Source organism: Manis pentadactyla, chromosome 11, assembly GCF_030020395.1.
Source record: "Manis pentadactyla isolate mManPen7 chromosome 11, mManPen7.hap1, whole genome shotgun sequence".
Lineage (NCBI taxonomy): Eukaryota > Metazoa > Chordata > Mammalia > Pholidota > Manidae > Manis > Manis pentadactyla.
Genome location: NC_080029.1, coordinates 73,778,898 through 73,850,986, shown reverse-complemented (window position 1 = coordinate 73,850,986; position 72,089 = coordinate 73,778,898).

Genomic DNA, 72,089 nt, shown 5'->3' with positions numbered 1-72,089 from the left:
AGCACCTCTATGATCACTTGGGAACACTATATGAAAATAACTGTTATCTGCTAGACAACCTAACTCATTTTACTTTCATTTTTAGCATACAGGATAAGAACATGGGAAATTTCTTTTTTTATATTTATCTCTCTCTTTTTTTGTGGGGAGAACACTTAAGTTCTATTCTCCTAGCAATTTTCATTTGTACACTGCAGTGTTGTCAACTGTAGTCACTATGTTATACCTTAGAGCCTCAGACCCTGTTCATCTTACAACTGAATATTCATAATCTTTTACATGCCTCTAGACTTCCCTTGTTTCTGGTGACTTGGACAGTTTTGAGGAGTTCTGGTCAAGTATTTTACAGCTGTCCCTCAACTGGGATTTGTCTGATGTTTTCTTCGTGATTAGACTGTGTTTGTGGGTTTTGGGGAGGAGACCACAGAGGTACACATGCCATTCTTATCATGTCATATCAAGACAGCATGCTTTGTCCCTGGTGATGCAAACCTTGAACACTTGGCTGAGGGGCACCACTCCGATTCTTCCATACTGGCCTCTTTGGGAGGGAGTCACTGGGCACAGCCCACACTTTAGAAGTAGGGAGTTACAGACTACTCCCTTGAGGTCAGAGTGTCTACATAAATGATTTGGGCTTTAACTGGTTTTCATATCTATTTTTAAAAATAATTGTATGTTTGGCTCTGTAAATATGGGTTCAAAATGAGGAAAATACAATTTCCCACAACCACTTTTTTAAGTTAAATTGAAATGTTTTGTCATGGCATCAAATCTTAGGTCACTTTCAAAGATACATCTTAATATCAGGAAGACATTGATCTGTAGAGAGTTTTTAACAATAGATTTATATATACTGTGGAAGCTGATTAAGTATTTTCCATGTTAGCCTGGTAGATATTTAATAATTCGATGGATTATTTAGTATCACATACAAATTTCCAATTAGATTGAGAGAAGAGAAAGTCTTCATGCAGAAAAGACACTTTTCCTTTTCTCTGGCAGAGTTGTGTGTTGTCTATCTTCATTACTTCTGCTGTGAAGAGATTAACTTTTCACTGTTGATATATTCTGAGTTTTATATGGAACAGAACTCTTAGGTAGAAAAGCGATTTTACTCTTCGATTTGCAGAGCTTCCGATATCCATCATAATTCCTGTCATATCCTGTGGGTATTACTTTGACCACAGCAGCCAGAAATCCTGATGTAATCAGTTCAGTCTTCAGGGAGTTCTTTGAATCAAAACCATTTGGAGACTTCTAAATGAGCCCGTCTAGCAGCTCTTGCTGGGCTGTGCTCACAGGTGGGTTTCCATCAGTAATTAGATCTTTCATTCTTGGCATTTGAGCAAGCAATATTTTTTCTACAGGATACTGCAAGGCTTGGAGCATATTTGTGAAATAAAAGGAAGAGGAAAGTGCAGACCCTGTGGCAATAAAGACTATTGAATACTTAGCTTTTTTATTTGCTGGAGATGTCACTTAACTTTGTGTCTGTAGATTTAAGCAGAAGACTATCAATTCATTGTTGGCTAAAGTAAAACTATAAATTCTTTTTTGTCTGCCTTATATATATGTATACTTACATACTTACCTGCCCTATAACTAATAGAGAGGTTTAGTATAATGGGTTTATCTTGTTTTTGGATATGCTGCCTCTGTCTATCATCTATCTATAAAATATATATATAATGGTGATATATACAATTGAAAGAAGTGGGTGGATTACTACAAATAGAGGATGGAATGAGAGTAAAGTAGGGGCATAGTTGCAACTCTTCTTAAGAGTTAGGGGTTCTAATGCTGGTGTTGATCAGGTGTTATATGCTTTGTATACAGGCCCAACCTTAACACAGGCCAGTTATAAATATCTTTGTTTTATATATGTTGGTCTCAGGGGAGATGCATGCTCTTGGTTTCTAGGAGATATGGAAAAAATATCAAATGGGTCAGTGCAAACTTGCTTTATCAACTATAAAAATAATTTTATGAGAATAGTTCTGATTGAGTAGTTTGGGAAAGGGTGCAGAGTGTCTTTATTTTAAGCAGACATTTCTGTTGTAAGTGCTCCAAGAATCACATTTTTATTAAGACTATTTTATAAGATATTTATGATATTTATGAAATCCAGAGCAAGGAATTTATATGCTTTTGAGTCACCCCAAAATTGCCTTTTGAGGAGGATCTCTAATTCACAACAACTGAAAATATTGTCTTTTGTAGACTCCCAATTTTCACAAGAGTTTCTCAGCCTCCACCCCCTCCTCCTAGATATGTCAGTTGTTAAAGCACATGATATCAAGAACTGTGAAGAGGTTGAGATTTTATCCTATTTGCAAGCTAACAAATTAGCCTGCCATAGTTTCACAGATGCTGGCAAGAGATATGAGGCTCTAGGATTGGAAACAAAGAACTTCATTACTCATAGCACAGCAAGCATCGTGAGCTTCGTGTTTGTATTGGTTCCCTTTGCTCACTAAGTCCCACAGAGGCAATGAAGAGCAGCCCAGGTAAATGCTGTGCACACAGTTGATTTTTTGTCAAAGAAGCCCTTATCTATAAATCCTCAATTGTGTAAGAGGGCGATGGCAAACTTGCCAAAGCTTTGCTCCCAAAGGAGACATGTTTATTACCCTTGTCAAAAAACAAATATGCCCTTTGCCTTAGAGGGAGATACTACCTCTCTCTGCCAAGGTGGTTTGCTACATACCTATCATTGCAAAGATAGTCCAGAGCAAAACTGTCAATGCCTTTTTCTTGGAAGACAGGCAGGAACGCAAGAAACCAGGGGAGTATGTCTGGGCCACATAGGGGTCCACACATCACGTAAAATTATCTGTCAGTCATCTTTCTAGACAAATAGAATAGCTAGACTCTAATATTCACTTTTCATTTATCCATTTAATCATTTCATTGTTTATTCATTCATTCAAGTATTTGAATTCTTATTATGACTCAGGCACTGTGCCTGTAACTATGCTAGGTGAGAAGTAACAGTGAGCTATAAAGATGCAGTTCTGGCTCCTTGACATGTGAAGCTTACAGCCCATGGAGTAGACAGATTTTAACAATATAATTGCCCAAATAAACAACCAACTACAATATGACAAATGCAAATAAGGTGCTATGAAAATGAATAATTGGAGACTGCAAAGTTCTGATGGAGGAAAGAGCCGCACTACTGCAACTGCCCAAGACCTCTGTGTCTGGAGGGATGAGGGCAAGGAGGAGAGTGGCCATGAAAAAGGCTGAGGACGGTCAGGAATCAGACAGCTCAGGACCTGGTCTGCTGTGTCAAGGACGTGACATGTTTTTCTGAGGGCATCATGGAAATGCTGAAAGGTTTTAAGCAGGGGAGTGATATCATCAGAGTTGTGTTTGCAAAGGTCATGGGGTCTCTGGGGGGACCTGATGGGAAGGGCACAAGATTTTAGATGCAGAGAAATCTGTGGTAGGTGATATGACAAGTTGAAATTCTGGAGAGAGAGAAATGGTTGGTTCAGAGATAGGAAGGAAAATTAATAAAACTTGCTGACTGATTGGGTCAGTAGAGTAGGAGCCATCAAGGAATGTTCCTGAACCTTGCATGGACACTGAATGGGTTGGCGGAAAGCCCCTGTTGAGGGACAGCACAGTGGACGTGGGGCAGGTGATACAGTGGCACATCACTGCCACTCAGCGTCTCTCAGTTATATTTGAGAAAAATGCTATTCGTAAAGCCTTGCCTGAAGGTGATGCAGTCCATCTCTTCCTTTCTGTTCTCTAGATTCTATTCTTGCATGGAGCTAAGTGCCTGAAACAACTTAGTCCTTCACTTTTATTGGACTGCTCTTTGGTGTGATGCCGTTACTTAATATGGGGGATGTTATCAGAAAGAAACATGTAGCGCTGTAGCCTTTTCTTTGGAGCCCAGGGCCTTCTCTGTGAGAATGTGTGGGAGAAGTATTCTGTGATCTTGGCACAGTTAACTTTCTGAGCAACCGATTGTTAATTCATAGACACAAACTATGAAACAGATTGAGGTATTTTATGTCATTGGTGGTTAGCTTGGAACCAATTTTGTTGCCCACTTCTAAGCAATATATGAGGCTGTATGGTGTACTGGCCTCCCTCTTATCTGCCTATTTTTTAAAAAAAATAAGTTGAAATATAAATAAATAAATACAAATTTCAGACTAAGGCTCTAGTGACTTTGGACAAATTATTCTATGAAGCTTTGGTACTTCATCTGTAAAATGAGAAGTTTGAACCAGATAAACCCTTCAGCTGTTTTTTTTACCCTCACAGTTTTCTGAAGAAAATTAAGAGCATTTTCAAGTTTGAGCTACAGACAATGTCTGAAGTACTCAACACTGACTGCCAGCCACCATCTCCTGGCTCATGGACTTGGTGATTATCCAGAACATCCCTATTCTGGAGAATGACCTGGGTGCTGCATTCAGATGTATTCTTCTTCAACATTCAGTACCGTATATAGGGTTGCGTTAGAGTGAATTTGGAAAGCATTTCTCTTGCTCTCCCCTGTTCTCTTACTGAAGTTCAGTTCATCTGCAGCGATTTTAAAAGACTTGCTTTTTGCTTAATTACTGCACATGTGTCTTGTGGTCTGGACCCATTCTAAGAGCTACTTATTGATGAGTGGGTCTCAACTGTGTCACTGCCCAAGGGCCTCCAAGAAGATATTCCTCTGAGGGATGATCCAAGGTCCATGGCTCCATGGAATGAAGCCAGAGGCTCACACCTTCACGAGAGCTGGGGTTTATTTGAATCAGATTGCCTGAAAGAAAGCAAGGTACTCCAATGCCAGTTCTCAAGGGGAGTAGGATCCTTTATTGGGAACTGAGTTTGCTGACTGGCATCACCACTTTCCATTAGTCAAAGGCCAATGTATCCTTTCTCCGTCTGTCATCAGTGCTGGTAGCAGTCCCTTGAGTGCCTGAATTATGCAATTATATCAATTTATAAATTCATGTTCATGTTTTCTTTATATAGGGTTTCCCTATATGACATCATATATAAAAATAGACATATATCTTAGGTGGAATTCTTTAAACAAACATTTACTGCTTACCTTTAATGAGTTATGTCCGAGGCAGTAGCAGTTTATAGGAACAAAGGAGCCTGCCATGCTTAGCATCTAGTTGGTGTCTATGTAGGTTAATACCTATGTAGGTAGGTTGATAGTTGAACAGGTCCAATGCAGAAGGATAAAATGCTTATCAAGCCATATAAAATGTAAGTAAAGACGTATGGGATGTTATTAGTGCCTTGGGGCAGGAGTGCTGAAGGATCATCTGGGAATTAGTTCTTGGAAGAAGATATGAAATAACTATGGACTTACTTTCAGATTATAGTGTCTTATCTATTGCAGCAAAAATCCTGTGCAAGAGAAAGATGTGACAGGTCATGGAACTTTTTCCTGGGACAAAAGGTTGCCTGTATTTGTGAGTGTTCACTAAAGCAACTCAGCATTTCAGTGAAGGGTGAGGGATGAAGTTCTTGTTGAGGTGACCATATAGCATAGCACACACGATGGCTCTGAGATGCTGACTTTGACTGCTCTGGATCAAAAGCTATAAAGAGATACAAAGCATAGTTAAATACCATTTCTTAAATATGTTACAGAAGTCAAAATAGAAAAAACTAAATTCCCAAGTAGAGAAGTAGGCAGTGTTTCAGAGATCATTTCATGCAAGGTCAGCAAGGACATAGAAGGTCTAAGGAACTCCTGTTCTCTCATTTAAAGCCCTAGGTACAAGGTTTCTCTTCCTGTGTTGTTATTGATTTATTTGAGGGTCCACCAAGGTCTAGCAGAGACTCCAAGTTCTCTGCTCACAAGTTATTAAATATTCTCTGTCAAGTATAAAATGACTAATATGCTGAGAACCATCAGTTGATGGGGTGATCAGGTGTGCAGGAACTTTAGCAGGAACTCTTTCTGATTTCTATCGCTAAGGAGAGGCTTGCTGCTTAGGCATTGGGGAAAGTGGTTGGAAAAGCCTCAATGATCTGTCCTCTCTCCTAATTTCTGGAGAGAGTCCTGAGTTTGGCTAGACAGGCCCTCCTTAGCAGGAAAATGGGTGACTTTGAGTCTAACAAGAAAGAAAGAAATTAGTCTCTTACTCGTGGAAGCTAGTTACCATAAACTAGAATTTTACTCTTTTTGGTTGTTTAAGAGCTTCTCAGCCTTAAGCCCTTGACATTTGGGCTGGAGAGCTCTTCGTTGCTGGGGGATGACCTGTGTATGTGTGTGTCCAGCAGCGTCCTTGGTCTCTACCCATTAGATGCCAGGAGGAACTTCTCAGGTATCGTAATGAAAAATGTCTCCCTGGTTTTAAACTACTGATTTAAAGGTATTAAGTTTTTCTAATGACCACTTTTATGAAATCTATTTTATTGAAAAATTGTTATGCTGATTGTTCTGTATGCAGTGGGAACTAAGCTGCAGGAATCTACTTGTGCCTCTATAATTGGCATGGGGCTACTTTCCTGTTTGGTAGAAACATTTAAAAGGAACTTTCTCTTTGAAAGAGAAAGGCCAAGACGCTGAAAATACAGACAGGTAGAAAAATAGTCCTTTAATGAAAATCCAGCTGTCAAGAAAGAATCTTTAAAAGATTCCTTTTAGGGTTATTCTTCAGTTCTTCTGGGTGGTATGCATAAAGTTGATAGAGAATAGTATTGGCTGAATTTTCACTTTGCAGTTTTGTTAGAGTCCAAATATAAATTATTATTATTTTTTATTTAGTTCCAAAAACCCTTATTTAGTGCCTGCTTTAGTATTCATAAATTTATTCTGAGGCCCCAGAAGAGCTACAGCTACACTCGTTACTCACCACAGTCTGGACCTGCCATCCACATGAGAGCTGCCTTTAGTTCACTGGCAGCTTTTGTATTTTTTCAGTTTCCTTAGTCGGGTCGTGTGGGGATGGTTCATAATTGTCCTTGGTCTTCTCTCCTAGTCAGTAACCCTGGGAGAAGCACACAGAGACGAGTCCCTTGTAATAGCTCAACAAGTAATCAAGTCCAGCAGCTCTCCTTAGAATTGTGAGAGCAGTTTTAAATATTGGGAATTCTCTTTTGTATTAATGCCTCTGTCAGACAGCTTTGGTTTCAAAAAGTTGAATATTTTACCTCTATTACAGAAGAATTATATGCTCATTGTGGGAAATGTGGAAAATATGTTATGAAAAAAATAATAGTTGTCTATAGGCACATCATTAAGAGGCATTCACCACTAAAATTTTAGACCATTTTACTATAGATTTTATTATGCATTTTACATTGATGGTATCACAGTATAAAATATAATAGTATTCTGCTAGTTAAAACTTTACAACTTAGATTTATATCATAGGCTTGTTTCCATGACTTTTGTAGTCCTTAAAACTTAGTTTTTAGAAAGTACTGTTCAATTAATCATCACAGAAATCCTTCTGCTGTAGGTAAAGAAATTCAGCACGATTCCCTTTGTACAGAAGGAAAGTTAAAGCACAGAGGTGAAGTCATTTTCTCGTATCTGCTATCCATGTTAATTATTGATACTAAGGGAAGACTGAATCTGAGATATTTGTGTGATTAGACTTGTGTTTCAGGAGGTCACTTGGCTGCGATAGAAAGCAATGCCAGGCTGGAGAGGGAGACCAGTTAGGAAACTGGTGCAATGACACAGGTGGGAAGTGATGGAGAAAGGCGTGAAAAACTAATTGAATAGGGGCAAAAAGGGGGACGGTGAGTGCACAGATGTCAGGGGGTTGCATGTACCATTTGCTTTTGCTTGGTGGTTAACATGGAAAGTAAGAAAAGAAGAATCCAGGCTGCTCTCAGGTGTAATGTAATTCACCGAGAGAAAGTAAAAGATGGAACAGTTCAGAAGGAAGACGACTGGCTGCATTTTGGATGCAGCGAAATGGACACTATGGAGCAGGCAGTGGAAATGCCTGGGAGACTGCTGCACGCTGGCTGCCCTGAAGCTGGCAGAGGGGGAAGCAGGGAGCCCGGGCAGCTCAGGAGGCGGCGGCTGTCACGGAGGTGAATGCACTCGCCTAGGGGGCGTGCGGGGAGGGAGGAGCCTCGAAGGAGCCCCTCCCCGCTGGCTCTCCCGAGCTGCTCTTCTTAAGTCGGTCCCTTGCGCCCTCCGTGATGCCACTCGAGCTCCCCTTTCTCCGCGGAGATGGCTTCCTGCCACCAAACAGAAATGTCTCTTCTGACCTCAATGGACATTTGACATTGACAGTCACTTTCTCTCCTTTCTGAAAGTTTCTGCTTTCCCCACATGTGGCTGTCGCTCCTCTTGCTGCTTCTGTGAAACCCATGTGTGGTCCCCTCCTGCTGAAGGAGGTCAGCAATCTCGGGCCAATGCCAGCAGATAAACGGATTCTCAGCTTCTGCTCTCTCCTCTCTGGACACTCCTTTAACTTCTGAACTTCTCTCTGTGTTTTCTTCATCTGACTCCCCAACCACCAGTTGAATTGAGGAAGCAGGTTGGCACCCGGGGAGTGTGCTACACCTTCAAATTTATATTTAGGCATTTGTTCAGCATCTATTTGACGGTGGGTGGAGTGAAATAATTTTTCTATTGACACAAATGTAGTATGCCTCTATATAGTTAATCATTTGATCTCTTTTTCCTCTTTAAATTTCCTTTCAACATATATACACTTGTCTAATCGGTGAGCAATGTAGAATTTAATAAAAATTCCATGGGAGAAAATACAGGGGATGTTTACATCTTGAGGCACCCAGCATTTCAGCATTTCTAGCAATCCTTTCTGACTGTCTGATTTCTTGCCAACTTTGTTCCTCTCTCAACCTTATGTGCCCTCTCTCTCCCCCTTCCCCTCCAACAAATGACATTTCTGACTTTCTTTTCCTAAATCCTCCCCTGTCCTTTCTCGGTCACTGTTTATTCAGAGTGTTTTCTCTCTTTCTGGCTTTATCTCTGAGCTTTTGTAAAAATAAAAAAGGCTTCATACTGCCTTCAAATAATTGATATCCATTAGAAGGAGGATGAAGATTTTTTAACCATTATCAGGAACAAAAAAGATCCTTCTCCCCAAATCCATTCTGTTAAGGCTCCAAGAGATTACACACAAAAAATACGATTTAACTGTTAATATTAAAATTCAAAATATATGCATATTTTAAATGCATATGTGAATGAGATCCATTTACATTTTGCCTGTGAATATGGACTATATCCCATTTTTTCCTAGAGGTATGTTAGCTTTTACAGTTTATAACCTGGTGCAGTTGAGCAGGTGGTTTGCTCTTTAATCTGGACCTACTACCACCTTTCCTTCTTCTAATGGGGAGAGAGTGTGATTATTGAAGGGGTAGGGGTGTGTGGGGGTGTGTGGGATTGAGGCTCCTTATAAGGGACACATTTGGAGTACATTTGCCTTCCCCACAGCTACCAATGATTACTTCATTTAACATCATTTCATTAACAGCTACACTGTGAGCTGTGTATTATTATTCCCATTTTATAGCTGAGGTAAGTGAGGACCAGAGAGGCTAACTGCCTTGGCTCATAGCAGGGGAGCAGAAGTTGCTGGGCTGGCCAGACATGCTCCTGCCCCTGAACTACCGGTGCCACAGGACACCGGCTCCACAGGGCCATTTACTATTTGTCAGCCTTAAGAAAACTGCTTTGGTCCTGTCTTCTTGTGTTAATTATTTTAGACTCTCTTCACAGGGTAGGAGAGCTCAACTTCCCATGTCTAGAGACTAAAGATCAGCTGGAGACCAGGCAGCTGGACAGGGACAGGGTTCCAAATATGTTTCTACAGGTTAGGAATCTCCTTCAGGTGAGCAGAGGGGCTTTCCAAACCTGGCAGTTTGGGAATTTGCAAAATTCTGATTGTGTCATTGGGGAAAAGTGGACCTTAACTCTAACCTGATTTAGCATATGGCGTTTTTTTTTTTTTTTTTTGAGAGGGCATCTCTCATATTTATTGATCAAATGGTTGTTAATAACAATAAAATTCTGAATAGGGCACTCAATGCACAATCATTAATCAACCCAAGCCTAATTCTCAACAGTCTCCAATCTTCTGAAGCATAATGAACAAGTTCTTACATGGTGAACAGTGGAAGGGCAGTCATATCACAGAAACTTTCGGTTTTGATCACTCATCGTGAACTATAAACAATCAAGTCAGATATTATTCATTTGATTTTTTTACTTGATTTATATGTGAATCCCACATTTCTCCCTTATTGTTATTATTTTTTTAATAAAATGCTGAAGTAGTAGGTAGATGCAAGATAAAGATAGAAAGCATAATTTAGTGCTGTAAGAGGGCAAGTGTAGATGACCAGGTCTGTGCCTATAGACTAAGTATTAATCCAAGCTAGACAAGGGCAACAAAACATCCATGGATGCAGAAGATTTCTCTCAAAACAGGGGGGGTGAGGTTCTAAGCCTCACCTCTGTTGATCCCCAATTTCTCACCTGATGTTCCCCCTGTGACTGTGCCTGTCTTAGGTTGTTCCTCCCTTGAGGAATCTTACCCGTCTCTGGCTAACCAGTCATCTTTCAGGGCCATACAGGGAAATGTAAAGTTGGTAAGTGAGAGAGAAGCAATATTGTTTGAAAAGGTTAGCTTTTTACTTCTTTGCAGATTTATGCCCTGTGGCTTCTATGCCCAGCATTTGTCTTGAGGTATCTTTACTACTTGGAAGAACTGTGATACTTGGTAATTTTCAATATGAGGCATGAATTCTACTAAAGGGCTGTAATTAGGAAGGAAGAAGAAAAGCTATAGAAGTAGCAGACGGAAGAAAACATGGGAAGATTGATTATTTCTTTGACATAACTTCTTGTAGAGTAACATAAGCATGTATAGGTTTTAACAAACTACTAATTAAATTGTTTATACACATTAACAGAATAGGAATACAGCTACATTACAAAAGCAGACCTACAATTACCTGCCATATCCAGTGAAGCCAAGAAAACCAGTTAGGTACCCTAGGCTTTTGTGAAAACTTATCAATAATATGATAGATATTGTCTAACTGAATTTGAATAGTTTGAGAAAAATCAGACAGATTAAAACAACACATTCCTGGGAACTGTTCACATCCCATATGTTCTTTTAACAATAGATAGTCTATAGTAGCACGATTTTGAAGTACTGCAACTTGGACTTCTCCTAATTCTTGGTTGAGTTCCGACTATATAGATCCAGTCAAATTTGTTGTTTTACTGTACGCACAGGCCAGCTTAGATATCTCCTTCTGCATTCCAATGGCAAGTACAAGAACCAGTGGGATGAATGCAGCTACAACTGCAACAGCGCCAGGATCTTTGTTGTAGTTTTTTGATGATCATCTTCTGGAATGACTCTTCCAGAGGATGTTGATGTTGGAAGTTCTTCTTCATATCGTATCTTAATTCGTTTTCTGGGTAGCCAAATTAGGCTTTGATCCTCTGTATAAACACAAACAAACCCTTTGCCCACATTTTAATATGACCTTTATACCATTGTGAAGAACCTATTGGAGACCACCACACAGGAACTGCTTTTTTTTTTAAGAGAAAGAAATATTATCAGAAAAATGTACTTCCATACTTATTCATTTGACACCCTTTAAAAGATCAAAATTAAGGATATGTAATGCATGCATTAATTATTGATTTGCAGTGAATTTTATCCTATCAGGGAGTAATCCCATCCTTTTTTTGTTATCATTAATCTACGATTACATGAAGAACATTATGTTTACTAGGCTCTCCCCTACACCAAGTCGCACCCACAAACCCCATTACAGTCACTGTCCATCAGCATAGCAAGATGTTGTAGAATCACTACTTGTCTTCTCTGTGTTGCACAGCCCTCCCCTTTCCCCCACTCCCCACATTATGCATGCTAATCATAATACCCCCTTTCTTCTTTCCCACCCTTATCCCTCCCTACCCTCCCATTCTCCCCAGTCTCTTTCCCTTTGGTAACTGTTAGTCCATTCTTGGGTTCTGTGATTCTGCTGCTGTTTTGTTCCTTCAGTTTTTCCTTTTCTCTTATACTCCACAGATGAGTGAAATCATTTGGTATTTGTCTTTCTCTGCTTGGCTTATTTCACTGAGCATAATACCCTCTAGCTCCATCCATTTTGTTGCAAATGGTAGGATTTGTTTTCTTCTTATGGCTGAATAATATTCCATTGTGTATATGTACCACATCTTCTTTATCCATTCATCTACTGATGGACGCTTAGGTTGCTTCCATTTCTTGGCTATTGTAAATAATGCTGCAATAAACATAGGGGTGCATCTGTCTTTTTCAAACTGGGCTGCTGCATTCTTAGGGTAAATTCCTAGAAGTAGAATTCCTGGGTCAAATGGTAAGTCTATTTTGAGCATTTTGAGGAACCTCCATACTGCTTTCCACCATGGTTGAACTAATTTACATTCCCACCAGCAGTGTAGGAGGGTTCCCCTTTCTCCACAACCTCGACAACATTTGTTGTTGTTTGTCGTTTGGATGGTAGCCATCCTTACTGGTGTGAGGTGATATCTCATTGCGGTTTTAATTTGCATTTCTCTGATGACAAGTGATGTGGAGCATCTTTTCATGTGTCTGTTGGCCATCTGAATTTCTTTTTTGGAGAACTGTCTGTTCAGTTCCTCTGCCCATTTTTTAATTGGATTGTTAGCTTTTGTTTGTTGAGGTGCGTGAGCTCTTTATATATTTTGGATGTCAACCCTTTATCGGATCTGTCATTTATGAAAATATTCTCCTACACTGTAGGATACCTTTTTGTTCTATTGATGGTGTCCTTTGCTGTACAGAAGCTTTTCAGCTTGATATAGTCCCACTTGTTCATTTTTGCTTTTGTTTCCCTTGCCCGGGGAGATATGTTCATGAAGAAGTCACTAATGTTTATGTCTAAGAGATTTTTGCCTATGTTTTTTCTAAGAGTTTATGGTTTCATGACTTACATTCAGGTCTTTGATCCATTTTGAATTTACTTTTGTGTATGGGGTTAGACAGTGATCCAGTTTCATTCTCTTACATGTAGCTGTCCAGTTTTGCCAGTACCATCTGTTGAAGAGACTGTGATTTCCCCATTGTATGTCCATGGCTCCTTATTTGAATATTAATTGACCATATATGTTTGGGTTAATGTCTGGAGTCTCTAATCTGTTCCACTGGTCTGTGGCTCTGTTCTTGTGCCAGTACCAAATTGTCTTGATTACTATGGCTTTGTAGTAGTGCTTGAAGTTGGGGAGTGAGATCCCCCCACTTTATTCTTTTTTCTCAGGATTGCTTTGGCTATTTGGGGTCTTTGGTGTTTCCATATGAATTTTTGAACTATTTGTCCCAGTTTGTTAAAGAATGTTGTTGGTAATTTGATAGGGATTGCATCAAATCTGTATATTGCTTTGGTCAGGATGGCCATTTTGATGATATTAATTCTTCCTAGCCAAGAGCATGGGATGCATTTCCATTTGTTAGTGTCCTCTTTAATTTCTCTTAAGAGTGTCTTATAGTTTTCAGGGTATAGGTCTTTCACTTCCTTGGTTAGATTTATTCTTATGTATTTTATTCTTTTTGATGCTATTGTGAATGGAATTGTTTTCCTGATTTCTCTTTCTATTGGTTCATTGTTAGTGTATAGGAAAGCCACAGATTTCTGTGAATTAATTTTGTATCCTGCAACTTTGCTGTATTCCGATATCAATTCTAGTATTTTTGGAGTGGAGTCTTTAGGGTTTTTTATGTACAATATCATGTCATCTGCAAATAGTGACAGTTTAATTTCTTCTTTACCAATCTGGATTCCTTGTATTTCTTTGTTTTGTCTAATTGCTGTGGCTAGGACCTCCAGTACTATGTTAAGTAACAGTGGGGACAGATGGCTTTTTTAATTAACCCACAGGCTCTTTGGGAGAGGGCGGGTTTAGGGTTTTAAGGTAAGTCTCAAAGCAGCCACTGTGCAAAAACCTGAACACCGGCAGGTGAATTTTGCCATGTTCTGTCGAAGATGTCAGTCCCTATTATGCTTGGGTGAACTTTGAGGACTGCCACAGTATTCCAGTAATTCCAAGAGCACATCAAGCTGCTTCACTATATAAAAAGGCCAGTTTCCATTTCCATTTTATATTGTTTTGTCTCTGAGGTGGACCCTCTGTACTTATTCCATAGATGCCTTTTGATTCCTAATGTTTGTATCTATGAAGCACCTTTTGGGGCAAGCCTTGGTCAATATAAAAACTGTAGGAATAGAATCCAAACTGGCAAGATGCTGCTGAATGAAAATATTTTCTGTTAAATAAGAATAACATCTCCAAATTAAGGTGGCTAAGGCAGAGATGGCAAATAAATATTTATTGTTTTTTCCATACCTTACTGATACTTGGAAGCAGGATGGTGCTTCTTGTGGTTAAGTGGTATTTCTGAAGTCAGGACTGCCACGCAAGGAGGCAGACTTCTGGGATAAAGCAGTCAGAGGCACTTTGTGCCGCTCCTGGGATGGACGTCTCCTCACTCATGAAGCTTCGTCTTTTCTGTTGTCCAGAGGTCTTATCATTCCAGTAGCTCAATGTCAATGACACTCATTTTATTTCAACATCAATTCCCTTACTATTTTTGAAGGCACTCTGCTGGAAGAGTAAGGGATGCAGATTGAATATAACATTTTTTTCTTAATTTTTAGGTTTTGTAATCCAGGGAGGTGATTATGCAGGTAACTATAAGACAAGGTAGACTGGAATGGGGAAAGGTCCATTAGTATTATAGACATAGCCTGTTTGGGACATGAGGGAAAAAAGTATTGATTCCCAGTGCAGAAAATCTGGAGTGGAGAAGATGGAATCTGAGCAAGTTTTTAAGTATGCATAAGACTTCTTCGAGCAGTACAGAGGAGGGAGAGGGGAACATTTAGGGCAGATGCAACTGCATGATCAAAGGCAAGGGGTCTGCAATTTGGTATGGAAACCTAAGATTATTAGAAGTATTGCATAAACACAAGATGATACTAGAATACAATAAGGGGTAGTTTTCAGAGTTGCATTTTCTGATTTCAAGACTCTAGGTATCATTTAATAACTTTTTACTTAATGTTCTCAATATTTCTTTAGTAACAGATTTTACATCTTATATATACCTTTTGTTTTAATTTTTTCTACATTTCTTTCTAAAATAATTTATGCCCAGACTAAGGCACTATCAGTTCTTAGCTTTCCTCTTGGAATACCTTGGGACTGGCTTCCCTGCTCCCATTCCTGCTCTCTCACCTATTTCCATACAATGGTGTCAGCGATCATTTAAAAATGTAAGCCAGTCTTCTACTCTTCTGTTTGGAACCCTACAATGGAATCCCAGTACTCGCTTTAAAAATAGTTTAATGAATACTTTGAAACCTTTAAATAGAAAATATTTATGATATATAAGGGAAAAAGAGTCATGACACTTCTGAAAGAACTTCTTTGATGAACACCAAACAAAGACTTTCTGTCAAGGGTTCAGATCTATAATATGTAATAATAATAATAGCTCAACATTGCCAGGCACTGCTCCACGGGAACACACACACACACACACACACACACACACACACACACACACACACACACATTATTTACATTTGCAAATATTAAGTGCAGAAGGTAATATTATCATATCCATACATATTATAAATGAGAAAACAAAGGCAAAGAGAATTTGTATTTAAAAATCCAGACCAACAAACCTCAAGTCGAATTTGGTGGTCCCTGACTACTGGATGGCAGATCAGTTGTGTCTGTAACACATTTTCCAGTGGTCATCATTTCTTGCTTCTGATTCTTTTTCATTAAGTTCACTTTCCTTTTTATTTAAGTCTATCCACAGTGAGGATCTGTAATTGGTAACTTTCTTAGTCTTTGTCTAAAAAAAGTCTTTATTTTGTCTATATTTTTGGGAATGGTGTTTTAATAGAATATAGAGTTGTAGACTGAGGTATTTCCTTCTAGCACATTGAAATACTCCTTTGGATGCTAGTCTCTTGTTGCAGTTCAGAAATGCATTGTTATTCTAATTGCTGTCCCTGTTTTTCCTCTCTGGTTGCTTTTATTTATTTAAAAAATTTTAATGATACATAAAATACACATAGTAAATGCACAAATCAGAAATGCACATCTTAGTAAATTTTTATATAAATACTCATTTAACTATTACCCACATCAAAATTTAAAACGTTTCCAACAGCCAAAATGTTCCCTTATGCCCATCCTCAGTCAATGTCTACCCTTTTCCCTGCTGGTACTTGGAGCTTCCCCTTTGTATACTGTAAGTTCAGTCTGCACTTAGGTTTTGAAAAAAAAATTGCCATTTTATCCAACAAGCTAGGTGTTTTTAGCTGGAAGTTTTTCACTTATTCTACCTAACATATGGCCTCAACTGGAAGTCATAGGAGAAGGTTATTTCTCATTGCACCTAAAATAAAATCCCAGCTCCTTAAATCTGACCCACATTGCTCTCGGCTAACCAGGTCCAGTGCACCCTTGAATGAACCTCATATAAACTCTGTCCCTCATTCAAGCACCACGGGCTGCCTTACTGTTGCAGAGCAGACAGGAGCTCTCCTGACTCCAGGCTGTTCCTCTGCTTGGAGTCATTTCTCTGTGGTTCTTTGCATGGCTGGGTTATCCTTCTAGATACAGCTTGAATGTCAGCTCCTCAGAGCTCTCCTCAGCGTGGCTCTGTTATTCTCTTTCCCATCATCCAGTGTATTTCTTTCACAGCACTCATCACAGGCTATAGATAGCTGAAGTTGTTCATTATTACTTTTGGTTCCTGATTGCCTTTCCATCTCAAATGTCAGCTATCTGAAGTCAGGAATCTTCATTGTCTGGTTTATCACCACTATATCCCTGGGGGTTAGTGGCATAGGTGCTCAATTAATATTTGCTAAATACATGAATGAAATAACTCCTGTAGTCCTGGGAAATCTTTAACTCCAAATAACAGACATGTTACATATGTTTGAGCATAAGAGCACTTTAAAAGTGCTCCACGATCACACTGTGAACCTGATTCCCCCAGTGTGTAAGCCACTGCTCGGTAGGTGTTTTGGGCACTCTCTGAAATCTGGTTCTTGCAAGTTAATGACAGAGCAGTTATATACTAACAAAGAAATTTACTAAGTAGCATCTCAGGAGGCATCAGATAATAATATTTTTGTAGCGTTTCCTGGAGAGTTAAGCCCCATCGATGCTGGGCCCCAATGACCATTGTCTCCCTGTTAGTTTTTCTACAACCTGTCCTTTCTGGGTCCAATTTTCCAGTGGGAAAAGTCCACTCCCTCCTTATTTGTCTTTTCCTTCTATAAGCAACAAGCCTATTCCATACTATCAAACTTTTAAACTATTTCTGCATTTCAAGTCCTGAGAATTCCTTTTGCATATCAGAAGGGTTGCCTGCCATTTGCTAAGCAACTGATTAATGAGAATAGGACATATAAACTGTGGCAGACCGTTAGACAGCTCATTATGTTTAAGCTTATATTTTATCGCTTCAGGAAAACTATGTAGGCAAAAATCACAAATTCCAATAGCATACTGAATTGACTACATAGAGTGTAGATATTTTCACTGTTCAGTCTTTGATGGTGGCAAAGCCATTTGTGAAAGTGAAGATAGCATGGAAGGCTCTTAATAAATATCCAGCGAACAGATGAATAACAGATATTATGGTTGATTTCTTTGTTTTTTTCCCTTTGTTCTTTCATGTCTTTCTAGTGAAATCAATGCTTAATTGATCGATAATCTTAATGTTTATTGCACTTCTACTCTGTGTTTAGCACTGAGATAGCTCTTTTATGAGTAGGGGAGGCAGTGGACTTAGCAGACTATTTGTATTTCTAAACTCATTTCAAGGTAAGCATTTATCATTTTAATAAATAAGCAGTTGTGAAAGTACAATCAGGACCCTAAAATCATTCTGCTTAATAGTGCATGGGTCTGTTCCGCTAGGCCTTTCACAGCCTGTTCGCATATCCAGCTGAGGTGAATGTCTGGCTGAGCAGATGGGGTGTTAATAAACTTGAGGCCTATGGTGCCACTGGAGCCTTCATCATCCAGGCAGTGGTAGGTGCGTCACAAGGTGAGTCACGGGGCTGGGTGAGGCAGATGGCACCTGTCTCTCCCTATGGTCGGGTTAGACAGTGTCTTATGTGCACATATGGAAGAGTAGGCAGTCAGTGCAGGTGGGTGGGAGGAAACCAACTGCCTGCAGAATTTCCACTGGGAATCTTCTCTGATGGTGGAAAATTGGAAAGTAGATCACCTGTATTTCTTTCTCTATTCTAATAAGGATCTCCAGAGTTCTAAAGCCTAAGAAATTTTCTACTCTCATCTTTGGGTTCAGTGTGACTTTACTATGACTTTTAAAATTTCTATCAATTCTGCTCTTTTCTGTTCAGGAAAGGGCACATCTTCCTGATTTTGGGACTGGGATATAACTTTCCTAAATGTTACCTAAAGGTACTCTCTGTCCTTCAGAATATGGAATATAATATCATTTTAAATTTGGTCATCTCTGAAGGTAAGAATAGGGAAGGGAGTTGGTATTCTAAGGGGGTAATTTTAATAGTATTTATTTCTGGCAAATGCCTATGATTAATAAATGATTATATCTTTTAAGTAAGCCATGGGATCCAGTTATTCTCATTGAATTCAGATGGTGTAGCTAGAAGTCAAATTTTTCTTTCCCATAAGACATTAGGAAAGATTCATATATTTTATTTCATGATATCTAAATAGGAATACTTTTGGTAGAAGAAAATATGACTATTATACAGTCACTTTTGTGCAAAATTGTAATAAGCTGTCAGAAATAATGGGAGAGAAATCAACATTTGTTGAGTTCTTTCTGTGTCTTAGTGCTTCCCATTTAGGATCATTATTTAAACCTCACACAAGCACCAGGAGGAAGCACTGTCCCCAGGTGACATTTAGGAGAGTTTAAGAAACTTGCCCAAATTTGTATACCAAGAATGTGATGGAGCCTTAATTGACTCCAGGTTTGTCTGACTCCAAACCTTGCTTCACCAGTTATTCCCCATCCTGTCCATGGTGCTTTTCCATTAATACCATTAGTTATTTGTTTTATATATTTTGTTATATCTTTAGCAGACAATAAGTATCAAGCATGATTACTTAAAACAATATAGTATAATAAATAATACTTAGCTTGCTGTATTAGTTATCTGTTACTATGTAAAATTATTCCAAAGCTTAATTACCCGAAAACTTAGCAGAGAAAGACAATAAATATTTATCTCACAATTTCTCAGAATCAGGAATCTGAGAGTAACTTAACTGGGTGATTCTTGCTCACGATCTCTCATGAGGTGGCATTCAAGCTGTTGACTGGGGCTACAGTCATCTGAGGGTTTGTCCAGGGCAGAAGGACTTGTTTCCAAGATGGCTGCCAGCAAGAGGTCCCAGTTCCTTGCCACATGAGCCTCTCTTTTGGGTTCCTGATGACATGGAAGCTGGTTTCCCCTGAAAGAGAGAAAGAGAGTTGTCTAAGCCAAAAGCTGTGGCATCTTCTACAATCTAATTTTGGAAGTGATGTACCATCACTTCTGTGGCATTCTGTTGGTCCTTGTAGGAGGGGGCCGCACAGCAGTGTGCATACCAGGAGGCTGTCTAGGAGGCTGAATATCACACTTTCTACATTTAATTGTGTCCCGTGGACTGACTTTGATGGTACTCTTTTATCCACTTCTTTCATGAAACAGTTTAAAGATTGATTTGGCATTGTTTCATTAGCTTTGTATCAGACACACGTATTGGGAAGAAACTTGATTATTACTTTGTAGGGCTACCCAAATCTTACACCCTTATACATTTTATAGAGAGAGAACTATAATGCTGCATCCTCTATCTTAATTTAACCCTAACAACTCCAAACTTTGGTATTGTTTGCCTGCAATTTGTCTCCATAATGGTTGGAAGAATAATCCAATAATAGCTGATACAATCCAGGGCCATCTTTCTATTTTAAAGTGACTTTTCTATTATTCTTTGTCTCTGTTCTTTTTTTTTTAATCTACAACTGTCTCAGAGTTGTAGCTGGGAAAGGAAGAGTCCATATTTCCATATTCTTCCCCAGTGTAAAATACTCTCTTTTTCAGACTGATGCATTTGGTTTTATGCATAAGTTCTCAGTGGATGAGTGCTAGATTTGACTGTCTCTGAATTAGAGCTTCATCTTCCCAGGACACCCAGGCCACCTGTGTCATTGTGGTGGGTGCTGCAGCTTCTCCCTTCCTACCTGCTCAAGTGTGGCTTTGTATACATCTGCTTTTCCCTTACTCAGTATGGGATCCTTCCCTACCCCAAGGATGCCTCTTATCCCTCCAAGATAGAACTGAAAAACAGGTTCTATCATCAGTTTCTTAAAAAGCTTCTTGGTCTTTCATTCAAATTAGCCTTGAGAAGTCCACATCACCATCCTTTGAGCTTAATATTTCTCAGAGTTCAGCAGAATCTTCTGTGATATTGAAAGACTTGTTAAAAATGCAGATTTTTAGACTCTCTGCAGATTTTCTGAATCAGAATCTCTGGAATTAGAGCCTATAATATACCTATGGCTTTAAATTTAAATAACAGATTTATTAAAATATAATTCTCATACCATAAAACTCACCCCTTTAAAGTATATAATTCAATGATTTTCAGTATATTCACAAAGCTATGCAACCATTGCCAGTTATTTCAGAACATTTTTTTTCACCCAAAAAGAAACCTTGAGCCTATAACAATGGTCACTCCCCATGCCCACCTCCCCCAAGCTCCTGGAAGCCACAGATCTACTCGGTTTCTATGGATTTGCTGTTCTGGATATTTCATCTAAATGGAATCATGTGGCCTTTTGTGACTGCCTTCTTTCACTTAGCACAATACTCTCAAGGTTCATCTTTGCTGTAGCATAAATCAATATTTCATTCCTCTTTATTGTCAAATAATTTGTTGTATGGGTAGAGCATACTTTGTTTCATTCCTCAGCTGGTAGACATTTAGTTTACTTCCACTTCTGGCTATTGTGAATAATACTGCAGTGAACATTCAGGTACAGGCTTTACGCAGCATATGTTTGCAGTTCTCTTGGTTATTATTATGTGTCTTGGTTATGTGTTGTGTTCAAGCCCCTCCCTCAAGTTCAGATGTTGAAGTCTAACCCCTAGTACCTCAAATGTGACTATATTTGTAGATCAGGCCTCTAAAGTGGTGATTTAGTTAAAATGAGGCCATTAGGGTGGGCCTAATCCAATCTGATCAGTATCTTTATAAGAATAAGGACACCAGGGGTGTGTGTGTACAGAGGGACAACCATGTGAAGGGGCAGCAAGAGGGTGGCCAAGGAGAGAGGCCTCCGGAGAAACCAGCCCTTCTGGCACCTTGATATTAAACTTCCAGACTCCAGAAAAAAGAGAAAACAAATTTGTAAAGTTCTTTAAGCCGCCCAAACTGTAGTATTCTATTACGGTAGCTCTAGATGACTAATGCAGGTATATAGCTAGGAAAAGATTTCCTTGCTCATATGGAAACTCTGTATTTAATATTTTGAGAAACTGCCAGAATTTTACAAAGTGGTACACCATCTTGCAATCTAATTTCCCTACATCCCTGTCAACACTTGTTGTTGTCTTTTTAATTTTATTTTAGCCATCCTAGGGAGTATGAAGTGGTACATCATTGTGGTTTTGATTTGCATTTCCTTAATGACTCACGGCATTGAGCATCTTTTTCAACTTGTGTTGCACAAATAAGGCTCATAAGTAATTTTCATCCATACTAAAGTTTGAGGGTTGTAGATGTGTTATAATTCAAAGTTGTTACCCAGCTTAAACCCTTGCTCTGGTACATTAGTTATTGAAATTAAACTGGTCTGTGTCAAAGTATAATGAAAGAGCTTACAATGAGACCAGCCAGTCTTCCCACATATATGTGGCCTCCGAAACTCCCGCCAGCTAGTTTCCCTGCTTGTGAGTCTGTGACGACAAACTGCTGACAGCAGTAGGTGGCAAGATTGGCTCAGTCTTGGGACTAGTGGGTGGGAAAGAGAAACTGTCTTTGATCTCCTAGGTGCCCCTGATGCCACCAGGGACCAGCTATCACTCTGCTCCCCCTCATGGATTAGCTGGGGAAGGCCTCAGCCTCTGAGAGAAGTTCATAATGCCTAGTTTGGACTTACAGGTCTTACACAGGCTCAGGGCCTGCTTTTGGCCTCATTCACCCTCTGGCTTTTGATCCATTCCTGAGAAATGCAGGTGTTTTCAGACTTATATTTACCATGTGTGACTGAGTGTTGACCTAACCTGGTTGTGAAACCAACTGCTTGACAGTTTGATAAATAAAATATTTGACACTCCTTTTGAAGAAATGCTGGGAGTGAGTTTTTTGCTTGTGTTTCTGTAATAAAATTATGTTTTTTCTAAATAGGCGAGAACATTCTTTTAGAATTAAGCACTATATAAGGAAATTGGATGGAATATATCACATCTCTTCCTACCATTGATGTGGGATATGTCACTGACTTATATACTGGGGCATTGTAGTGCTGGAAGAGGAAACCAAGTTCCGCTTTCTCTCCGTGAGCTTTCCAGTCAGCAGCCTGCCAGTGTGAACAGCGGCCATCCTAACCCCCTGAAGGTGCAATATGATTAGTTGCTTGAAATTTCAAGATACAGCTTTTAAAAAGACTTAACAGATTGTGGCTACTTCTACACACTTTTATTACCTGGATTGTTGTTATTTCTCATTCCTGCTACTTGAGATCAGGGTAGATAGTAAAAGGAGGATGTTAAATCTTTGCATTTCAGAACTCAGCTCAACAAGGCTGGTGAAGTTCCAGAAAAGCATGGAAGGGGACTAATCTGGCAACTTTTAGCCAAACTGATCTGTTTTTATGATACACTTTAGTGATTATTTATTGTTTATAAGGCAGTTATTCCTGTTGCCTGAAAATAATTTAGTTTTACTTCTATAGCAATGAAAATAAAATAGAGCATAAACATCTGATACATGTTGGAGTGGTTAAATTTCCATTTTACAACCTCCTTTTCTATTTGTGAGGAATTCTCCATTCTCCTATCAATCTTCCTCCAGAGAAGCTTCAAGAGCCTGGTCTGCCTTTTTCCCACCTTTGGGTATCCAGGATAAACTAGGTTCCAACACTCCACTGATAACCCTACCTCCCCAGGAGCTGGCCCTAGAGTTTTGGGCATGTTAGGTTTGAGGGGCTTAATGGACATCCAAGGAGGAGATAACCTAACAAGTAATTGGGCACATGGACAACACATACATTTTATAAAGCTGAACAATGATAACAGTCTAATAACTCAGTGTTTCTGTTTTAGTAGCAAAATATCTGTAAGCATTATGTCATAAAATATGAAATAATATAGCAGTAACCTTATAGATAATTTGAGTATAATATCCCAGTGATGTCTAAGGAAAGTGGTAACATTAGTCCAAATTACAGAATTATTGTAATAGTTTGGTTATACGGAAAGACTCAGTAACGTTTCATCAGTCCCCATCGGTGATCTCTTTTTATTAGATTTATATTTAACAGTGACTAAGTGCCATGATGTGCTGGCTGCACAAAAGAATAGGGCTTCAGAAATTGTTTCTCCCCAGTGATCTTATAATCTTGCCTTATGCATGTGAATTATCTTCTTTATTTCCTTAGTATGGACTGCAGAACAGTTTGCATTATTATTGTTCATAAATTCTGCCCAGATGAGATTAGTTTTATAGATGTAGGATCAATAATACTTGAAGACATTTGCAGCAGTGTACTGCCCTATGTTGCTCATTAATGGTTTTAATAGAATCAGTGCATTTTGCTGGAAGCAAAGATAATGAGCCATTGATTATCCTCACACAGCACAATTTACAGCCTATTTTATTTTTAATGCAACGTTAAATTAATTTGTAAAAGATCAGAAGCATTGCTTTATTTCCAAGCTGTGATTAAACAGTTATTGAAGTTTTCATAGAGAACATTAATCAATTCTCATCTCTTCTGATCTCCCAAAGTGCTTTGGAAATGAAGATGAATAGCTTGTGATCACCTGTACTTCTTGTGAGGCAGCAAACCCAGATGAGAAAACACTTGGATGGGGCTCAGAGCTATGAGATGTGATGTATCAAGAAGAATCCTAGTCCATACTTTTTCTCAAGGTCAGATTGTGGATATATTCTAGGTTGAGTGGGGATAAAAATTTTACTAGAGTTTTATGTGAAAGCACCTTGCAGAGTATAAAGATACTGAGAATGAAAGGTATGCATGATTTATATGTTTTTTGCTTTGGATGGGTATATAACTTAACCAGGTTTGCCTTGCTCTATCCTTTTGAGTGACTTTTTGAATAAACCTTGAAGATGACTTTTAAAAATTAACAAATTCCTGGGAGTTTTCTTTATAACTTCTTAGCAATATTCTATTATTGATCAAGGCTGACTAAATTAGATAGAATTGTACATAAGGATGAGCACCATTGTGTCCAAGTCCAGGCCATTAAAATAATTTCCAGATTCTTTGATTTCAAGAGAAAGGGACTGATGTATGCTCCCAATAAAGTCTCCACAGTAGAGCTTTGGGAGAAATCATAGGAAATGAGATGAACAGAGTAGAAGAAGTTGCTATATAGAATCTAATGTCATGACCTTTGATTGGATGGTAATGGAATCCTAATAGGGAAGACAAAACTGTTCTCTCTGGGAACTAGCAGGATTAAGAGCTTCCTTAATTACTGTGAAAGGGACAGACTGAGAGCGACTAAGAACAACATTCAGACTTACCTATTAAGTGAAGAGCAGGTTCTGGAATGGCTGGGGTAAGAAAATTATCTTGCAGGGGTTAGAAGGTCCAAAAAGAACTTAGTATCCAAAAAGTAGATTGAATCAGGTTAACAGTCACCTTAGGGGCTCAAAAAAGGGTCCAAACAGTTAGTCAAATCTCAGGATTAAGAATCCAGGGATATGTCACTTTCAGAAATCCAGCAGGACAGTCAGGGGGAAATGATGAGCTTAGGATCCCAATGCATACCTATCAAACTCCCTAGCAGGCCTGTTTAAAGTTAGAATGAATCTGGTGGTGATGTTCACATTAGGTGTTTACTGCACATGCTCTGAAGGTCTGACTTGTTTAGTTAGATAGCAGGGATGTGACAGGGTCTTCAGGGACTCAGAGGCGAGCTGTGGGCAGTGAGATGCCTCCAGATGGTACCGACAGGGAGCGCTGGTGAAGTCTTCCGGTGGTGGGGTGACGGTCCCCATGTGGTTGGATGGCTGCTGGAAGGCTCCTCTGTTCTGAAATGTTTATTAATTGTCCTGCTATCTCACTTGGTGTTTTCAAACTCGTTTCTTAATCCTGAAGGGGTTATTTATTACCTATTTGATAACCTGAAAAATACAGATATTTTGCATGGATAAAAAGTCTTAATAGCTTAACATTGACATAATTTGGTTTATCAGAGACCCAGGCACAGAGAGAACAGAACACAGAATAGGTCTGCTTTGTGTAGAGTAGGAAAAAGAGAAAGACAAGGATCAGGGACTTAGATTGACATCTGGAGATTGCAAGTCTGAGTTAAGGGCAGTGAAGGTGTCGGACAGCTAGGGGATTGTGAAGTCTGTTTGGTGCTTGGAGGGAATGGGAGAAAAATCAAATAAGGGAAAGCAGAGACTTGGTAGAAGCAAAAAGCACTACCTCTAAATGTTGCCTACAGCTAGTTCTGTACAATAGTAATTCATCGGGTGAAGTAAGGTTCACTAATAAAGGAAAGACAAGTCATGGCTGTGTGTGTGTGGTGTTATGGTACATGGCAAATTCATAAATGATGAAATTAGACTGAACTCTACAAATGGGAGGGCATAATGAAGAGCATGATGCATTAAAGGAAAGAATGAGGACTGTTTGGGTGGGGATGTTGTGAGTCATTCTTAAGGAGTCCTAGCAAAAGAAAAGACATAATTAGACATGAAAAGGGAGATGAGTGGGACAAGTAAAGTGATTCATATATTAAAAGGATATAATGAGGCACTCATTAAAGGGTTGTAATGAGTGACCTGAGGAGAAATTGATAGAAGATTGAGGAGGCATTCAGTATTTATGGATTTAGGATATGGGGTTATAAACAAATATGTGTAGCAGCAAATGGCTTGTATGAAACCACTGAGCTTGTTCAGCATTGAATGCACATCATTGCTATCATCATTTCTGCATCAAATAGAAGTGCATACTGTGTTAAGAAACATGATTATTGAAGAATATATGTATGTACATATATGTAAACAGGTCAGGGAGTGATTGATTCATTTAGAAAGTGATTCATTTCAGCACTAATCATGCATTCTTGGGAGACTCGTGTCTTGAAACCGGCGGGAGCACAGGAGAAACCTGAGCTGAGCTCTTAAAGGCAGGATGCCCAGCTCAAGCAAATTAATTACATATAGTCTTAGTGTCATTTCTTAACAACCCTTCATATACAATAGGGAATTAAATTATGTTTTTAATTTATAGATGGGAACCTAAAGTAAGAAGATGCCTGGTCATTTAGCAAACTAGACCCTGACTTCTAGCCCAGTTCTTTTCCTACCTGCTCTGTAGTCACTCACCATTCATCAGTATTGTCAGATGCATCCTGTCTCTGAGATGTTCCCTAGTGGGTGATTACTGAGAAAACTAGGAGATGATGTAGCTTTGGCCTCACAGAGACTTGGGTTCAAATGCTGGCTGCAGATAATCAAATTTGAGTCTGTTTAATTGTTTGTAAAATGGAGTTGATGTCTGCTCAGTGCTTTTTCTTGGAAGGAGGTAGTGAAGTCAAATTGCCTAGGATTGTACCTGTCACACAGTAGGTGCTCAGTAACTGTTAGATGCCTGCTTCACATATGCCTCTATTGTCCACTCAGTTGCCTTTGAATATGCAGCAGAGCTGTGTCAAGGACAGGCTAATTTCTGCAGCTATATGTACTTTCTAAAAAGTATAATTCATTTCTTTTTAACATGTGCCATCTTCTAAGCATTTTGTAGGCTGTAAAGGATATATAAAATTCTTAATTTTGACATATTTCTAGCTATCACTTTGAATCAAAGAGTACTGTTTGAACTACTACAGAGCTTTGCATAGGAATTGATTTATTTGTCTTATACCTTAACTGAAATAAACTTGGTATTAGACTTCTGTTTAAGTTAGCTGAATTAATTCTGTTTTAATTCAAGTTCATCTCTGCAGTGGAAAATGACAGACGTTATTGAGTTCTGTTACACATTTAATAAGGAACGTACACTTCTCATCCTTGTGGGAGCAATTTAATACACTGCAGAGCCTGTCAAAATTCAATTCAAGGTTGAATGACTAACGCATAAAAGTCAATTCCATATCCTATCAGAGATAAAGCCAGTTATTTCTTTTTATTAAGTAGATGGGGATGTGTTTGAATCTCTAATTGCAAAGGTTTGAAACTTTAGGCTTTGCAAAGTTAGAAGAGGTGTGTGTATGCAGAAAACTCAGGCATTTCAGGAGTGGAGTCAGCCTTAAGAAATGAATCAACAGAAAGTCTGACTTGGTCATTTTGCCCATTGTGTGGATACGACTTCTGTAGCCTTTGAATTAAGGAGCAAACTCAGTGCAAAGCTAAGTGGGGGAAGAAAGAGGGAGGTTTCTAAAGGCTCTTACCCTCCATCAGTGCAGCTGTAATCCCAGTTTACGTGTGTGTGCACGTGTGTGGGTGTGTGTGCATAAGCATGTGTGCACACACACAAGCATGGGCAGAATTCCTGGCACTTGTGGCAGCCTCCACTCAACAACTATTTCTTTTGTGCACCTGCCGTTCATTGTTCTGGATGCTGAGGGCATAGGAGTGAAGAAAACATACAAAAATCCTTGCCCTGTTGAGCTTCAATTTTAGTGGAGGGAGAAAGACAGTGAATAATGAATGTAATAAGTACTTCATGTTGCACATCAGATGCTGGTAAGTGCTATAAAGGAAAACAAAATAGGGGTGGAGGAAAAGGAATATCGTGGAAGGTACAACTTCATTAAATATAATGAGCAGGGAAGGCTGGAATATCACATTGAGGTAAGTTATTTGAAGGAAGAGTGTTTTAAGCAGAGGGAATAGCAATTACAGAAGATTGAGTCTGGGTGTGCTGAGCATGCTGGGGGACACGAAGGAAGTCAGGGTGGTTGGAGCTCAGTGAAGGGAGTAGGAGATGAGAGCGGAGAAATAGCAGGGGTCTAAGTCCTCTAGAGGGTCACCTACAAGATCTTGGAGGTGACTGTAAGGTCTTTGTCCTGTGTTCTGAGGGAGATGGGAGCCACTGGGGGTTCTGAGTGGGAGTGACATGCTCTAACTGCTGTTTCATCCCTCTGGCTGCTGCACTGAGAACACACTGCAGAGGGCAAGGTGGAAGCAGACAGACCAGTCTGAAGGCTGAGATAGGACAGCTGAGTGGCATTTGTTGGTACTCACCATGTTGAGGTATGGCCTTGGGAGTGACTGGCAGAAGGACAAGATAACTGGAGAAGAGGAGGCCATACTATCTGCAGGATCATCTTATGTCTAGGGCTAGCTGTTACTAAAGAGGAGACTGGCTGTATATGACCTAAGGATATACTCCTGCTGAAATCTAATGCCATTGTGCCTACAGAAATTGTAGAAAAAAATCACTCATTGAAAAAAACTAGAGCAGTTGACTGGCATTTTACCTTTGTTGACTTGTACCTGTGGCCCTCCTCATTAGCCGTTTAGCCAGATAATACCTAACCAAGAATTAATACAATGTGTGCATTTATTGTGAACTGCCCTCCTCCTCCAATGTTCCCCATCTCCTGTCTTCAACATTCCACTCATTAAATACATTTCTAATTTACTTGGGGTTCTATTCTTTTTTTTTTTTCTGGTGGAAAATTATTTCTTGGGGTTATATGTTAATTTTTTCTTCTGGTGGAAAATTCTTTGTTTTAACAGAAAGTGAGCTTTAAGTAGGCACATTTTTATGTCCTTTATCTTTTTCACAATCATGGTTCTTTTAAAAATTTTTGTGTTACACTAAATGTTCTTTTTTTTAAAAATATTTTTATTAAGGTATGATTGATATACACTCTTATGAAGGTTTCATATGAAAAAACAATGTGGTTACTACATTTACCCATATTATCAAGTCCCCACCCATATCCCAATGCAGTCACTGTCCATCAGTGCAGCAAGTTGCCAGAGATCCACTATGTCCCTTCTCTGTGATACACTGTTTTACCCATGATCCCCCACACCATGTGTACTAAACATAATTCCCCTTAATCCCCATCTTCCTCCTTCCTGACCCGCCCTCCCACACCCCTCCCCTTTGGTAACCACTAGTCTCTTCTTGGAGTCTTTGAGTCTGCTACTATTTTGTTCCTTCAGTTTTGCTTTGTTGTTATACTCCACAAATGAGGGAAATCATTTGGCACTTGTCTTTCTCCGCCTGCTTATTTCACTGAACATAATGTCCTCCAGCTCCATCCATGCTGTTGCAAATGGTAGGATTTGTTTCTTTCTTATGGCTGAATAGTATTCCATTGTGTATATGTACCACATCTTCTTTATCCATTTATCTACTGATGGACACTTAGGTTGCTTCCATTTCTTGGCTATTGTAAATAGTGCTGCAATAAACATAGGGGTGCATATGTCTTTTTGAATTTGAGAAGCGGTGTTCTTTGCATAAATTCCAAGGAGTGAGATTCCCGGGTCAAATGGTATTTCTATTTTTAGTTTTTTGAGGAACCTCCATATTGCTTTCCACAATGGTTGAACTAGCTTACATTCCCACCAGCAGTGTAGGAGGGTTCCCCTTTCTCCGCATTCTCACCAGCATTTGTTGTTCTTAGTCTTTTCGATGCTGACCATCCTTATTGGTGTGAGGTGCTCATTGTGGTCTTAATTTGCATTTCCCTGATGATTAATGATGTGGAGCATCTTTTCATGTGTCTGTTGGCCATCTGAATTTCTTCTTTGGATAACTGTCTCTTCACATACTCTGCCCATTTGTTAATCAGGTTATTTGCTTTTTGGGTGTTGAGGTGTGTGAGTTCTTTATATATTTTGGATGTTAACCTCTTGTCAGATATGTCATTTACAAAACGATTCTCCCATACTGTAGGATGCCTATTTGCTCTGTTGATGGTGTCCTTTGCCATACAGGAATTTTTTAGTTTGATGAAGTCCCATGTGTTCATTTTTGCTTTTGTTTCCCTTGCTTGAGAAGATGCTTTCAGGAAGAAGTTGCTCATGCTTATATTCAGGAGATTTTTGCCTATGTTGTCTTCTAAGCGTTTTATAGTTTCATAACTTACATTAAGGTCTTTGATCCATTTCGAGTGTACTTTTGTGTATGGGGTTAAAAAATAATCCAGTTTCATTCTCTTGCATGTAGCTGTCCAGTTTTGCCAACACCAGTTGTTGAAGAGGCTGTCATTTCCCCATTGTATGTCCATGGCTCCTTTATCGTATATTAACTGACCATATATGGTTGGGTTTATATCAGGACTCTCTAGTCTGTTCCATTGGTCTATGGTTCTGTTCTTGTGCCAGTACCAAATTGTCTTGATTACTGTGGCTTTGTAGTAGAGCTTGAAGTTGGGGAACATAATCCCCCCAAATTTATTCTTCCTTCTCAGGATTGCTTTGGCTATTCATGATCTTTTGTGGTTCCATATGAATTTTAGAATGATTTTCTCTAGTTCATTGAAGAATGCTATTGGTATTTTGACAGGAATTGCATTGAATCTGTAGATTGCTTTAGGCAGGATGGCCATTATGACAATATTAATTCTTCCTATCAATGAGCAAGGGATGTGTTTCTATTTATTGGTATCTTCTTTAATTTCTCTCAAGAGTATCTTGTAGTTTTCAGAGTATAGGTCTTTCACTTCCTTGGTAAGGTTTATTCCTAGGTATTTTATTCTCTTTGATGCAATTGTGAATGGAATTGTTTTCCTGATTTCTCTTTCTGCTAGTCCATTGTTAGTGTATAGGAATGCAACAGATTTCTGTGTATTAATTTTGTATCCTGTAACTTTGCTGAATTCAGATATTAGATCTAGTAGTTTTGGAGTAGATTCTTGAGGGTTTTTTATGTACAATATCATGTCTTCTGCAAACAGGGACAGTTTAACTTCTTCCTTGCCAATTTGGATGCCTTTTATTTCTTTGTGTTGTCTGACTGCTGTGGCGTGGACCTCCAGTACTATGTTGAATAGAAGTGGGGTAAGTGAGCATCCCTGTCTTGTTCCTGATCTTAAAGGAAAAGCTTTCAGCTTCTTGCTGTTCAGTATGATGTTGGCTGTGGGTTTGTCATATATGGCCTTTATTATGTTGAAGTACTTGCCCTCTATACCCATTTTGTTGAGAGTTTTTATCAGGAATGGATGTTGAATTTTGTCAAATGCTTTTTCAGCATCTATGGAGATGATCATGTGGTTTTTGCCCTTCTTTTTATTGATGTGCTGGATGATATTGATGGATTTTCGAATGTTGTAGCATCCTTGTATACCTGGGATGAATCCTACTTAATCATGATGGATGATTTTTTTGATGTATTTTTGAATTTGGTTTGCTCATATTTTCTTGAGAATTTTTGCATCTATGTTCATCAGGGATATTGATCTGTAATTTTCTTTTTTAGTGGCATCTTTGCCTGGTTTTGGTATTAGAGTGATGCTGGCCTCGTAGAATGAGTTTGGAAGTATTCCCTCTTCTTCTCCTCTTTGGAATACTTTAAGGAGAATGGGTATTAGGTCTTCACTAAATGTTTGATAAAATTTAGTGGTGAAGCCATCTGGTCCAGGGGTTTTGTTCTTAGGTAGGATTTTGATTACCAGTTCAATTTTGTTGCTGGTAATTGGTCTGTTGAGATTTTCTGATTCTTTCTGGGTCAGCCTTGGAAGGTTGTGTTCTTCTAGAAAGTTGTCCATTTCTTCTAGGTTATCCAGCTTTTTTAAAGAGGGCGTCTCTCATATTTATTGATTGAATGGTTGTTTACAACAATAAAATTCTGTATAGGGGACTCAATGCACAATCATTAATCAACCCCAAGACTAATTCTCAAAAGTCTCCCATCTTCTGAAGAATAATGAACAAGTTCTTACATGGTGAACAAGTTCTTACATAGTGAATAAGTTCTTACATGGTGAACAGTGCAAGAGCAGTCATATCACAGAAACTTTCAGTTTTGATCACGCGTCATGAACTATAAACAATCAAGTCAGATATGATTATTTACTTGATTTTTATACTTGATTTATATGTGAATCCCACATTTCTCCCTTATTATTATCATTATTTTTTAAAATAAAATGCTGAAGTGGTAGGTAGATGCAAGATAAAGGTAGAAAACATAATTTAGTGCTGTAAGAGGGCAAATGTAGATGATCAGGTCTGTGCCTATAGACGAAGTATTAATCAAAGCTAGACAAGGGCAACAAAACATCCATGGACGCAGATTTCTCTCAAAACAGGGCGGGTGTGTGTGAGGTTCAAAGCCACACCTCTGCTGATCCCAAATTTCTCACCTGATGGCCCCCCTGTGACTCTGCCTGTCTTAGGTTGTTCCTCCCTTGAGGAATCTTACCTGTCTCTGGCTAAACAGTCATCTTCCGGGGCCATACAGGGAAATGTAAAGTTGGTAAGTGAGAGAGAAGCAATATTCATTGAAAAGGTTAGCTTTTTACTTCTTTGCAGATTTATGCCCTGTGGCTTCTATGCCTAGCATTTGTCTTGAGGTATCTTTAACACTTGGAAGAATTATGATACTCGGTAATTTTCGATATGAGGCACGAATTCTATTAAAGGGTTGTAATTAGGAAGGAAGAAGAAAAGCTATAGAAGTAGCAGATGGAAAAAAACATGGGTAGATTGATTATTTCTTTGACATATCATCTTGTAGAGTAACATAAGCATGTAAAGGTTTTAACAAACTACTAATTAAATTACGTACACACATTAACAGAATAGGAATACAGATACATAACAAAAGTAGACCGACAATTACCAGCCATATCCAGTGAAACCAAGAAAACCAGTTAGGCAACCTAGGCATTTGTGAAAACTTATCAATGATATGATGGATATTGTCTAACTGAATTTGAATAGTTTGAGAAAAATCAGACAAATTAAAACAACACATTCCTGGGAACTGTTCACATCCCATATGTTCTTTTAACAGTAGATAGTCTATAGTCACACAATTTTGGAGCACTGCAACTTGCCCTTCTCCTAATTCTTGGTTGAGTTCTGACAGTATAGATCCAGTCAAATTTGTTGTTTTACTGTACATACAGGCCAGCTTAGATATCTCCTTCTTCATTCCAATGGCAAGTCCAGGAACCAGTGGGATGAATGCAGCTAAAACAGCAACAGTGCCAGGATCTTTGTTGAAGTTTCTTGATGATCATCTTCTGGAATGACTCTTCCAGAGGATGTTGATGTTGGAAGTTCTTCTTCATATCATATCTTAATTCGTTTTCTGGGTAGCCAAATTAGGTTTTGATCCTCTGTATAAACACAAACAAACACTTTGCCACATTTTAATATGACCTTTATACCATTGTGAAGAACCTATTGGAGATCACCACACAGGACCTGCTTTTTTTTTTTAAGAGAAAGGAATATTATCAGAAAAATGTACTTCCATAGCTGATCATCTGACACCCTTTAAAAGATCAAAATTAAGGATATGTAAAGCATGCATTAATCATTGATTTGCAGTTAGTTCTATCCTATCAGGGAGTAATCCCCCTTTTCTTTCTCTCTCTTTTATGTTATCATTTATCTACAATTACATGAAGAATATTATGTTTACTAGGCTCTCCCCTACACCACGTCCCCCCCATATACCCAATTATAGTCACTGTCCATCAGCATAGCAAAATGTTGTAGAATCACTACTTGTCTTCTCTGTGGTGCACAGCCCTCCCCTTTCTCCCACCTCCCACATTATGCATGCTAATCACAATACCCCTTTCTTCTTCCTCCCGCTTATCCCTCCCTACCCACCCATCTTCCCCAATCCCTTTCCCTGTGGCACCTGTTAGTCCATTCTTGGGTTCTGTGATTCTGCGGCTGCTTTGTTCCTTCAGTTTTTCCTTTGTTCTTATACTCCACAGATGAGTGAAATCATTTGGTATTTGTCTTTCTCCACTTGGCTTATCTCACTGAGCACAATATCCTCTAGCTCCATCCATGTTGTTGCAAATGGTAGGATTTGTTTTCTTCTTATGTCTGAATAATATCCCATTGTGTATATGTACCACATCTTCTTTATCCATTCATCTACTGATGGACACTTAGGTTGCTTCCAATTCTTGGCTATTGTAAATAGTGCTGTGATAAACATAGGGGTGCATCTGTCTTTTTCAAACTGGAGTGCTGCATTCTTAGGGTAAACCTAGGTGTGGAATTCCTGGGTCAAATGGTAAGCCTCTTTTGAGCATTTTGAGGAACCTACATACTGCTTTCCACAATGGTTGAACTAATTAACATTCCCACCAGCAGTGTAGGAGGGTTCCCCTTTCCCCACAACCTCGCCAACATTTGTTGTTGTTTGTCGTTTGGATGGTAGCCATCCTTACTGGTGTGAGGTGATATCTCATTGTGGTTTTAATTTGCATTTCTCTGATAACTAGCGATGTGGAGTATCTTTTCATGTGTCTGTTGGCCATCTGAATTTCTTTTTTGGAGAACTGTATATTCAGCTTCTCTGCCCATTTTTAAATTGGATTATTTGCTTTTTGTTTGTTGAGGAGTGTGAGCTCTTTATATATTTTGGATGTCAACCCTTTATCGGATCTGTCATTTACGAAAATATTCTCCCATACTGTAGGGTACCTTTTTGTTCTATTGATGGTGTCCTTTGTTGTACAGAAGCTTTTCAGCTTGATATAGTCCCACTTGTTCACTTTTGCTTTTGTGTCCTTGCCCGGGGATATATATTCATGAAGAAGTCACTAATGTTCACATCCAAGAGATTTTTGCCTATGTTTTTTTCTAAGAGTTTTATGGTTTCATGACTTACATTCATGTCTTTGATCCATGTTGAGTTTACTTTTGTATATGGGGTTAGACAATGATCCATTTTCATTCTCTTACATGTAGCTGTTCAGTTCCGCCAGCACCATCTGTTGAAGAGACTGTCATTTCCCCATTGTATGTCCATGGCTCCTTTATTGAATATTAATTGACCATATATGTTTGGGTTAATGTCTGGAGTCTCTAATCTGTTCCACTGGTCTGTGGCTCTGTTCTTGTGCCAGTACCAAATTGTCTTGATTACTATGGCTTTGTAGTAGTGCTTGAAGTTGGGGAGTGAGATCCCCGCCACTTTCTTCTTCTTTCCCAGGATTACTTTAGCTATTCGGGGTCTTTGGTGTTTCCATATGAGTTTTTGAACTATTTGTCCCAGTTTGTTGAAGAATGTTGTTGGTAATTTGATAGGGATTGCATCAAATCTGTATATTGCTTTGGGCAGGATGGCCATTTTGATGATATTTGTTTTCCTAGCCAAGAGCATGGGATGAGTTTCCATTTGTTAGTGTCCTCTTAGCTTCTCTTAAGAGTGTCTTTTAGTTTTCAGGGTATAGGTCTTTCACTACTTTGGTTAGGTTTATTCCTAGGTATTTTATTCTTTTTGATGCAATTGTGAATGGAATTGTTTTCCTGATTTCTCTTTCTATTGGCTCATTGTTAGTGTATAGGAAAGCCACAGATTTCTGTGTGTTAATTTTGTATCCTGCAACTTTGCTGTATTCTGGTATCAGTTCTAATAGTTTTGGAGTGGAGTCTTTAGGGTTTTTCCTGTATATTATCATTGCAGTTTAACTTCTTCTTTACCAATATGGATTCCTTGTATTTCTTTGTTTTGTCTAATTGCCATGGCCAGGACCTCCAGTACTATGTTAACTAACAGTGGGGAGAGTGGGCATCCCTGTCTTGTTCCCGATCTCAGAGGAAAAGGTTGTATTTTTCTAGGAAGTTGTCCATTTCTCCTAGGTTTCTCAGCTTGTTAGCATATAGGTTTTCATAGTATTCTCTAATAATTCTTTGTATTTCTGTGGGGTCCGTCGTGATTTTTCCTTTCTCGTTTCTGATACTGTTGATTTGTGTTGACTCTCTTTTCCTCTTAATAAGTCTGGCTAGAGGCTTATCTATTTTGTTTATTTTCTCAAAGAACCAGTTCTGGTTTCATTGATTTTTTCTATTGTTTTATTCTTCTCAATTTTGTTTATTTCTTCTCTGATCTTTATTATGTCCCTCCTTCTGCTGACTTTAGGCCTCATTTGTTCTTCTTTTTCCAATTTTGATAACTGTGACGTTAGACTATTTATTTGGGTTTGTTCTTCCTTCTTTAAATATGCCTGGATTTCCTCTTAAGACTGCTTTCGCTGCATCCCACAGAAGTTGGGGCTTTGTGTTGTTGTTGTTATTTATTTCCATATATTGCTGGATCTCCATTTTAATTTGGTCGTTGATCCATTGACTGTTTAGAAGCATGTTGTTAAGGCTCCATGTGTTTGTGAGCCTTTTTCTTTCTGGTATAATTTATTTCTAGTTTTATACCTTTGTGTTAGGAAAAATTGGTTGGTAGGATTTCAATCTTTTTGAATTTACTGAGGCTCTTTTTGTGGGCTAGTATGTGGTCTATTCTGGAGAATGTTCCATGTGCACTTGAGAAGAATGTGTATCCTGTTGCTTTTGGGTGTAGAGTTCTATAGATGTCTATTAGGTCCATCTGTTCTTGTGAGTTGTTCAGTGCCTCTGTGTCCTTACTTATTTTCTGTCTAGTGGATCTGTCCTTTGGAGTGAATGGTGTGTTGAAGTCTACTATAATGAATGCATTTCAGTCTATTTCCTCTTTAGTTCTGTTAGTATTTGTTTCTCATATGCTGGTGCTCCTGTGTTGGGTGCATATATATTTAGAATGGTTATATCCTCTTGTTGGACTGAGCCCTTTATCATTGTGTAATGTCCTTCTTTATCTCTTGTTACTTTCTTTGTTTTGAAGTCTATTTTGTCTGATACTAGTACTGCAACTCCTGCTCTTTTCTCCCTATTGTTTGCATGAAATATCTTTTTCCATCCCTTGAGTTTTAGTCTGTGCATGTCTTTGGGTTTGAAGTGAGTCTCTTGTAAGCAGCATATAGATGGGTCTTGTTTTTTTATCCATTCAGTGACTCTAATACTTTTGATTGGTGCATTCAGTCCATTTACATTTAGGGTGATTATCGATAGGTATGTACTTATTGCCATTTCAGGCTTTAGATTTGTGGTTACCAAAGGTTCCAGGTTACTTTCCTTACTATCTAAGAGTCTAACTTAACTTACTTAGTATGATGTTACAAACACAATCTAAAGGTTCTTTTCTATATCTCCTCCTTCATTCTTTGTATATTAGGTATCAGATTCTATACTTTTTCTCTATCCCTTGATTGGCTTTGGGGATAGTCAATTTAATTTTGCAGTTGCCTCGCAATCAGGTGCTCCACCCTCCCTATGATGATTTTACTACCTCTGGTGACAGCTGTCCCACCCTCGGAACACTTCCATCTATAGCAGTCCCTCCAAAATAGACTGCAGAGATGGTTTGTGGGAGGTAAACTCTCTCAAGTTTTGCTTATCTGGAAATTCTTTAATCCCTTCTTCAAATTTAAATGATAATCTTGCCAGATAAAGTAATCTTGGTTCCAGGCCCTTCTGCTTCATGGCATTAAATACATCATGCCACTCCCTTCTGGCCTGTATGGTTTCTGCTCAGAAGTCTGATGTTAGCCTGATGGGCTTTCCTTTGTATGTGATCTTATTTCTGCCTCTGGCTGCTTTTAACAGTCTGTCCTTATCCTTGATCTTTCCCATTTTAATTACTATGTTTCTTGCTGTTTTCTTCCCTGGGTTCCTTGTGTAGGGGTATCTGTGGATCGCCATGGCCTGAGAGACTATCTCTTTCCCCAGATTGGGGAAGTTTTCAGCAACTATCTCCTCAAAGACACTTTCTATCCCTTTCTCTCTCTCTTCTTCTTCTGGTATCCCTAATATGTGAATATTGTTCCGTTTGGATTGGTCACACAGTTCTCTCAATATTCTTTCATTCTTAGAGTTCCTTTTTTCTCTCTGTGCCTCAGCTTCTTTGTATTTCTCTTCTCTAGTTTCTGTTTCATTTATTCTCTCCTCCACCGTATCCAACCTGCTTTTAATACCCTCCGTCGTGTTCTTCAACAATTGGATCACTGACCTGAATTCATTCCTGAGTTCTTGGATGTCTTTCCTTACCTCCATTAGGATGTTGATGATTTTTATTTTGAACTCCCTTTCAGGAAGAGTCATGAAGTCCATATCATTTAAATCTTTCTCAGGAGTTGTATTAACAATTTTACTCTGGACAAGGTTCCTTTGGCGTTTCATGTTTTTATATGGCGCCCTCTAGTGTCCAGAAGCTCTATTCTGGAGCTGCCCCGCCCCTGAAGCAATGTCGGGGGTCACGGGGAGTCGTCCTGGTGCCTGGGGGGAGGAAGGAGCTGTTCCCCGCCTCTTGACTCCTGTGCCTGTTTCCACTGCCTGAGCCAGTGGGCCGGTCACACTGGTATAAGTTTTTGTCCCAGAGCAGCCAGATATGGATCCCTGCTTTCCACAAGCAGCTAGAATCCCAGTCTCCCCAGGAACTCTGCCTGTATTAACTTTCCAGCCCGGTAGTCATGCGAGTCTCATGAAAGCACCGTGAAATGTAGGTTTCTGCTCCCAGCACAGATCTCCGGAGCTAGGTATTCAGCAGTCCCAAGCCTTCCACTCCCTCCTTGCTTCATTTCTCTTCCTCCCACCGGTGAGCTGGGGTGGGGGAGGGGCTCAGGTCCCAGGGAGGCACAGCTCTGGTACATTACCCTGTTCGCTGAGGTCTGCTCTTTTCTCCAGGTGTGTGCAGTCTGACGCGTCCTCTTTCCTGTTGCTCTCTCAGGATTAGTTGCACCAGTTAAATTTTCTAATTGTTTCCAGTTTTTGGAGGAAGCCTCTGTCCCTCCTCTCATGCTGCCATTTTTAATCCCTGATCCCCCCTCTGGCCATTTTTTAATTGGATTATTTGTTTTTTGTTTGTTGAGGTGGGTGTGCTCTTTATATATTTTGGATGTCAAGCCTTTATTGGATCTGTCATTTACAAATACATTCTCCCATACTGTAGGGTACCTTTTTGTTCTATTGATGGTGTCTTTTGCTGTACAGAAGCTTTTCAGCTTAATATAGTCCCGCTTGTTCATTTTTGGTTTTGTTTTCCTTGCCCAGGGAGATATGTTCAAGAAGAGGTAACTCATGTTTATGTCTAAGAGATTTTTGCCTATGTTTTTTTCTAAGAGTTTTATGGTTTCATGACTTACATTCAGGTCTTTGATCCATGTTGAATTTATGTTTGTGTATGGGGTTAGACAATGGTCTAGTTTCATTCTCTTACATGTAGCTGTCCAGTTTTGCCAGCACCATCTCTTGAAGAGACTGTCATTTCCCCATTGTATATCCATGACTCCTTTATCAAATATTAATTGACCATATATGTTTGGGTTAATGTCTGGAGTCTCTAATCTCTTACACTGGTCTGTGGCTCTGTTTTTGTGCCAGTACCAAATTGTCTTGATTACTATGGCTTTGTAGTAGAGCTTGAAGTTGGGGAGTGAGATTCCCCCTACTTTATTCTTCTTTCTCAGGATTGCTTTGGCTATTTGGAGTCTTTGGTGTTTCCATATGAATTTTTGAACTATTTGTCCCAGTTTGTTGAAGAATGTTATTGATAATTTGATATGGATTGCATCGAATCTGTATATTGCTTTGGACAGGATGGCTATTTTGATGATATTAATTCTTCCTAGCCAAGAGCGTGGGATGAGTTTCCATTTGTTTGTGTCCCCTTTAATTTCTCTTGAGTGTCTTGTAGTTTTCAGGGTATAGGTCTTTCACTACTTTGGTTAGGTTTATTCCTAGGTATTTTATTCTTTTTGATGCTATTGTGAATGGAATTGTTTTCCTGATTTCTCTTTCTATTGGTTCATTGTTAGTGTATAGGGAAGCCACAGATTTCTGTGTGTTAATTTTGTATCCTGCAACTTTGCTGTATTCCAATATCAGTTCTAGTAGTTTTGGAGTGGAGTCTTTAGGGTTTTCTATGTACAATATCATGTCATCTGCAAATAGTGACAGTTTAACTACTTCTTTACCAATCTGGATTCCTTGTATTTCTTTGTTTTGTCTAATTGCCATGGCTAGGATCTCCAGTACTATGTTGAATAACAGTGGGGAGAGTGGGCATCCCTGTCTTGTTCCCAATCTCAGAGGAAAAGCTTTCAGCTCTTCACTGTTCAGTATAATGTTGGCTGTGGGTTTATTATATATGGCCTTTATTATGTTGAGGTACTTGCCCTCTATACCCATTTTGCTGAGGGTTTTTATCATGAATGGATGTTGAATTTTGTCAAATGCTTTTTCGGCATCTTTGGAGATGATCATGTGGTTTTTGCCCTTCTTTTTATTGATGTGCTGGATGATGTTGATGGATTTTAGAATGTTGTAGCATCCTTGCATCCCTGGGATGAATCGCACTTGGTCATGGTGTATGATACTTCTGATATACTTTTGAATTCGATTTGCTAATATTTTATTGAGTATTTTTGCATTTACATTCATCAGGGATATTGGTCTGTAATTTTCTTTTTTGTTGAGTTCTTTGCCTGATTTTGGTATTAGGATGATGTTGGCTTCATAGAATGTGTTTGGGAGTATTCCCTCCTCTTCTATTTTTTGGAAAACTTTAAGGAGAATGGGTATTATGTCTTCTCTGTATGTCTGATAAAACCCCGAGGTAAATCCATCTGGCCCAGGGGTTTTGTTCTTGGGTCGTTTTTTGATTACCATTTCAATTTCTTTGCTCATAATTGGTTTGTTTAACTTTTGTGTTTCTTCCTTGGTCAGTCTTGGAAGGTTGTATTTTTCTAGGAAGTTGTCCATTTCTTTTAGGTTTTCCAGCTTTTTAGCATATAGGTTTTCATAGTAGTCTTTAATAATTCTTTGTATTTCTGTGGAGTCTGTCGTGATTTTTCCATTCTCATTTCTGATTCTGTTGATTTGTGTTGATTCTCTTTTTCTCTTAATAAGTTTGGCTAGAGGCTTATCTATTTTGTTTATTTTCTCAAAGAACTAGCTCTTGGTTTCATTGATTTTTTTCTATTGCTTTATTCTTCTAAATTCTGTTTATTTCTTCTCTAATCTTTATTATATCCCACCTTCTGCTGACTTTAGGCCTCATTTGTTCTTCTTTTTCCAGTTTTGATAACTGTGATGTTAGACTATTTATTTGGGACTGTTCTTCCTTCTTTAAGTGTGCCTGGATCGCTATATACTTTCCTCTTAAGACTGCTTTCATGGCGTCCCACAGAAGTTGGGGCTTTGTGTTGTTGTTGTCATTTGTTTCCATATATTCCTTGATGTCTATTTTAATTTGTTCATTGATCCATTGATTATTTAGGAGCATGTTGTTAATCCTCCATGTGTTTGTGGTCCTTTTTGTTTTCTTTGTAGAATTTATTTATAGTTTTATACCTTTGTGGTCTGAAAAGTTGGTTGGTAGAATTTCAATCTTTTGGAATTTTCTGAGGCTCTTTTTGTGGTCTAGTATATGGTCTATTCTGGAGAATGTTCCATGTGCACTTGAGAAGAATGTGTATCCTGTTGCTTTTGGATGTAGAGTTCTGTAGATGTCTATTAGGTCCATCTTTTCTACTGTGTTGTTCAGTGCCTCCGTGTCCTTACTTGTTTTCTGCCTGGTGGATCTATCCTTTGGGGTGAGTGGCATGTTGAAGTCTCCTAAAATGAATGCATTGCATTCTATTTCCCCCTTTAGTTCTGTTGGTATTTGTTTCACATATGCTGGTGCTCCTGTGTTGGGTGCATATATATTTAGAATGGTTATATCCTCTTGTTTGACTGAGCCCTTTATCATTGTGTAATGTCCTTCTTTATCTCTTGTTACTTTCTTTGTTTTGAAGTCTATTTTGTCTGATACTAGTACTGCAACCCCTGCTTTCTTCTCTCTGTTGTTAGCCTGTAATATGTTTTTCCATCCATTGACTTGTAGTCTGTGCATGTCTTTGGGCTTGAGGTGAGTTTCTTGTAAGCAGCATATAGATGGGTCTTGCTTTTTTATCCATTCTATTACTCTGTGTCTTTTGATTGGTGCATTCAGCCCATTTACATTTAGGGTGTCTATTGAAAGGTATGTACTTATTGCCATTGCAGGCTTTAGATTCATGGTTACCAACGGTTCAAGGTTAGCTTCTTTTGTATCTTACTGCCTAACTTAGGTCGCTTATTGAGCTGTTATATACACTGTCTGGAGATTCTTTTCTTCTCTCCCTTTTTATTCCTCCTCCTCCATTCTTTATATGTTGGTTGTTTTATTCTGTGCTCTTTCGTGTTTCCTTTAACTGCTTTTTAGTGTCTAGTTGATTTTATTTTTTGTCTTTAGTTAGTATTTGGTTGGTCTGCTTTCTTTGCTGTGATTTTATTTTCTGTGGTGACATCTGTTTAGTCTTAGGAGTACTTCCGTCTGGAAGAGTCCTTCTAGAGTACCCTGTAGGGGTGGTTTGTGGGAGGCAGATTCCCTCAAGTTTTGCTTGTCTGGGAATTGTTGAATCCCTCCATCATATTTAAATCATAATCGTGCTGGATACAGTGTCCTTGGTTCAAGGCCCTTCTGTTTCATTGCATTAAATATATTGTGCCATTCTCTTCTGGCCTGTAAGGTTTCTGTTGAGAAGTCTGTTGATAGCCTGATGGGTTTTCCTTTATAGGTTACCTTTTTCTCTCTAGCTGCCTTTAAAACTCTGTCCTTGTTCTTGATGTTTGCCATTTTAATTATTATGTGTCTTGGTGTTGACCTCCTTGGGTCCTTTCTGTTGGGAGTTCTGTGTATTTCCGTGGTCTGTTCGATTATTTCCTCCCCCAGTTTGGGGAAGTTTTCAGCAATTGTTTCTTCAAAGACACTTTCTATCCCTTCTCCTCTCTCTTCTTCTTCTGGTACCCCTATAATATGGATACTGTTCCTTTTTAATTGGTCACACAGTTCTCTTAATATTGTTTCATTCCTGGAGATCCTTTTATCTCTCTCTGTGTCAGCTTCTATGCATTCCTGTTCTCTGGTTTCTATTCCATCAATGGCCTCTTGTATCTTATCCATTCTGCTTATAAATCCTTCCAGAGTTTGTTTCACTTCTGTAATCTCCTTACGCACGTCTGTAATCTCCCTCCAGACATCATCCCTTAGCTCTTGCGTATTTCTCTGCATCTCTGTCAGCATGTTTCTGATTTTTATTTTGAATTTTTTTTCAGAAAGACTGGTTAGGTATGTCTTCTTCTCAGGTGTTGTCTCTTTAATCTTTGTCTGCCTCAAATTTTGCCTTTTCATGGCGATAGAGATAGTTTGCAGTCCTGGCATGAGTGACGGCTGGAAGAACTTCCCTTCTTGTTGGTTTGTGGCCTTCCTCTCCTGGGAGAACAGCGACCTCAAATGGCTTGTGCGGGTCAGCTACGCACAGATGGGGCTTCTGATTCTTGCCTGGTGGTTATGGAGTTTATCTCTGCTGTTGCTGTGGGCATGGCCTGCCTTGGGATGCGGCGATATGGTGGAGCCGTGTTGGAGGAGGAACAGCCGGAAGCTGTTTATGTCTGTGAGAGGCCTCTGAGCTGCACTGCTATCCAGGGGTTTAGGGTGCCTGGAGTTCCCTGCTGCTGGACTAAGTGTCCCAGGACGCTTCCGTCTGGTTTTGAGGTCCCTGTCCCTTTAAGACTTCCAAAAAGCACTCGCTTTTCTTTGTCCCCAGGGCACCGTCTGCAGGGACCTGCTCACAGGTCTTACTGTCCTGTTTCCCTAGTATCCAGGACCCCATGCATGCACTGTGACTGCGCTCTGGTGCGGATGGCTAGGGCTGGCTATTTAGCAGTCCTGGGCTCCCTCTCCCTCCCTGCTCTGACTCCTCTCCTCCCGCCTGGAGCTGGGGTGTGGGGCGCTCAGGTCCCGCCAGGCCGGGGCTTGTATTTTACCCCCTTCACAAGGCACTGTGTTCTTGCAGGTGTGGATGTGGTCTGGATGTTGTCTGTGTCTTCTGCTCTCTCTTTTAGGAAGAGTTGTCTTTTTTGTATTTTCAAAAATATATCTGGTTTTGGGAGGAGATTTCCACTGCTCTACTCATGCCGCCATCTTGGCTCCACCCCCGGTTATCCAGTTTTTTAGCGTATAATTTTTCATAGTATTCTCCATTAATTCTTTATATTTCTGTGGTTTCTGTAGTGATTTTTTCTTTCTCATTTCTGAGTCTGTTTATGTGAGTATCTTTTTTCTTGGTAAGTCTGGGTAAGAGTTTATCTATTTTGTTTATTTTCTCAAAGAACTAGCTCTTGTTTTCATTTGATTCTATTGTTTTATTCTTCTTGATTTTATTTATTTCTGCTCTAATGTTTATTATGTCCCTCTTTCTACTGACTTTGGGCCTCCTTTGTTCTTCTTTTTCTAGTTTTGTTAATTGTGAGTTTAGACTGCTCATATGGGATTGTTCTTCTTTTCTGAGGTAGGCCAGTATTGCAATATACTTTCCTCTCAGCACAGCCTTCACTGTGTCCCACAGATTTTTGTGGTGTTGAGTTATTGTTATTTGTCTCCATATATTGCTTGATCTCTGTTTTTATTTGGTCATTGATCCATTGGTTATTTAGGAGCATGCTGTGAAGCCTCCATGTGTTTGTGGGATTTTTCATTTTCTTTGCATAATTTATTTCTAGTTTCATACCTTTGTGGTTGAGAAACTGATTGGTACAATTCCAATCTTTTTGCATTTACTGAGGCTCTTTTTGTGGCATAGTGTATGATCTATTCTTGAAAATGTTCCATTTGCACTTGGAAACATGTATATTCTGCTGCTTTTGGGTGTAGAGTTCTGTAAATGTCTGTTAGGTCTGTTTGTTCTAATGTGTTCTTCAGGCCTCTATCTCTTTACTTCTTTTCTGTCTGGTTGATCTGTCCTTCAGTGTGAGTGGAGTGTTGAAGTCTCCTAGAATGAAATCATTGCATTCTATTTCCCCTTTTAATTCTGTTAGTATTTGTTTCACATATGCAGGTGCTCCTGTGTTTGACACATAGATATTTATAACAGTTATATTTTCTTGTTGGATTGACCTTTTATCATTATGTAATGTCCTTCTTTGTCTCTTGTGACTTTCTTTGTTTTGAAGTTTATTTTGTCTGATACAAGTACTGAACTCCTGCTTTTTTCTCCCTGTTAGTTGCATGACATATATCTTTTTCCATCCCTTCACTTTTAGTCTGTGTATACCTTTGGGTTTAAAGTGAGTCTTTTGTGGGCAGCACATAGATGGGTCATTTTTTAAATTCATTCAGTGACTCTGTGTTTTTTGATTGGTGCATTCAGTCCATTTACATTTAGGGTGACTATCGATAGGTATGTACTTATTGCCATTGCAGACTTCAGATTTTTGGTTACCAAAGGTTCAAGATTAACTTCCTTACTATCTAAGAGTCTAGCTTAACTCACTTAATATACTATTACAAACACAATCTAAGGTTCTTTTCTTTTTCTCCTCCTTTTTCTTCCTCCTCCATACTTTCTATATTAGCTATCATATTCTGTACTCTTTGTCTATCCCTTGATTGACTTTGGGGATAGTTCATTTAATTTTGCATTTGCTTAGTAATTAGCTGTTCTACTTTCTTTACTGTGGTTTTATTTCCTCTGGTGACAGCTATTAAACCATAGGAACACTTCCATCTATAGGAGTCCCTCCAAAATACACTGTAGAGATGGTTTGTGGGAGGTAAATTCTCTCAACTTTTGCTTATCTGGAAATTGTTTAATCCCTCCTTCAAATTTAAACGATAATCTTGCCAGATAAAGTATTCTTGGTTTGAGGCCCTGCTGCTTCATTGCATTAAATACATCATGCCACTCCCTTCTGGCCTGTAAGGTTCCTGCTGAGAAGTCTGATGATAGAGTGATGGGCTTTCCTTTGTATCTGATCTTATTTCTCTCTCTGGCTGCTTTTAATAGTCTGTCCTTATCCTTGATCTTTGCCATTTTAATTACTATGTTCTTGGTGTTGTCTTCCTTTGGTCGCTTGTGTTGGGAGATCTGTTCATCTCCATGGCCTGAGGGACTATTTCCTCCCAAGATTGGGGAAGTTTTCAACAATTACCTCCTCAAAGACACTTTCTATCCCTTTTTCTCTCTCTTCTTCTTCTGGTACCCCTATAATGCGAATATTGTTCCATTTAGATTGTTCACACCATTCTCTCAATATTCTTTCATTCTCAGAGATCCTTTTTTCTCTCTGTGCCTCAGCTTCTTTGTATTCCTCTTCTCTAGTTTCTATTTCATTTATCATCTCCTCCACTGTATCTAATCTGCTTTTAATACCCTCCGTTGTGCTCTTCAACAATTGGATCTCTGACCGGAATTCATTCCTGAGTTCTTGAATATCTTTCTTTAACTCCATGAACATGTTAATGAGTTTTATTTTGAACTCCCTTTCAGGAAGATTCATGAGGTCGATGTTATCTTTCTCAGGAGTTGTATTAATAATTTTACTCTGAACCAGGTTCCTTTGGCATTTCGTATTTGTATATGGCACCCCCTAGTGTCCAGAAGCTCTACTCTCTGGAGCTGCTCAGCCCCTGAAGCATTGTCGGGGTTTGCAGGGGAGTGGTATTGGTGCCTGAGGAGAGGAAAGAGCTGTTTCCTGCTTTCTGGATGCTATGCCTGTCTCCACTTCCTGAACCAGTGGGCCAATTGCACAGGTATAAGCCTCTATGCTTTGCGTTTGTAGTTGCTGTAGACAGATCTTCCCTCTGGCTGACCTAATGCCAAGGTAGGTTTGCTGGTTTGTGAGCCAGGTGTGGCTGGCTGGGAGAAAGCGCAGTAGCTTGTGTATCACAGAGGGGGTCCTTGGAGCTGTGTAGCCAGCCAGGGAGCTGGAGCACCTGAAAATTGTGAAAGCTCCCAACCTGCTGGGAAGAGTGCACCCAGACAATTTTGTCTACCTGTCCTTTCTTCTGAGCAGTAAGCTCTGTGCAATCCTTGCCTCTTTAGCAGCCCTCTTGCTGTTAGGAAGTCTCTCAGACTGCCTGTCTTTCTTTTGTCCCAGAGCAGCCAGTTATGGATCCCTGCTTTCCACAAGTCACTGGAATCTCAGTCTCTCCAGGTATTCCTCCTGTCTTAGCTTTCCAACCCCCTAGTCATGGAAGTATCATGAAAGCACCATCAAATGTAGGTTCATGCTCCCAGAGCAGATCTCCGGAGTTAGGTATTCAGCAGTCCTAGACCTCCACTCCCTTCCCACTCCATTTCTCTTCCTCTCACCGGTGAGCTGGATTGGGGGAAGGGCTTGGGTCCAGCCAGGCCATGGCTTTGGTGTGTTACCCTGTTCTGTGAGGTCTGCTTTTTTCTCCAGGTGTATGCAGTCTGGCACAGTCCTCTTTACTGTTGCTCTTTCAGGATTGGTTGTATTAATTATATTTTCATATTATGTGAGGTTTAAGGAGGAAGCCTCTGTCTCACCTCTCATGCCACCATCTTTAATCCTCTCACTGAATGTTCTTATGTGATACATTTAAGCAGCATTTCTTTCATCAGATAGTAAATCAAATAACTTAATTTCTCTTGCATGGACAGCACTACATAGAATCTCTGAGAAGAGGTACAAAGGGAACAGAATATGTGATTTTTTCCTTCATGAAGCTTATAGAATATTTTGGCATATGCAGAGATACCAGAAGAACAATAATTTTCAAAGCAGCTCACTAAGTAGTCATCCAGCCAACTTCCTAGTAAGGGTGTGGAAAGAATTACTCAGGCTTAATCACAGAAGACTTCTTAGAAAAAAGGGCATGTATTGAGCCAGATTTTATGATAGGTGAGATTTAGAGATAAGGAGAGAGAATTCAGAGGGAGGGAATGAAACAAGGTCCATGTAGGGAATGGTAAAGTGAGCATGTTTGGAATGGAAGAGAAGGTTTAGAAATTAAGACTGGTGAGTCTTCACTGTAGCATGGTGTGGGGATTGGATATGGAGGGCAAAGGGCAATCAATACTGTGAACTAATGAAAACTGGTGCTGTAGCTTTCTGAGTGTGGACTGAGCAGGTGTGGTTTAGCACAGTGTGTGAGGAATAGGAAAGGTGTGAACTGCGATGTGACCCTGAGAATGACAGCTAGAAGCTGTGGAACTGGATGTGGCAGAGGGTGGTGGTGTTAATGGGATGCTAGGGAGGTTTAAACATGTGGTGAGTGAAGAAAACAGGGATTGGGACAAAACAGGCTTCAAAAGACAGTAAGACCAAACACTTTGCCCTCACCCTTGCCTCCTCTCTCCTGTTACACCTTCATCATTCACAAGTCCCATGGAATCTAGGCTCAAAAATCATCTAGAAATGAATCACTTTTCATCACCTCTACCTGCTGGTCCAAGCAATAGTGTCTCATCTGGTTTATTTCTTCCTGTTATGCTTCCTAGTTTATTCCCTGCTAGCCCTGTATTCTACTCATACCCAGCATAGGTTTTCTCAACCTGGACACCTATTGACATTTGGGGCCAGATAACTTTTGTTGTGGGGAATTGTAGGAAGCTTAGCAGTATCCCTGGTCTTGACTCACTAGATGCCAGCTGAAAACCCTCCCCCACCAACCCCTCACCCCAATTCATGCAATCAACCATGTCCTCAGACACTGCCTAACATCCCCTGACTGATGGTGTTGGTGGAATAACTCCCAGCTGAGAACTGCTGAGCTAGAGCAGATCTTTAAAAATGTAATTTATGTCAAGTTGTTTCATGTCTTGAACCTTTTGGCATCTTTTCACCTTACCTAGAGGAAAAGTCCAAGTTTCTGAAATGATCTATGAGGTCTTACCTACCGTGGGCTCATCCCCTGAGCCAGGTATCCTTTTTCAGCTCATCTTCCTCCTTACTCACTTTCCTGCTGTTCCTGCTTTTCCCCAAACATTTCAGGCTGCCTCGCATGGGATGGCTTGCTCCTTTGCTGTTTGCTTCATATGCAACATTCTTCTCACATATCTTCAGGCTTGCTTCATCACCTCCTCCAGATCTTCACCTGAAGAGCCCTTTCTCAGCGAAGGCTTTCCTGGCCACAAAGGTGAGCCCCTCCCCTGCTTCACTTTGTTTACATACTTATCACCATCAAACATGGCCTAAATTAGCTATTTTAAAAATCTCTTATTTTATCCATTATTCCATTAAAATGTGAGCTCCAGGAGACGGGGTTTCATTGGTTCTAGTTGTTTCTAGCATATAGAACATGATCTGCACATAGTGTGCGTTCAGTAAACACCTGCTGAATGAATGAATGAATGACAGCAGCAGGCCAGTTCCAATGTAGGCCTGGTCTGTGATGGGGCCCTCTGAACTTCCAGACTCAGGGCCTTCTCTTGCAGTCCCCTGCTGCTGCCCTCTACGGTAGGGCCCATTCTTGCTATTGTGGGTATCAAGCAGGGCCAGCCAGCAAACACCCATGCTGAGGCCCTTGCCAAATGCAGCAATTGCTGTTTAGAAACAGAAAAGCCTCTAATGGAGATATCAACCATTTGTTAAACAAACCATTAGTTTGGTGGCAGAAGCTGTACATGTGATGAATCTACTAATTTACAGATCATTATTGGACATTAGTTAATTGCCAGACAACTCCATGTCCTGGGAAGCACAGAGGAAGCTCCATTACTAAAGAGATTGGATTTCTTAACCCTCAATAATTACAGGCTTATATCTCAGAATGAATGGGTCCTACATCTTTCTAGAATTCCACTGCTACTTCCGGAATTCTTTCTGAGCTTTCATTTTTACATGAAAAGTATACATACATGCTGAATATTTAAATGGAGCAGAAAGATAAAAAATTAGAATTAGTTTCTGTACCCCAAGTCACCTCCCAGCTGTATTTTTAGGCATTATCCACAAATATTACACAATTGTATATATTTCACCTATATGTATGTGTGTATGTTTATATATATTTGATTGCAAGTGTTTTATATATATTATAGGTAGGTACTATATGCTGTATATATATATATATGTATAGTTATTATTTAGTGTGTGTATACTATGTATTCAGGCTATAGTATGTATATATTATATACAGCATATATGTATATGTTATATACAGTGTATATATATACACTACATCTACATATATCTATAGCTTTTATATAGTCTATACACACACATGTACACTGAAATGTCACAGACAGGATCTTACTGTTTCACATCAAATTTTATTTAATGCTATATTTAGGGTATTTTTACAGCACAAATAGATACATTCAATTCTTGTTTAATGGTTGCATATTTGTGCTTAATAATTAACCAGACACTACTCATAGTTTGTGTCTAGGTTTTATTCAGTTATTTTAACTATTATACAGAAAATAAGATGAATATACCTATTAACATATCATGACAAATTTTGTGAGCATGTCTGCCAGGCAGAGTCCTAATAGAGGAATTTCTGGGATGAGGAGTATTTGTGTTTACAAACATGAAATTGCTGTATTTACGCTCTGACCAGAAGGATATGAGAATGCTCATTCCCTTCACTTTTGCTAAGCTTTTGTACTTTATAACTTTTTTATCAGTGCCAATCTGAAGGTTAAAGAATTATATCTAATTTTAAAAATTTGCATTTTTAAAGTTCTGAATAAGGTTGAACCATACATATACCAATCAGTCTTGTATCTGTGCCTGTATGTGATGGGAAGGTTAATCTGTCATTCAAAAGCTTTGCCTTTTTAAAGAGTGTGGCTGGGTTTTGCTGATAATTATATATCTCTAGGTAGCACTTACTGTGATCTACTCTGTTCATTCCTATATGACTCTGTAATTAAAGGACTATGATGTATTTATCCATATCCAACTTACAAATTCCTGTTATTTATCCCACAGCTTGGTAGATGATGGTTTTCTCTTATGTACATGAATGTTGTGAAAAATTGAAAAAGAGCCAACTGGTATAGGAAGCAGATGGCATAATAAAGCTAGTGGACAAAGTGGCAAAATATTGGATATAATGGTTAAAGTAACAGGAAAATTATGAAGGAAATTAAAAAGTGTTAAGGACATTTAGAGCTGGTTAAAACGGGTAATTTGATTAAAAACTGCAAATAGTCATATTTGTACAGACAGTTTCTGATGCATGTTTTTAGTTTATGACATTTATTGTAAAATAATGAATATTTTGAATACCTGTTATTCATTTGAGATCTGCTAATATTTAGGTTATTTTACCAATTTGGTATTTTCTTTGTAAAGAATTATTAACTCAAATGTGACTTTTTAAAATATCCAGGAACCTACTTACTTTCCTCCCTGGAGCAGATATTTTATTATGAAATCAGCATAAAAACAAATTATATACTATAATTTCACTTAATTTTCTGGGGATATGATTTAAAATACAGAGTGGTGCAATCCTTAAATTGGATAAGCTTTACTTTTAGGATTCCTTTTCAGGGCAAGTATCCCTTGGAATTGAGCATGTTGTACTTATTAGATATTAAAGTCTCCTTTTCAAGCAATGAAAAATTTAAGCATTATCTATATCATTTTAATGCATATGTATATTTCATTTTTCTTTCTGTCTTAAAAGCAAATGAAAGGCTGTTAGGCTCTATGGCCAATTGTTTTAAAATCATGGTTGCCCCCATTTTTGTTTGTGATTTTAAAGCATAAATCTGTGAATCATACATGTGAATATAAAGATGGTCTCTTTACAACCAATAGCTCTTAAAGGAATATACTGGAACATCAAAGAAAAACAACATAATATTGAATTCTTATCTAAGGTATTGGAGGAGAAAGTAAACACAGGTGTAAAGAAGTGCAAAGAGCAGCAAAAGTCAGGAAAAAGAACTAATAAAACCTAGCTAAACCCTAGAGCAAGAGCCACCCAGCTTTCGTAGAAACTGCCCGAAGCTAACACGCCTGCCCTAAGTTAGATAACCAGAGGTGGGCAGTAGCCTCGGGACATAACCCGGGATAAGTCACGAAGACATGCTTGTGTGAGCTACAGATTACGGGGAGCGGTTAGGTAACCTGGGCGTTCTCGTTTCAACTCCATTGGTTAAAATATAGAATATATAGAATGTGTTTTAAAATTATTGGTTGTAGAAATGCGCGGGCTTCGGTGCAACGGCTGTGAAAACCCTATATAATCCCTACCTAAAGTTGCCTAGGGGTCGGCAGCTTGGACTCGGCCTGCGTGTCAGGGGAGGTGCTGTCGGCCCCAGCTAGCTGGCTGAATAAAGACTTTGCTTGGATTTACATCTCCGTGTCCGTGTGGTTTGCTCTCTGGGGAAACCCTGGAGTCCTGGACCCTAACACAGGCATGAGGCAGTACTATATCAGAACATACGAGGTAGGAAAAGAAAATCAGAATTGGGCCAAGACAGAGAAGATCAGGGCAGTTTCTGTTACTTCCTGACAACAATCCTTTTGGATTAAAAGAAAAAAAATGCAAAAAACAAAACAAAACACACACAAAAAACCCTACAAAATAGAAATGTGTGGGAGCATAGCTACTTTAGGCTGAAGGTGAAAGTCAGGGGACCAAACAAGAATGTGACTAGTGGACAGGCCCCTCAAGTTTGACTTGTCTGCAGTAAATTTAATTTTTAACTTTATATTCTTTCCTAAATCATTGAGCTATCACTTTGTTTGATGAACTGGAAAAATGAAGTGACTGTTTTTAAAACCTGAAGCATTTTGTTTCTTTTATGGAATATGGAAAGTATAAACCAACAAGATGTAAAACTTTAAAAAAGTTCTAGAACATTTATCTAATGCACAACTCTGATTAATTGCTGTAGCTAAATGCTCTTTGTATTCATGCTGCAAGTCATTTTATTTAGAGAATTTGTGCTGGAATTTCTGGGGTTTCCCCATCTAGTCTCTCTTGCCCATTCTTTGGTAGTTAATGTATCACTTTTTGCCTGGGGCTCCAGATCTTCCAGATCCCTGGGATCCCTTTACCATGTCGTGGGCCTCTCTCTGGCCTCTGTGGGTCTCAGTGGCCAGCCCCTGAGATGACTTCTTCCCTGCATGTGGGCTCCTGGAATCCTTGCCGCCAGTGCACCCATGGAGAGCTTGGCAGTTTGCATTCTCCAGGGCAGCTCCTTTGTCAGGACTGGAGTTGTGAAAGAGCAGCTTCCTTGCCTTGAGCTGAGATGAACTCTGAGGTGTAATTTACCCTCCAGAGCGGCCCTGGGGATCCTGCTAAGGCTGGGAGTTGCTTGCCTTTTCTCCCCTTATCTGTTCAGGACCAGAATACCTTTTTTGATGTTCCCTCTTGTGCTCTCTCCTCTCCTCTTCACCATTCTGCCTTTTTAAAGCTAGAATACATGTGAATTCTAGACCCCTGTAGGCACTAAGAAAACAGGGTCCCTTTCAGCTTCTAGACTTGCACTGGCCTATATAGCAGTCCCTAGCCACATGAGGCTATTTAAATTTAAGTTTAAATTAATTAAAACTAAATAAAATGTACTTGCTCTGTAGGACTAGCCACATTTCAAATACTTTATACCCACATCATCACAGGAAGTTCTACTGGACAGCTGGACAGTGTTCTGGACCCTTTACTCACAGTAATCTTCAGAAATTTTGCTCTTTTCTTCATGTGATTGCTTTGATTTAAAGTTTCTGCTATGTCTGCCTTTCCTCTGCTTCTTCACATTTCTCTTCTTGCACATATGTGCTAATATGGCATGTTTTTCTATTTAAAAACAATCTTGAGATTAACACCAGGATTATTGCTGCTTTTGAATTTACTTTTACAGACATCTGATCTTTCATAAAACACATTGTGATGGGCTAAGGGGGATACCCAGAGATAGTAAAACACATTATTTCTGAGTGTTTTTATAAGGGTATTTCTGGAAGAGATTAGCATTTGAATTGATAGAGTGAGTAAAGATCACCTTCACCAACCTGAGTGGACACAAAGGCGGAGGAAGAGGAGGTTCAATCTGTCTACTGAGCTGGGACAGACATCGTTGTCCTCAGACATCAATGTCCCTGGTCCTCAAGCCTTCTTCCCTGGGTCTTCAGTTTGCAGACAGCAGGTCATGGCATTCCTCAGCCATAACAATCTCCAGGAGACAACCCTTTATGATAAATCTCCTACTGTGTATTTATACATGTTCTGTTGGTTCTGTTTCTCTGAAGAGCCCTAATACCCACTGCCTGGGGTTTGTATGAAAGAGAAAGGGAGTGACCACAAACACAGGACATTAGGAAGGGAACTTCCACAAGGACCCAGTTTTCCTCTCTCTGAAACGCTAGTGGAATAATTCCTGCCCTTGCCTACCACACAGATGTGGAATTAGGTGAAATTACAGAAATTAGAAGATGAGATAGATGAATTAGGACCATTCTAAAATGGATCTTTGAGTTTGTTTATGCCTGCACAGTATAAACCTATGGGATCAGTATTTGATTTTAATAATATGTTATCTGTTAACAAACAGAAAACTGTCACTTCCTAAAAACTAAGGAGCATATTTGTTTTTTATGAAAAAAGGAGATTTAGAAAAACTGACAAACTTCCTGGTTTTAACCTTTGAATACGTTATGGACCAAGGCTGCCAAGTTTTCTTTCACTGGACAAGAGAGAAACAAATTACAGCATTAAACAAGGGATTTACAAATTATTTTTGTATATACTATGTAATCATTTTTCAGACTCCTCATCAAATCTTCAGGATATCTAAAACGCTCACTAATGGTTCATAGAATTGAACTTGCCTTTCAGAGCTGCTTTAAATGGGCTTAAGATAAGAGAGGCTGCACACAATTTGGGGACACACCTCAGTTGCAAATTTATTTTGACATTTTTCCCTACATGAAGTGGTGAGTCTCTGAATTACATTTATAGGCACACCTGGAGAAGTGGTGAGAGTATCTAACTAAGGTTTCTCTTACCGTTGCTTAAGATTAAAGTGAGAACACCTAGTCCTTTTCTTTCTCCTGGGCAGTGTGCTGCTGAGGATGGAGAGCATATCTACTATATATAGAAAACCAGTGGGGAAGTTCTGTCTAGCCCCATTCTTGCCATATTCACAAAACCCTGTCTTTCTGTGCAAGAGCACTTCTCTCTCCCCATTTTCCCTGACACCTTGAGGAGGAGAAACAAGAGACCTGGGGACCCACAGCAAGAACTGTTAGGGTCCGGAGTCAACCACCTCTCAAATAGACAGAAGACACTCACGATAATGCAAGTCACACAGCGAGGTTTATTTCCAGCTAGCTGGGGTCCAAGTGTCTGCCCGATGCAGCGGTTTTCAACAAGGACCCAGAGCACTCAAAGCCAGGGGTTTATATAGCATTTTCAAAAAGCACTTTCTCACAGTAATTTTCCATAATTTTTGGCTTGTGCTACATCCTGGGGGTTAAGCAAAAGCAAGATAAGACCGCTCCTCAAATGTTAGGGTGGTTCAGCAAGATAAGCTGACCAGAGTCACAACCGCCCACAACCCAGTGTCCATGATTAACTTGTTCTTCAAAACTCTGTTTATCAAGCCTTACCTAGTTCCTCCTCCCCTGAGTCACGCACTCAGAAAATGGCTTTTCGGCCCTTAAGATGGCCGTTCTCATGCTAACTCATTCTTACAGAACAAGGAAGGGTGAGGGAAGAAGCTGTCTTATTCTACCTCTGGACAGGCAGAACTTTTCTTCCCAGTTCAGTTCATCTTCTGTTCATTGGACGATGATCAGTTGTGGAGAATGAGCTACTCATCAAAAATGAAACTAAGTGAAGACAAAGGCAGAGGAAACAGGCTCAGTACCATGGTGAGAAGGGCTGAAGGTCTGTCATTACTGCTTCAGATTTAGTCAAAGATAGTTTGATTAGTTATTGACTTTTCTAAATGCACTTTGTGACACAAGGCACTAGGAATCCCCTGACAAAACTGTTACTCTGAATTGAGTATATGAAATACTGGATAGCATTTCCCTTTGGAACCCACTTGGAAGAGCTATTATTGTGATGACTAGAATATGATATGTTAAACACATAGACTATTATCCATTTGGTTTTCAGCTGAGGAGAATTATTGCAAAGGTACCAAAGCAGTTTGATTATTACAGGGAGGCTCTTTCTTTTCAGCTTTATCAAACTGTGTATTGAGTTGCTTTGTCTTCATTTAAACATTAAGTTCTGAAATTAATTTACTATAAATCCATGGAAAAAACTCCTTGGTGTAAAGCAAAAAGCAACAAAAAGGTGGTAAATTTGGTTCCCTCATAGACTTCAAATTCAATTCAAATTCGATTCAATTAACATTTATTGAATGCCTGCAGGGAGCATGGCAGTGTACTAGGTACTAGAATTTGAAATATGCTGAAGTTCAAGAGGTTTCAAAGTTAATTATGAGTTTCAGAAGAGAAAAAACAGAATAATTTAAACTGTATTCTTTTGAAGTCTTCATTTCCTTTGAAAAATTCTCAAAATTCTTTTCAATTTGATTGGGAACTCCCTGGGAATGGGGTGAGGAGAAGAGACACCATTCTTTCTTGGTTCTTAAACTTGTATTGAAGTAATTTTTCATATTACTTCAATAAATGGTTTAATAGAAAAAAATTAATTAAAAAATAAACTGGGTCAGATGATAGTTTTGCCTTCAAAAATACATAATAATGTAAGAAGACTCCTACTATACACGAAAGTTAACATTTCAGATTTGAAACTACTTAACCCTTTCCATACCATTCTAAAAAACAGTTTAATAAAGAGTATTTCTTCTAGTATCACCAGGAACCAGGAATGCTTTGAAGGAGAGCAGAGTAAGTTATAGAACTGCTAGAATTTGCCAAGAGATGCACCAAAATTCAGCAAACATGTCCACCTAAATGCCTCCAGAGCCCTCTGGACCTGAATATGTTTTAGGTATCTGCCGGTCCTTTTCTGCAAAACAAAGATGGGCTCAAAAAGAAAGCAGATGCAATGAGTTTCTTTCTTAGGATAAAAAATCACACCTTGTCTGCATTTGAAAGCAGTTGCCCACAGCAGATCCCCAAGCACTAAAATTCTATTACATTCTTTATCTGTCCTGTTTTTCCTGTGGGACTCTTTTAAAAAATTATTTTATTTTATTCAGTGCTCCTTATTAAAAAGATCCTTCTTTCCTGCTACACCAGTGGCGTTAGTTGGACATTAGCTGACTGTGTTATTTGTGGGTCTGTTTCTGGACTCTATTTTTTATTTATTTTTTGTCTATCCTTGCATCCATTCTACACTGTCTTAATCATAGTGACTTAATATTAATTCTTGCTATCTGCAAGTCCTCTGACTTAATTATTCTCCAAGACTGTTTTAAGTACTCTTAGATCTTTTTATGCCTATACAGACTTAGTACAAGATGCTCAATATCAATAATGACAACAAAACCATGCTGGAATTTTAGTTGGAAGTGTATTTAATCTATAGAACATTTGAGGAGATCTGAAACTTTATCATACGGGGATTTCCAACCCACAAACATGGTGCATTGTACCATTTAGATAGTAGCTTTAATTTCTTCCATAAATACTTTCCTTTGATGTCTTATATAAATTTCATTCTTGGTTTTTTGTATTTTTTGATGCTATTGTAAAAGGTAGAATTTAAAAATTTTATATTCCAGTTTGTTGCTCATACATAGAAATATAATTTTTCCATCTTGATTTTACATCTGGAGACTTTCCTAAATTTCCTTATTAATTTTAATATGTTACTGTCTTGCCAATGGGTTTCAGCCCCTGGCAATTTCACTATGGATTCCTTGTGACCAAAGAAATGACAGTAGAACATTCTTGGGCTGAAAGGGTTATACCCAACTGTATTCCCATGATGGCAGCTCAATCACTAAAATCCCATTCACTCAGAGCGGGTCTGCATGCAGCAAGCTGGTCTCTGCCTCTGAGCCTCTCTGCCCGCACAGCCGTCCCAATCTCTGTCCTTGGTGCTGCCACCACTCCAGCCTCTGCTCTGCTCTCCTCTCCTGCAGCCTTGCAGCTATGCCACCGTGTAGCCCAGAACACTGGGTGGAGCTCTTTATATAGAGTCAATAGCACTGTATTGTCCACACTTGTATAGTGAGCTCGCCAACTAGGGCCAGGTGAGAATCCTGACCACAGGAACTTTCATTTTATTCACCTTTTTGGATTTTCTGTGTACAAATATGTTGTCTGCAAATAATGGCAATCATGTGTTTCCCTTCTGATCTTTATACGTTTTATTTTCTTTTCCCTGCATTATTACACTGGCTAGGGTCTCCAGTTCAAAACTGAAGAGATGAAGCAATAGCAAACATTTCTGTCTCACTATTTTAAGAAGGATGATTTTAATATTTTATAATTAAGTGTAATTTTTGCTGGAAGGATTTTGTAGATAATGGAAGGATTTTTATTATATTTATATCAAATACAGTTTTCATTTTTCTGTAGCTAATGATTATTTCTTAGCCTACTTTTCGTTAACCTAAGACTGGGGTGTCCCACACCCCCTAATTGTTTTTAAAATGCTTCTCAATACAATTTTCCACATTGTCAACTCTGTCAATTCAGGTAACCTTTTTTTTTTTTTCTGGAGGCACATAGACTGCATTCCTGTCAGGTGCTTCTCGTACTTCTCTTTGCCATCACTCTGGGAATTCCAGTTGACTTCTCTTGGCTTCTGGATGCTGTGTCAGGTTCCCCGATTTTTCTTTCTTCCTGGGCTCCTCCCTTTGTTTTCAAAGAGAGCAACTTAAGCAGTCATCTGCAGGCAGCGAAGCTCATCACAGTGGGGAATGGGACAGGTGTGTGGAAGCTTTGCTGGAGAAAACTGAGGTTTGCTGGATCTGAGGAGCTTTAGGACAGAAAGTGTGGAGGGAAAAGGGGAAGAGACAGCTACCATGCTTCAATCTGTGAAATTCATGAGGCTGTTTTGATTAACACAAGATTTGGTCAATACTGTATTTGAGTGGGTGTGTTTTCCTTTCAAATAAAACATTCATGGAGTTTCAATCACTAAGATTTGTTAAGTTTTCAAGTGGATTATCAAAGATCCTGATGACCTTTCTATAAATAGTGTATATCCATTCAACAAATATTTATCCAGTGCCTTCTATATGCCAGACATCAATGAACAAAATTAACCCAAATTCATGCCTTCATGGGGGAAAAGAATCAATAAACATAATGAATAAGATAATTGTATAGAGTGATAGAATGTAATAAGAGATCTAGAAAAGGGCATGAGCAAATAGGAGTCCTAAGCAGGATACAAATGCAAAGTGCAATTTTAAATGAGGTGATCAGACTGGACTTCATTGGGAAGGTGATATTTTGATTTGAAGAAGTAAGTTAGATATGGACATTTCCTGGAGAGGAGTACAACAGGCAGGGGGAGTTTGTTGGCCATGTTCAGGGGCAGAAGGGGCCACAGTGGCTGAGGCTGAGTGGGGTGGTGGGGAGACTATACAAAGAGAAGAGGTCAGAGAGGCAGTGGGACTCAGTGACATTGAGCCATGCAGGACTCTGTAAACACTGGACTCTTACCCTGAGTGAAACAGCCTTCTGTAAGTTTGGAGTGGAGGAGTGACATGATTTGACTTGTGTTTTGAAGGGATCACATTGAGTGAGTATTGAGAAAAGACTGTAGGGACCAAAGGCAAAGGTAAGAACCCAGGTAAGAAGCTATGAAGTAGTTTTGGCCAGTGGTTCCATTCAAAACAATAGCAGTGCAGGTGGTGATAAGTGGATGGGTAACATCCTCCAAAACTCAGTGGCTTAAAATGATTTATTATTGATCATAAATTTGTGGTTGAACAGATGCTCCTCTGATGGTTTCTTCTGGACTCACTCATGTGGCTGCATTCACTGGAAGGCAGGCTGCGTCGAAGGTCCAAGATGACTTCCCTCACATGCCAGAGATCCTTGGTTTTTCTCTGCCCAGCCTCCTTTAGTGGGGGCTTCAGGACAGTGTTCCAGGAGAGAGAAAGGGGATGCTGCGAAGTACCTACTTCCAAGTCACTTAATATCACTGCTGCCACAGTTTATTTTTCAAAACAAGTCACAAGGGCAGTCCAAATATAATTGGTTGGGAAATAGAGTTTATCTCTTGATTGGAGGAGCAGCAAAATCCCATACCTAAGGGACCTGCATAGCAGGACAGAAGGAGTTTGTATCCATTCCTTCTATCCTGCTAGTCCTTCTGTCCTCTTATCCACCAAAATGTATTTAGTATTTTGAGAGTATAGGTTCGATATGTGAGATGAAAGAGAAGCATCAAGGATGATGCTGAGATTTTTGGTTTAAGCAACAGGCAAAAAGGAGTTGCTGTGACTGAGATGGGGAAGACCATGTAGATTAGGTTTTGGGTGAGGAGAGCAAGACTCAGGTGGAGGAACTGAAGGCTAGGCTCAGGGCATCAGCACTAAATAAGCAGCTTAACATGAAGTCAAAGGCTGTCTGAGGCTGGTCTCCTGTCCTAGGCCAGGACTGGTGTTTGAGGCAGAGAGTCTGACAAGCAGAGGATGGCAAGTCGGGGTAGTTGGCTAAGGGGAACAAAGGGCAAGAGAAGGTCTCTGCGTTCTAAAACATGAACTTGTTATATGTAGAGATGTTCTTCTGGGTTTGGACAGGGGAGGTAAATAATGCTACAGGTGGATTCCAGGTAAACAGTTCTAAGAACTCTGTAAGAAAACCCAGGGGTATAGTGTTTTAGAAACAGAACAGCCTTGAGGTAGAACTAAACAGAAGCTCTTAAATAACTACTGCTCCACTGAGGACTTAGGGTCCTTAACAAAAAAGAGATTTAGGCAAGAGGTTAAAAAATTCCTCCTTGCCAAGTCAGAATAATCTATAACAAAGGTGCTCCTGAATTTTTCAAAGGTGGAGTATGATCCACAACTTATAGTCAGCTTCTTTTTCTGAGTGGGGAGAAATCTCACAGGGGATGTATATATATGCCTCCAGGCATAAAAAGACTGAATTATATTCAAGGAAGAGAATTTAGGGAGAGGAGTATGTTCTATGCTATATGAATCTTCATTAGCAAGCCTATGTGTATGAGAGTGTGTCTGGGTGCATTTGTATGTATGTTTACATATGCAAGTATTGGCAACTTTATATATGCAAATACTGGCAACTGCTATGTTTGCTCATCCTATAGGTCAAGGGCTTAGATGATGAAGAGAGAGAAACAGGTTGTACTTCAGGCTGGTGCACATCCTTGGCTACATTTTATAAGAATGCTGTAAAAGATGAAATATATTCTTCTCTAGTTAGTTTGACAATTTACACAAGGGTAGGGGATAGACTCTATGATCTTTAGAAGTCAATTTTCAGCCCAAGATTTTACATTCCAATATGTCTGATAGACTATTTAAATAAATGATGGTTTTTCTATTAGGAAATACAATTGACTGGAATTCGTTCTGTTTGAGCTGCAAACATTTAAAAATAGGTCAACTCTTAATTATCCAGGGTACTAGGGAACATCTTGGATGGATTATCCTAAACCACAGGTAATTAACAAAATGTGCAAATTAGGCACTGATTCATAGCATTCACTAAAATTTACATTTAAACTACTACTTCAGCAGCATACATTTGTAGATGAGCCAATCAACATGGTAAAAATAATTTTAAGATGAATATGGACAATTTAAAGGAAATGTAGAGTTGAAAATATTGCTGACAGACTAGACAATAAGAAATAGTTTACACTTTAAAATTCAAAGTGTTTACCTAGAGCTCCACAGGACATTTGGCAAGTTTTATTATCCCATTTCTGTAAATGTGAGGGAGAGATCAATAGAGATTTTCCAGCCCCTGGAAACTGCTAGGTGGCCCGGTGCCATGGCACCCTGCTCTGTGTGTCAGTGGTCAGGCCTACGAGGCCACCTCAGCCTCTTCCCCGCGTACTTCCACGAAAGAGCTCGTAGCAGAAAGGCTCGGCAGGCGGGGAAGTGAGGGGAGGCTAGACACATGAATAATAGCAGGGCAATCCTTAACCAATTATGAAAACTGAAGTTTTATTGCCAGTCCTATATTACCTTCAATTTTTTAAAACACCTGAAGTAGAAAGATCTGTTATTCTGTCAAATCACTGTTAAATCTATTAAATCATTTTTTATTATTCAAACATTATTTGCTGAAATAATCCAAGATATTAGTGCTTTTATTTTTACTGATGATGATTTATTGGAGCCCTGTAGAGCACCCAACACTATACTGGGTGCTTGGCTAATGTTATCTTCTCCCTTATTTCTTATAATAGTCTTAGGAAGAGAGAATTATTTAAATTTTACAGGTGTTACATAAGAGAAGTTCATGATAGCAAATGGTAGAGGTAGGGTGTAAACCCAGACCTCTCTGTCTGATGCCAAAACTCATGCTCTTTCTAGTAGGCCAGTGTGTGCCCCTCTCTCTGGACTGCTCGCCCCCCAGCCCACAGAGTGTGTAGCTCTTGGGAGCTGTTGGAAATCTGACTTCTCAGGCTTCACACCAAACTTAATGAATCAGAATCCTTGAGGTTGGGGTCTAGCGATATGTGTTGTCACAGGTCTATGAATCACCTTTCACAGGTAATTCTGATGTATGCTCAAATTTGAGAACCACTGTACTATGCCATGCTTACTTTAAAAAAAAAAACCTTTACTATTTTTCAGTAGAGAAATGGAATGGAATTAATTGCAATTCTTGTTATATAAGGAGGAAAGGCAATGATCGAATTGAACTTCTTAACTGGACTTTCTGTTTTCAATGAATGTTGTCAATTTTCTTACTTGAAGTAGCCAGGAGAAACCTCCTGAAAATCATTCAAGGAGAATATTCTATAGTCTAAATCAATGGTCTCCAAACTGGACTATGTGCAGTCTAGGAGTTAGCAAGACAATTCATTGGGCTATAGAAAGAAAAAAAGAGTTCCTATTTGTATTAATTTTTATCTAAAAATAAGAACAAAATGAACTTTACTAATATTTAATACAGGCTAAAAGTAACAAATGAATTTATGTACACATACATTAGCTGCAGGTCTAGCGCCCCCTGTGACCTGACTTACACACTCTTGTTCCCCTTTGTACCCCAGCTGTTGTGTGGCCACCAGCTGTGCTCAGGTGTAAACCATCAGCCTCCTGCTTCAACTGCTCCATCCTCTCACCCATTTTTCTGGGCCTTCTGTATCTCTGGCCAACCAGCTTCAAGCAAGCACAAATCTGGAAGTGTAACGAACTCAATGTGGGCTGGAAAAAGCGGATAAATATTTGTATCTCCCACGTCCCAGATGGGTGATTCTGGAGTGTATTCTGTGTGACTCCTCACAGGGTCCCTAGCGTGACTGACCTCATTGACCCTAAATGGTAACCAACCCAACCATGCAACTTTGGACTGGCCCTTGGAGCTTCTCTGCTTTCCTTTTTCCAGTGCCTATTCCTACTCACCTTGGTGGGATCGTTGCTGAAACTTAAACTCCCAGCATGGATGCCATCACCTAAGACTCTTTTTTTGGGAAGAATCCAGGCTAAGTAGGGTGCATGCTAAAATATCACTATGAAAGGATATAAGATAAACATTTTAGAGAGTACCAGTCTACAGCATTACCAACTTTCATTTTTTTAAAGAAATGAACCTATCAGGTGATATTTTAATGTTTGTATATGTGCTGCACCTTCACGGATGAGCGCTGTTTTCAGGAGCATATGATCTGTCACCTGCTCTCTTCCCCCAGTCAAGGAAGCAGACTAGATGCAAGGCAGTAAGAGTGTGGCTATTACGGTGATGTTCTTCAACTTACTCCAATTTGTAGACAGAGCTAATGAAGTGTAAGCTTTAGTACTTTATCATTAACACCAAATTTCTTTCAACACCTCAGTAACTGATTGTAATGCACAGACATGCTGTGATCTTTTAGTTTACATGTCTGTCTAAAGAGTCTTAAAAAGGCTTTGAAGCAAACGCACCCAGCTTTAGAGCCTGGAACTTCATACCAACAACTTTTAAAATCATGTTTAAACATCTTCTTAAGTCATTTATTTATTTATACGCTGTCACAGAGGATAAGACCTTTTTACCATTTTATTTCTTGCTCAAAAACACCCCAGGAATGTTATGAAAAGGGTACCTCGCCTCTGTAGTATTTTCCCACAAAACACATAATCTCAGTCTAATCGTGAGAAAACATCAGATGACCCAAATTGAGGGACATTCTACAAAATGCATGTCCAGTACTTCGCAAGTGTCAAGATCTTGAAAGCGAGGAAAGGCTGAGCAACTGTCATTGTCCAGAGGTGACTAAGGAGGAAACGGAGTGTGGTATCCTGGGTTGGGTCCTGGAATAGACAAAGAACACTAGCAAAAAAATGGGGAAAATACAAATAAGGTCTGTAATTTAGTTAATAGCATTGTTCCAGTATTAATTTCTCAGTTTTTATAAGTGTACCATGGTTTTAGATGTTAACATGAAGGGAAGCTGGGTGAAGGCTATATGGGAATACTCTGTGTTTTTCAACTTTTAACTTTTTGTAGATCAAAAATTATTTAAAAGAAAGTTTATTTAAAACAAAGAGAACAAAACAATGCAAGTAGACTGAACTCCTGCTCATGGGGGCAGAATCTTCTTGCCTATGAGTTCCAATGAGGAAATCCTTAAGGAAACATGGTCTGTCAAAGTGGAGGCATATGTACAGGGAAGTGATGTCTACACGGGCAAAATAAAGTGCCCAGCTGAGATTTTGTCAAAGCCTATTTGTACCATGAAGAACCAAAGTCCCTCTTTTCCCCTCATTTAAAGATTTTTTGGGGGCAGAAAGAATTATCTAATTACTTCAAGGTGCCACTTGGCGTTGCCAACACCTCTGGCTGTTTCTTCAGGGGATTAATTGGTGGGCTCATTGTCTTTGGTAATTACTTTTCTATTAGAAGCTCTCAGTAAACACTTTTGCTGCTGCCCCTGAGAGCCAAGCACTCAAGAGATGAAGCCCCACCTCTAAAGTTGGAAGCCCTATTATTGAACCAAGCATTTAATGAGTCAGAATTCCACAAAGCTGCAAACCTGCTCTTGAGGACCTCTGACAACTAAATATCCTGTGGTTTCAACTGATAATCATGCTGTCAGTTCAGCATTTTGCATTTGGATGTATTTTTTTTCTATGAATTTCTGTGAAGAGAGTTTGATGCGGAAACTTTAAAAGACGGCTTGCCACATACTAGGAGGCACCAACAATTGCCAAGGTGTTGTATGGTAACTAGCTGTTCTGCCTGAATTGATGGGTATGTCTCATGTGAATCATTGGGTCTGCGGAGAACTCTGCCAGCTGTATTTTTGGATTCATTTCCATATTAAACCCAAATATGTGCTTAAAACCCTTTTTGGGTCATATCTATTCACTAAAAGCAGCTTTTCTGAATCATGAAATTAGATATAATTGGGGATTAGACTGGGTTCAAATAAAATATATTTTCCATTTTAACCCTTCTTTTAGAAAGAAGGTTGTGATAAATGCCAAGGGCGTGTAAGTCAGCTTGCAGCAGTAGGAGCACAGAGGTGCCAGGGTGGTATAATGTGATCATTATGTTCTATGACTAGAGATGTGTAAACAGATCCATCAAAATCTGTCTGTGCTTACATAGGTGACAAAACTAGATCAAGAGATCTGGCACCTATCCCAGAAGATTTTCTTTTCTATTCTCTATTATAAACTTGATATCGACGTTTGAATGGAGCTTGATTGTGGACAATTTTTAGAAAATGGAATAATGGGGAGAGGGAAGATCTTTGGAGTCTGAATTCAGATTTGTTTCAGACAGAACCAAAACTGAAGAAGGAAAAAAACCCATAAAATTTTGCCTAATACAACTTGCATTTTTAAATATAGAGAGACCCTTGGGATTGAAATTTGTGATTTTTGACGAATGGAGAGAGTGGAGCTGTTGTCTTGCATATATAATGTGAGTGGCTACCCAGAATGGCACAACACAGCCCTCCACTCTAAAGCCTGTGTCTCTCATATTTGATCATTGTGCTGAGGGACACATTGGAGCCATGTACACATTTGTGTGGAAGTGAGACTTGTTTGGCTGGTGAATGTGCCTCGCTCACTACCCAGAAACCACATCTCAGATGGCTTTTTATAGTCATACACACACTCAGGAAGTGATGGTAAAAGTAGATCTAAGAAGAAATCTAATTGCTGACACTGGAGATAGAAGAGAAGGTAAAGTTAATAAGTTGGAGGGAGAAAATCGGAAAACTGAATTTTTCAGGTTGTGAATATCTTGGGTTTTATCCCTGACGAATGTCAAGAACTTGCTCTTCAGGACATAACATGGTAGCATATAATGTCCTTTGCTATCCCAGAAGGCTATCAGTGAGTCAGTGAGCTCCTACTACACTACTAATTTTGGTTTTAACATCTAGATGCCAAGGATCAAGGGAAAGGATGAACCGAGATGGAATTAATCATCAAAGGTCTTCAAACCTTTTTGGGAAGACTAAAGTAACCTACAGGAGGCAATTCAAGAACAATGACAGTGTCCCTGGAAGAGGTTGGCCAGAAAAAGAGAGCACTGAATTAGGAGGCAGGAGGGGTGATTCCACTCCAGTTCTTACAATAATCCCTCTTCAATTCCTTCCAGAGGCTAAGGAGCCCCAGGTGCTGGGGCCCCAGTTTAAACCCAAGATCCTCACACATCAGGTGACTATAATTTATTGCCCAGACTGGATCACTTCTGAGAGTGAAAGGGGGCTTCATGAAGTTTTATTCCAGGACAGCTGGAACACATTGGGACTGTCCTGCGCAAACCAGGAAACAAATTTGTCCCAACTCCTGTACTTCTAGGCCTTTGCCTGATCCTGTGCACAGACTATTCCCAGTGAAAATTCTTCCTCCTTGGAGCATTTTGTGTGCTTAGAATGAGTGATAAATGCTTTCATGCAGTCCTTACTTATATGTAAGGAAATAAAGTATCCCATACTTTTTGAGAATTTTGGAAATTATATCCTCATTTTTGTATTTTAACCCATTAATGGGAAAATTCAAACTGGAAAGAAGAAAACTCAGCAACTCAAAGGAGATATTTTGATCTGGGCAAAGTTGTCTGTTCACTTTCAAATCCCCCAGCCTAGGCAGCATCTCAGCAGCTTGTTTAAAGTGATCACTGACATAGATACTAATAGAATGAACTCCAGGAAATTACCTCTTCAATTTTGCATTGATAACAGTATCAATGTGTCAGCAAACACCCCGTGCAGCTTCTGCACAGAGGGTTATGCAGTGTGGAGGACATGCACATAGTTTATGTATGAGCAGTGAAGAAAAGAACTTGTTTTTCAAAAAATAAGTAACAGAGAGCAACATAGGCTCACTGTTTGCTAGAGAAAACAAGAACCACAGGACTGAGAAAAGGAGAGAGTCAACTGGGATTTTACGTGGACCAGGAAGGTTTATGGGACTTAGATGGTGTGGGTTGTGGGGATGGGGGAGGGCAACCGGATTATTTTTTAGTTAATACATGAGGACACACACAAATGCTGTTCTTTAAATTTGGCTTGCCAAATTCTACAAAACTGAATGACATTTTACCCTCAAATTAATTTATATAATCTCAAAATGCAAAAGTTCAATCTGCAAGACAGGTTTGATTAACACTCCATCTACGTGTTACCATTTATTGAAGCAAATGTGCTTTATAACAGTTTGGGAGAAATGCCTTTGTCTAAATGGTGCTTAGGCATAACACAGTGGCTTTGATGATGTGCTTTATCTGAAGGTAACTTTGTAGAGAAGCCTTGTGTGTGAATGTGTTCTGTAGTAAATTCAACTGCAGGTTTATGGGCCTCGTTATCCTGTTGCACAAACAGCATCTCCGCTGAATTTAATGAGCTGAAATAGGTGAACAGTTCATTCTAATCTGCTGGTGCCTGGGACTCCTGTAGTCCCTGGAATCATAGAACATATGTCCTTCTCTTGTTTTAAAAAGCAGGGTGCTTTTCTGATAAACAAGTGTCTCTTGAGGGTAATGACATAGGAAGTGATTTTGAAGATGTTTCCTTCTGTGCCTCAATTAGATGCTAACCTGCTGCAAAGCTGAGAGGTGATTTGTCAAATCCAAGATCACGGCAGATTTGCTTTAATTGATTTTTGTTCTTTGCATGAGTTCATTGCCTTGAGAATGCCTTAGATTCTTTCATCCATATGTTTCTTTTACCATTAAGAACAAACATCAGCAAGAAAACTCTCCTGCAGTCCTTTACATAACAATTTTGAACTGCCTCTACCACGTTGATCATAAGTAGATGAAATGTTTATGCAAAACATGTCTACAAAACCTAACCTAAAGTTCCTGCCATATTTTTAAACCATTAGTAAATGAATTTAGGTAAAGAAGGGTAGAGAATAGAACTTTTAAGGTCTCTAATGAAAGCTTTGAAATCCCACAGGACTGCATTTATACCTAGGAAGCACCTTGGTGAAGTGAAGCAATCAGTATATTTCAATGGCAATGCTCCTGGCATTTTGAGCGAGACATCTAGTGTGTATGTGTCCATGTGTGAAAGTCTGTTTAGCTTTGTGGAATTTTTAGAATCAATGGCCTGCACACTCAGGATGCCAGGAGTACACCCCAGTTATTGCAACTACTACAACTATCCCAACACAATCAGCCAAATAATTCACTGTAGATGGTAAAGGAGTAAATACTACCCAGATATAAGTGATTTCCACTCAAAAAGTTTGCTGCAAAAGTGACTTTGATGGGCTAAAATGTAGAATGTACTTTTCTATGTAATGAAGGATGTAAATGACAACTACATCCCTAGGCTGCCCATACCCTGCCTGGCTTCCTCGACCCCTATCTACCTGCAATCCCTACCCCAAGTTCTTAGACTAAGCCCACTTAATTCCAACATTTAAATCTCTTTTCCTCTTCTTAAATTAGATCTGAAATTAGATTCTTCTTAAAGTCTCTTTGATCAAGGAGACTTTAAGGACTTATGTTTCGGGAGTCTTTGACTTAGGACAGCATTTTGGCCTGAACAGAACTTGCCTCTGGCTCTTAGCCTTCTTCTCAGTGACCTAGATCCTGTCTTGTATGCCAGTTACTGACAGGGTTCCTGTCTGGCTCTCAGGCTGCCTTTCTGCTGTTTGCTGCCACTGTCAGGCTCCTGGATGTGGGGTCCTATTGGCCCCTGCCGCTGTTTGTTTGATGCTTGTTGTGGAGTCTTTCTGTTATCAACCGCCACCTGGACATCTGGTCATCCCTTACTTCCAGGCTAAAGATTCCAGGCCTAACTGCTTATTGCTATTTCTCCTAAATGATGGCTTTTGAGTGCTTCCTCTGTTGCTGCTTCCATTGCCCCAGTAGCTCTCCAGTCCCTGCATATTTAGGACATCTCCCTCGCTCTACTACAGACATGAGGCAGTTGGAATCAGGGACCTGGATGTAAGAAACGGGAAGTGAGGCTGTTGCAGAACAGTAATCAAACAAAACTAAAAACACATTCAATAAGAAATAGTTGCTTAATCTTTAAAGCTGGTGCTTAAAGTAGTCCTAATTAGAGGAAAAGGAGATACATGAAAATCATTAAAAAAATCTAATTATCTGATTCTTTGAGGCAAGGTTTTCAGAATCTGGTGGCAATGACTATTACGGTTAATTTCCCTCACAACTTATGGATTTACTGTTCCTTGATATGGAAGTATCATTAGCACTACTCTTAGGCTGATCAACCATAATTAGGATAATTTTTTGCCTCACAAATGAAATGAAAAGAGATATTTCCTCCTAGGATAATTGGGTGAAAAAATGAATAATGGGTGGAATGAAGGAAAGCATTAAAAATGTGTTTGTGTGAGTAAGCAAAACTGTTAAGGCTTGACTGAGGGTATGGGAATAGCAGATAATATACCTAAGGCTATTATTATTGTTTTGGGTGGAGAAAATTTTTTTTTTATTCACTTGATGTATGTCTGTGTTACAGAAATAAAAAAAGCCAAAAAGTAAATAATGAAAAGCAAGTCTCCCATTGTACTGCTGACTTAGTTGTCTTCCCCAGAAACAAGTGTAATAAATTTCTCATGTTTCTTTCCAGAGAAATTGTATGCATATCCCAGCATTTGTATGTATGCATATGTCAATATACACATAAACATGTAAATATGAATTAAATATTTGGATGGATTTGCATTTAATTGGTTTTGAAGTCTCTAAGGTCTGGAAGGCTCATGTCAAATATTTAGTGAAAAAGTATGTCAGACTTTATTATAATCCTTGTTAGACACATATTTCTTTATAGTCTTGTCTTTCAGTTATGGCCATAAGCTGTCATTATTGTAGATAACACCAATAAGATGATGGTTTTGTTGACCTTATCTATGTCTCCTTGTTCACTCTAGAGGGACAGATGCCTGCTTATAAGGGACTTTGTTCTGTCCTTGGCTACACACTTTCTAAGGTGTTTTGACCTAAGCCGGTTTCCCTCAATCCTTGAAGTGCAAGAGCTATCCAGGGATTTCCTCCCTCTCATCACCCTGGAGATTCTTTTCACTGTTCCCCTTGGGTTGGGTACATTATTTCTGATATTGTATATATTCCTCTTTGTTTACTTCCTTAGTTTGGTGGAACACACCTGCCAGCGACTTCCAGAAAAGGGCTATATGGTAGATACATTGGACAAATTTGAGATCTAGTATCCCAGTATTCCTTTAGTTTACACCTGACATGTATGGAAATCTATGTTGGACATCTTTTCCTTCAGAATTTCGAAGATATTGTTGCATTATTTTCCACCTACCAGTGTTTCTAATGAGTCAGAAGATATTCTGATACTTCTTCTTTTTTTCTATGTGACCTGTTTTTTAATTCCAGGAAGCTTTTAGGATCTTCTTTGTGTTTTCAATGTTGTAAAATTTCACAATAGTGTGCCTTAGTGTAAGTCTATTTCCATGTATTTGTTGAGCATTTGATGACTCCTTTCAGCCTAGAAACTGAGGTCTATTAGACCTGGGGAATTTTTTTAAAGGATTTCATTTAGGATATTCTCCTCTCTGTTTTTTTTCTCTGACATTCTTTTTCAGATCATCCCAATATTTGGATATTATTCATTCTTCTGTATTCTTTAATTTTTGTATCTATTTTTCATCTCCTTATATTTTTCTTCTTCTTTCTTCTACTTTCTTCATGATTTTCTCAAATGTATCTTCCAACCATTCTATTGATTTTTAAATATTTTCTGTTATCTTGTTTTTAATTTCCAGGAGCTTTTTAAAATAGTAATAATACTTCATGAATGTAGTATCTCCTCTTATTGTTCTGAGGATATTAACTGAGATTATGTTTTTAAGATTTTTTTTACCCTGAATAATCTCTATTTTCTCTATTATATTTTTCTCTGTTTCTGTTTTTATCTTCCTCAACTGATTTTTTTAAATGTTCATTGAGCTGCTGTTTTCTGCCTGAAATCAAAAGTGAGCGTAAAGCTCTTATCAAAATCAAATGATTTGAGTTTCGCTGTAGGCTGATTTTCTGCTTATATTCTTGTTGGCTGTTCTCCGAGGTGACCCAGAGTTTTCCCTGCTTGGCTCCTGCTTGGGGAGCACAGGTGCTCTCAGAATCGTGGAAAGTAGGGCCTGGGGGCCAAAGGTCTCAGCAATTAGAATAAAACATACAATATACATCTGGTACTTTAATTATCTTGTATGTATGGCTCCCAATTCCTCAATTGGGCCCTCATCAGTCCAGGTTCAGAAACCCTGTTTTACTCTCCTGAGGATGAAACTCTAGGATTCTCCTGGTGTTAGGAAAAACAGCCATCTGTCAGCATGCTGGGGGAAAAATGTCTAACTGCCACTTGAACAATATAATAAATTTTTCTTTATTTTAGTTTCTCTGCCTCCATGGCTTACTCACAGTTCCAGAAGTAGCTGGAATTTACAGTATAAATTATGTTGTGTATTTGCTTTCCCTGCCGTTGACTTCA